This window comes from Pelobates fuscus, chromosome 10 (assembly GCF_036172605.1).
Source record: "Pelobates fuscus isolate aPelFus1 chromosome 10, aPelFus1.pri, whole genome shotgun sequence".
Classification (NCBI taxonomy): Eukaryota; Metazoa; Chordata; class Amphibia; order Anura; family Pelobatidae; genus Pelobates; species Pelobates fuscus.
Genome location: NC_086326.1, coordinates 139,997,246 through 140,069,334, shown reverse-complemented (window position 1 = coordinate 140,069,334; position 72,089 = coordinate 139,997,246). Strand labels below are relative to the sequence as shown.

Here is a 72,089-nt window from a genome sequence, read left to right as displayed (position 1 = left end):
TTATTTTGGTACTGTAGCTAAACCTTTGTCATTTTTGGCAGCTATCTACAGATGAGTCGAGATAGAATTGTCCTCCAGTAGGGGGTGCCAGACTGAAGGGAGGCTCTGAAACTTGTGTGTGTGTTGATACAGGTGAGAATTAGTAGCTGCAAAAATTGCTTTTGCCACTTGGTCGTCACCTAGATGTTGATGGTCATTGAGAACATCAGATTACTCTTCTCTTACTCAATCAAATGGCCGGTGATGCTCTTTTGGTCTGACAGCCTCAAAAGACCAGACTACTGTTTTTGGATATGTTTCTTCAAAATGATGTAGCGCAATATATACTTACATGAATAGTACGTAGAAATGGTGGCACCCAGATTTGCTTGTGGATAGATTTGAATATTAACATAATGTGGTTCTGAACATCACTACTCATCTCATTGTACAGAGGAATAAAATGTACAAATGATGAATTTATGTTTGGTCTGATGTATCTCTTTCACAATGCCAAACTTATGGTCTGATATCCTTAGGATAATGCTTCAAACGATCAAGATTATATCATATGATATAAAATTATTAGAAGCAAATTGTGGAGTTCTAATGTGGATGTGTGTATTATATACAGGGTCGTGCGTTCCTATAGGCCAAATAGGCGGCCGCCTAGGGCGTGTTTGGCCGCCTCTCGATATCGGAGAAGTTCTACAAATCGTGCCGCTGGCCATGTTACCAGGCGCTAGGGAGCACTTGCATGTCTGCTGACTAGCGCACGGTGTAAAACTGGTCTGGCAGCATCGACTTCAGCCTACTCATCCAGGTCCCCCACACAGACTGCCATGGCTGCAAGAGCGCGAGGGCGCTTTAATTCCTCGCTCCCACCCCTTGTCCTGTACGTGGGGACAAGTGGGTGGGAGCATAGCACGGGCGGGCTGAGACGGAGTGAAGGCGGCCAGGTGCAAGAAAGCTGCCAGGAACACACGAATAGCACAGTCATTATGCAAGAAAGGCCAGAGGGTGAATGGGACATCACAATGTTTGTTTGTGAAGAATTTGTGTTTGTGCATGTCGGTCTGTATGGGTCAGTATTTGTCTTTCTGTATGGGTCAGGGTGTGTCTGTATGAGTCGTCTGTCTGTAGTGTGGGTCAGTGTCTGCATGGGTCTGTGTGTGTGTGTGTGGGTCAGTCTGCATGGATCAGTGTCTGTGCGTCAATCTGTGTGTGTCCGTTCGTGTGTGTCAGTCTGCTTGGGTCAGTGTGTGTCAGTCTGCATGAGTGGGTGGAGCAAATGGGGCGGCAACAATTTTTTTTTGCCTAGGGCGGCAAAAATCTTTGCACCGGCCCTGATTATATACTGTATTATGCTGTACTTTTACAGTCTGCAAGATACTGGTTATTAAAAGCACACTCTAGACACCAAAACCACTTAAAATCAATTGAGTTCTTATGGTGCCCTGAGTCTCCCAGCGCCTTCTTACCTTTAACCGTTTTCTGGTATACATTAAAGTGAAGTCGCCAAGCCACTATTCAGCAAATGCGGAAGACAGGGCCATGATATTTCAATAATAAATGTATTTGCAGAGAGCACTATGTCTCTGTCTTGTGTATTTTAGATTCATCGGATCATCCATCATCACAAATTATTTAAGGGCATTTACTTATCTGTATATATACGTTATCCACTAAAGATACAGTATTATACTAAATTATTTTTAAGCTTTTTGGGATTCCCTGACTTTTTCCCTGTAGCAGGAATATCCCAATCCCTTTAAGGGTATTTCCTCTGTTTATAGAGGTTTATTACCTTTTTCTTGGCACCCACAAGATCTAGGCAGATATCTGTGTGTGGCGGAACCAGCCTCGCCACTGGGCATTGGAGAACTGATTGCCAGCCTCCTGCCATGTGACTATGGCCCCTGGGACGTATTGCCCTTTAAGAAACTTATTTGGGCTTATTGCATTTTGAAACACTTTTTCTGCCCCATTGAATACATGGGAAGGTGTGCCCCTCCCCCGTTTCATGTCTATTGTTCTCCAGCAGGGCGTTGTCCCAGGGACACTGCCAGACCAGTTGTAACATGCTGTTTTGCCCCTCCTCTGTCTCTCATCAGCCTATTTTTACGGTTGTTGTAAATGGAGATATTTTCTGTATGCTGGAGATAATTGGCTTACCACACCCAAGCCATGCTTGCAGGCGGTCACAAAGGGACTTCCAACTAACGTTTGACCCACTGGACCAATTTGTATGATTTTGACATGTTTGTATTTAGTGTATGCTGATTCTGAAAATTTAAGTTTTATGTGAATGTGAGGTATACTTTTAAAGTTATGAATATTGTGTAAAATTGTGTATTTTCCTGCCTGTGATAATTACGTTAGCCCATTGTGTTCGGTAATTATATCACAGGCAGAGGGGAGGATTTTATATGGGGAGTGTCTGAGTGTATTGTACGTATTGATTGGTTCTACTTCAAAATCCTGTGGGCTGTACTATGTTTGTAGAATGGGCATAAAGCAGAGTGTTTGAAAAAAAGTTCAGTTCTACTTCACCCTCAATTTGGAGTGCCTTCTCATATTGGGGGAATCTGCTACAAGGGATTGCTATGCACTGCATACTCTCTTGCTATATTGACTGCTAAGCTCTTGTAAGAGCTTGTTCCTGTTTTGCTCTCTAATGGAGTCTACGGTGGTTATGGTGTCTGCTGCAGTGCTGGTAACCCTCAGGAAGCGCTAGGAGCATCCTTCAACGGAGGTACCCAGTCGGGGTGCCCGTCGATCCGTTAGATTGGTGTCAAGCGGTGGGATGGCTTCCTAGTGCGAGGAGAAGCAGCTCAGAGACACTGGTATCGTATGAGAGGTTATTGAGGGCAACGCTAGCCCGTCGATCCGTTACACTGTGTCTCTGGAATATTGTGTTAACCTACGGACAATGAGAGGTATTTTTCTTACCTTTATCCACCTGAATCCATGCTGCTCTTTGTTTGGCCCATTTTATTTATGGGGTTTCTACACCATAGATTGAACTTTTTATGCAATCCGGTATGATGCTATTCATTAGACATATAGATTTCATTGGAGAGTTCATCAAATAAATAAAAAAAAATAAGAAGCTTTATTTTTTTTGCATGAAAAAATGACATATTAGCCTGCAATGCCCCAACAGTGCATACAGGTACAAAATATAACACAAAACAAAGGTCAGCATTTTGAGGATACTGCACTTTTTTTTTTTTTTTAAGAAAGAATATATTTAAGCTAAGCATGCATGCCCAGTTGATGTACTGAGAATAGGTTTAGGAACAAAGAGATATGTGATGCATGGAGTGGCTAAATAAACGCCCCAGAGGTCCCCAGGCTCTTCAGCCCCCTTAGGCTTTTTACCCTCAACATATGACTGAATTTATGAGGCTGTATAGACTGAATAGAAGGTGGCAGAAAAGAACAACAACAACATTATGCCTTTTAGATGTTCCAGAGGAGTGTATCAGGGTTATTAAGGGCTAAGGAGACATGTCTGTTATGTGTCCACTCAGCCTATGCCCACAGCAGGTAGATCAGAGTCCCCCCAGAAGATGTAGTCTTGCCAGCCTGGAAACTGGAGTGCCATTGAAGTGCTGACATGGAAGCTTGGTAACCTCTTAGATTTTTTTCTGCGTGTATGTCAGCATCTGGGTCCTCCACCTCCACTTTTCCTGCATAGTTAACTTCTTGATGGGCCCACGCTTTACCTTCTGCGTGGCCTCCGCCATGTCAGGCTCGTTGCTCAGGTATCCGTGGTTGCCAGTTGGTCGAAAGTCAGTCGATGAGTACTTTGGGGTTTGTGGGTGCACCTTGTAGAAGGTGCATGCAGCTTGGCTTCCAGCTTCTGCCAGAAGGCATTAAAAATAGCATCCAGACTGCTCAGGGAAGAGGATACCCATCTGTGGCTGCCGGGTGTGTACATGGCATCTGCCATTTTGTGGGTCTCGCTGGTAGAGGTATCGAAGCCTGTAGCTTTGCCACTGAACTCCTTCTTCAGGTTCGGGGAACCTCCAGGGTGTAGGCCGGGATCAACCCCCGCCAGTCTATAGGGGGGGTTGCGGGGCACAAGTTCCACCTAGCCCAGTCGGGAGATCGTCCGCCTCTCCCCACAACAGTCTCAGACAGGTCAGGGAAGTGACAGCTTGTGACTTGTAATGGCCGTGGGAAATGTTTTCAGACCGGTCAGCAGATGCAGGGGTTGTTGGCATCGATGCCAATCCAGGTTTAAGAGTAAAATGACACATAACACTCTGATTGTAAAAAGTAAAGAGTAAAATGACTCATAACACGTAACGCTGTGTAAAATGACTCCTAACACACTGATGGGTTGCTTTCAATTTGAAATCCAACCAATCAGAGTGCTCTGTCATTTTACACAACATGGGAAAGCTCCAAAGAACTTTCCCACACTGTGTAAAATGACACAGAGCACTCTGGTTGGAATTCAAGCCAACCAATCAGAGTGCTGTGACAGGTAAATGAAGAGACTTACCTGTCAGTCTCTTCATTTGCCTGTCAGAACACTCTGATTGCTTGGCTTAAACCAACTAATCAGAGCACTGTGAGCCTAATTGCAGGGGGTGGGAAGGCTTTATATGCCTTTCCCTGCCCTGCGGTGCTCAGTATGCGCCGTGCCCTTCATGGGTGAAGATGGATTATTATTTTTAACGTTGTTTTTTAAAAAAAAATTGTCCGAATTTTTTTTTTTTTGCTCAGTTTTTTGACAAGTTCGGGTATTATGGATTTTTATTTGGACTTTTTGGGGGCTGAAAAATGAAGATTTTAGAAAAAAAAAGACATAAAATGGTAAGTTTTATTATTTTTTTACAGGTACTTAGTTCCCCTCACTATTTGTAGGGTAGGTAGGAGTTTATAATTTTTTGGGGGTGACTAGGGGGCCCCTAGTCCCCTTGGGAAGGGGGTACCATTTTGATTTAGGGCCCCCACCCGCTGCTCAGTGGTCTGGGGCAGGGGGGGAGTACAATAGGTCCCCCCACCTTATTCTCATCTAGGGTCCCCATCCACCCTTCAGGGGTGGGGCCAGGGGGGTGGACAGTAGGTCCCCCCCACATTCTCATTTAGGGCCCCCACCTGCCTCTCAGGGGTGGGGGCCAGGGGGCAATGTTAGGTCTCCCCTTAGTAGCCCACACTTGTGCGGCACGGGTGGGGGCTTGGGAAGGGGGATGCTAAGGTTTTTTTTTTTGTTTGTTTTTAACAGTAAGCAGCCACAGGCTGCTCACTGTTTACTAGACATGCCCCTACTTGCAGTAGCGCAAGTAGGGGCAGAATTTACTAATACTAAGTAATCTTTACTTAGTATTAGTAAATGTGGCTGAAAGACCAATTTAGGTCTTTCAGCCTTTTGATAGATAACTCTCTAATTCCCACGGTATTAGGAAGCTATCTACTAAGCGGCTGCAAAATGCAGCCACGGCACTAATAGGATCGGAGTTTCATTCATTCATTCATTCATTCATTCATTCATTCAAATGAAATTCCGATACGAACAAAGTCCTGAATTGCGTCCTAACACGAATGGAGAACTGTTCTCATTCTGTTAGGATGCAATTCGGCAGTTTCACCGGCATTCTGTATAAATGACAGGACGTTCTGGAAAAGTTAAAGGAGGCTTCGCTGTGAACACGGAGGAAAGGTGAGAATTGTGGGAAAATTGCTCTGACCACCGGAAATTAAGCACATTTTGTTCCTCCGCTAGTCAGAGATGGTCAGGCGTAGGAAACCTCCATAAGACAAATAGTCCCTTTGTAGATAAAAAAACATGAACCTGTTTGCTTAATTATGTACACTCCCATATTACCTAATTATGCACACCTCTTTTATTCTGGTACCTTCCATTTAAAAGCATATAAAAACATTTGTTTTGTTATAATTAACTGGTACGCCGTTGAAATTGAACTGCTGTTTCTAAGTCTCTGTTTTATCCGGTACCGCAAGGCCTTAGACTCAGTACTACATCTGGACAGAACCCATAAAGTCCATGGCAGAGGAGGGCTGATCTCTCAAGGTATAGTGCTCACTAGGAATGTTCTAACACATGGTCAGCCTACATAGTTGATATGATGCCTGATTGTCAATGCCTTGATTGGAACGGCTGTGAATTTACTCCATTAATACAGTTAATTATATTAGATCAGTGCTTGATAAGACATTGCATCATCATGGTAAACCAGCTGTTTAGTAATTAGGCATTTCACAATTTCGTTTCCCTGGGAGTCAGTGAGGGTTGTGGGGTATTTTTCCAAATCACTGCAGTTATACGCAATTATGTGCAGGGAAACAGGGGCACAGGCTGTTATGGGATGTGGAGTGTCCATTTAAAGGGACTTTATAGTCACCAGAATCACTAAAGCTTAGTGTAGTGATTATGGTGTCTATAGTATGTCCCTGAAGCCTTGGCACTGCTAACACTACCTTTGCTGGCTAGTTACACCTCTAGTGGTAGTCACTCAAAAACAAATGATGTGCAGCAGTGGAGTTCAGTTTCTCCACGCTCAGCATGGAGACTCTGAACATTCCCCATAGAGATTTCAAAACAATATCAATCCTACTGTGTTTGTTAACCCCTTTAAGACCGCAGGACGTACTATGCCGTCCTTATTTGGGCGTCTCTAAACACCGCAGGACGGCATAGTACGTCCTGGGCGGTCTTACCCCCCACGTGGCCGGCGGCACATGGCCGCTGCAGATCGCGGTCGGGGGGCATGCCTGGCCCCCCAGGCAGCCCCCCTGTGCCTGGGGACCGCGGTCTGCAGCTTCCGATCGCAGTGACAGGCTGTCACTGCGATCGGTATTTACCATGTATCAGCCGATTTTAAAATCGGCTGACACATGGAGCCGCGTCATTTTCACTCTGCAGATCACGGTCGGGGGACATGCCTGGCCCCCCAGGCAGTCCCCCTGCGGTCAGTGACCGCGATCTGCAGAGTATGATCGCAGGGAGAGGCTGTCTCTGTGATCTGAATACAGAGACAGCCTCTCCCTGCGATCTGATCGCAGTGACAGCCTGTCACTGCGATCAGAGTTACTATGTGTCAGCCTATTGGCTGACCCATAGTAACTGCAGGCAGGATCCCCCTGCAGATCACGGTGGGGGGCATGCCTGGCCACCCAGGCACTCCCCCTGTGGCCAATTACCGTGATCTGCAGGAGGTGATCACAGTGACAGCCTGTCACTGTGATCACTGATCCTGTGTGTCAGCCAGTGATGTAAAATCACTGGCTGACACTGTCTCTGCACCTCTCCTCCCCTATTAACCCCTGTTAAAAATAAATGAAAGTTAAAAATAAAATATACACTCACATATACACACATATATATATATATATATATATATATATATATATATATATATATATATATATATATATATATATATATATATGACACACACATTTACACATACACTAAGTGTATTTTAATATATATATATATATATTAAATTATATATATATATATATTAATATCAAAATACACGTAGAAGGATGTTGATTAAATATATACATAATTATAATTATATATATATATATTTTATAATAAAAAAATGTAAATACGTTAAAAAAAATAAAAAAATATTAAAAATATATATGTGTGTAATTTCGTTCTAACTGTATTTTGATATTAATATATATATATAGATATCAAAATACACAGAACGAAATAATATATGTATATACCTAAGTATATACGTATACATCACTATATGTATACCTATATATAAATAAAAATTATTGTAAAAAAATTATATACATATATATATCCACACACGTGTGTATATAATAATTTTACATATATATTTATGTAATAATTTTACATAATTAGGTCCTTTTATTAATTACAATTTGCGGGACCTGCCTAACAACCCGGGCCGAAAGTATAGGGAATTTAATTTGCTAGCACTATATTTAACCCTATAACTTTACAAGACACTATAAAACCTGTACATGGGGGGTACTGTTTTACTCGGGAGACATCGCTGAACACAAATATTTGTGTTTCAAAACCGTAAAATGTATTACAACAATGATATCGTCAGGGAAAGTGAAATTATTTCCTTTTTTGCACACAAACGGCACTTACACTGACGATATTTTTGCTGTAATACTTTTTACTGTTTTGAAACACAAATATGTGTTCAGCAAAGTCTCCTGAGTATAACAGTACCCCTCATGTACAGGTTTTAGGGTGTTTTCAAAAGTTACAGAGTCAAATATAAGGCTTGCGTTTCAGTTTTTTCACAATGAAATTCGCCAGATTGGTTACGTTGGCTTTGAGACCGTATAGTAGCCCAGAAATAAGAATTACCTCCATAATGGCATACCATTTGCAAAAGAAGACAACCCAAGGTATTGCAGATGGGGTATGTTCAATCTTTTTTAGTAGCCACTTAGTCACAAACACTGGCCAAAATTGGCTTTCAAATTAGTTTTTTGCATTTTTCACACACAAACAAATATTAACGTTAACTTTGGCTAGTGTTTGTGACCAAGTGGCTACTAAAAAAGACTGAACATACCCCATTTGCAATACCTTGGGTTGTCTACTTTTGCAAATGGTATGCCATCATGGGGGTAATTCTCATTCCTGGGCTACCATACAGTCTCAAAGGCAACGTAACCAAACTGGCAAATTTCAATGTGAAAAAACTGAAAAGTGTAACATGTTTTATTTGACCCTGTAACTTCCCAAAACACCATAAAACCTGTACATAGGGGGTACTGTTTTACACGTGAGACATCGCTGAATACAAATATGTCTATTTTATTGCAGTAAAAGCAAACAGTATTATGACATTCACAGTTAGAATGTCACATAGAACTAAGAAAATTAAAAAAAAATCTTATTTTCTCTCATTTTTTTATATTGTATTCATATTAAGTTATGTTCCATACCTAAATATTTGATGTTAAATGAAAGCCATGTTTCCCCTGAATAAAATGATATATAATAAGTGTGGGTGCATTTAATATGAAAGAGGTAAATTATTGTCGGAACAGACATATAGTCAAAATCTGTGGTTTGTTTACATTTTTTTTGGTTCACAACTTGTACATTTGGCTGCGGTCTTAACCCCTTAACGACGAGTGACGGACGAGGTCCGTCACTCAGGGGAATGCGTTAATGACGAGTGACGGACCTCGTCCGTCACCCGTTAAAATTAACCCCAGATCGCCGCGATCGTGGGGTTAATGGTGCTCCGGTCTGCCTCTGCATTAGAGGCAGACCGGGAGCACCGGATCGGGCTGCCCCAGTACATGTGCCCGCTCTGACAGCATGTCTGAGCGGGCACATGTGCTCTCTATACTCACCTCCGCCTCCCTGCACTTCCTGGTTCTGTGTGAAGTGCAGGGAGACGGATCTTCAGTGATCCTGCCCCCTGGTGGAAAAAAAAAATTGTAAAATTAAAATCCCACCCCCCTTTACCCCCCCCCCCTTTACCCATTTTAATAAAAAATTAACCCCTTCCCTGCCAATTGATCACTGACTACAGTGATCAATTGGCAGGGATTACATTTTACTAAGATCTGATTTTTTTTTAACCCCTGAGGGTTAATTCTTTTTTTTTTTTAACCCTCAGGGGTTCAATTTATTTTATTAATTAATTTAAATATTTTAAAATTATAAATTTAGCTAGCTGGGGAGGGTGGAAGTTAGTGGGGAATTGGGGGATTTAGTATTACGCTAACTAGGGGTTAACGTTAAAAAAAGTTTAAAAATAAGCTTTAAAAAGTTAAAAAATTAAGTTAAAAAAAAAAGTTTTAATAACATTTAAGTAAAAAATTTAAAAAAATAAACCCTTTACCCAGACCAAATAAAAATTAACCCCTTCCCTGCCAGTCGATCACTGCCTACAGTGATCAAAATACAGATCACAGTACTATACTGTTCTAATTTTTTTTTTTAACCCCTGACGATTAACTTTTATTTATTTTTTAACCCTCAGGGGTTAAATTTATTTAATTAACTAATTTAAATATTGTATAATTAAATATTTTGCTAGCTGGGGTGGGTGGGAGTTATGGGAAAATGGGGAATTTACTGTTAGTGCTGCTTACTGCTAGTTAGGGGTTAACGTAAAAAAAAAAGCTTAGAAAAATGTTAAATCTGTAAAAAAAAGTTTTACGAAAGTTTAGGAAACTTTAAAAAAATGAATAATCAAAACAAAAGTTTAAAAAATAGTTTTAAAAAGTAAAAAAAGTTTTAAAAAGTAAAAAAAATACATTTAATAACGCTCATTACCACTACACCTGGTACAAGCTAGCGGAAAAATGATCCCACGCTAAGGTTCAAAATATGCCTTTTGAAATACCCTGGGATGTCTTCTTTAAGAAATGGTATGGCTTTATGGGGTATTTGGTTTATATAGCCTGGTAAAATACTCTAAAATGGGACATGGGCACAGCGTAAAAATTTAAAGTTTGAAAAAAAATGGAATGGCTATGTCCCAAATGTGCCCCTCCGATGTCCACATATACCTGGCAAAGGTACATACGGGGGTATTTTTGTACTCAGCAGACATAGCTGAGCAACATATGAAGTATTATACAGTGGTAGTACACATAAGGTTTGCAAAATATACTGTGCAAACTCACTTTGTGTGTCAAAAAGGCAGAAAAAACGCTTATTACCACTACACCTGGTACAAGCTAGCGGAAAAATGATCCCACGCTAAGGTTCAAAATATGCCTTTTGAAATACCCTGGGATGTCTTCTTTAAGAAATGGTATGGCTTTATGGGGTATTTGGATTATATAGCCTGGTAAAATACTCTAAAATGGGACATCGGCACAGCGTAAAAATTCAAAATTTGAAAAAAAAATGGAATGGCTGTGTCCCAAATGTGCCCCTCCGATGTCCACATATACCTGGCAAAGGTACATACGGGGGTATTTTTGTACTCAGCAGACATAGCTGAGCAAAATATGAAGTATTATACAGTGGTAGTACACATATGGTTTGCAAAATATACTGTGCAAACTCACTTTGTGTGTCAAAAAGGCAGAAAAAAACGCTTATAACCACTACACCTGGTACACGCTAGCGGAAAAATGATCCCACGCTAAGGTTCAAAATATGCCTTTTGAAATACCCTGGGGTGTCTACTTTCAGAAATGGTAGGCCTTTGTGGGGTAGTTTGAATTTAAAACCTGCAAAGATGCTTGGAAATTGCACATAGGCCCGGCGTCAAAATTCAAAGTTCGGTCAAAACTGATATGGCTTGGTCTCCTATATGGCACTGTAGCTTCACAAAATAGTGCCATAGACATACAATGGGGGTGTCCTTTTACTCAGAAGACTTAGCTGAGCATAATTTGGGGGGTTTGAACTTAGTGGCACACATGAAATATACAAAATGCCCAGCAAAAATGCAATCCGTATGTAAAAAATGCACAAAATTATTTTTTACCACATACTTTGGCATGTAATGGTAAAAAAATGGGGGCATGTTAAGGCACAATATGCACCTTATGAGATATCCTGGAGTGTCTACTTTTACAAATGGTAGGCCTTTGTGGGGTTTTTTTGAACAGTCAAACTACTATAATACCCCAAATGGAAGCATAGGCTCATTAAATCCGTCTCTCAAAATTCTACTGTGAATACTGAAAAGGACAGGTCTCTTATATGGCACTGTAGCTTTACGAAATAGTGCCAAAGACATACAATGGGGGTACCGTTGTACTCAGCAGAAGTAACTGAACACATAAAACTTTGTACAGGAATAGCACACACCAACTTTACAAAATACACATGAGAAGTTCTTTGTTATAAGTTTGTGTGCGAAAACCCCCAAAAAACACAATTTTACTCCAATATTTAGCAGAGGTTGGCGGTAAAATGGCTACGTAGAAAGTGTCAAAACAACCTTAGGTAAATAGCCTGTGGTGTCTACTTTATATAAATATATACTTTTGTGTGGCAATTTTGTTTTCTTTTATGGCTATTAGGCTTACAAGACAAACATACCAAATTTTAAAATCGCTCCACATAAAAAGTTTATTTTACTCCTTGTGCTTTGTGACCTGTAACTACCAAAAAAAACTTAAAATCCCAGACACATTATATATTCTGTAATTCAGAACAACTAAATGAATTTATTTGTAATTACTTTCCTTAACCTGCACTAATTATGTACACATTATTATTGCAAAAACTGTAAAAAAAACTCACAAAAATTCATTTTTTTGCATATTTCTGTATTTTTTTTATAATAAATAAGCATTTATATATATGTGTGTTACATCAAATTAAAGCCCTTTCTGTCCTTTAAAAAACGGTATATAATATGTGTCGGTGCAATAAATTAGTAAAATGCAAATTGCAATTGAACGCAAATAGCAAAAAAGGCAAAAAATGCCGTTGTCATTAAGTGAAAGACAAGCTTCTGAAGCTCTGTCCTTAAGGGGTTAAGGGGTTAAAACTAAACTCCTAAATAAAACAAAAAGAGTCGAATGTAAAATGACAATTAGAAATCGGTACTTGAATTATTCATATTTTTATATCAGAATGAAATATATTTCACTGTTCGAGTTTGGAATTGACAATTTAATAAATAATGAATGATAGCAGTATTTGATGTGCTAATTAACTAGGAGTTAATAGTAGCTTCATTCATGAAACCACATAAAACACAAAGGGTAAAGAGGCAGAGGTAACAACATTAAACTAGTACATGTTTATTATAAACTCTAACAACTCAAAATCAATGGACATTTTTGCCATAGTTTTATACGCCTACATACAGATCAGTGGTGGGTTAAATTAATTTGCATGCTGTGCCCTGGCCCCTGGAAAACCCACCATGTCTGGCATATTGTGTACAAAAATACTTTATTAGCAATTGTGACAAAAACCCACATGTGACAGTTCTGCTTTAGTTATCCCTTTATCAATATGTAAATCAGACAAGTGTCTAGTTAACCATGAGGAGGAGGGTGTTACTATGTATTTCCAAATATAAAGAGCTCATTCATTTTAAAAACGCCCACCGAGCGCTAAACGCTAGAGAAAACCATTACACTTGGTCTCCAATTGATCTCCGCGCAAAATGGCTCCTCTCATGGAGACATTATCTGAAGTGTGCATTTATGTCTCTTTGGAGTAGAGCATTTTTTATCAGCAGGGGGAAGGGCTGGGTCAGATTACTCTGAGCTTGGTTTCAATGAGGCTGGCTGTGTCTGGTATTCTGGAGAGAGGTTACCCAAGGTTCAGTCACTGCAGCAGGGGCTGGTATGTATGCTGAGGCTGCATGTTAGTAACTAGCTATAGAGAATTATTATATTTATTATAACTATATTCTAATACTGGGGGGGCAACCCTGCTAACTCCAGATGGGAGAGTCTGCTGCCCTGGGGAGAGGAATGGGTTAAACTTTAATGTAGGATTGTTTAGTAAACTGGGGAAATCATGAAAACTTTGAAGATTTTTGAAAATCTAATTCTAGAGAAAAAAAATTAAAATTTTCCCAAAATGCAGAATTGCCGGACTACTTCAATAAGATGAAAACAGCTGCAGCAGTGTTGGTACCTGAGATGTAATTATCTGGCTTGCTTTTATTGGCCTTTAAAGAGCACTGCAAGCACCATAAGCACTACGTTGTGCTGTTGTGGTTATGGTGCCAATAGTGCCCTGGCACGTTTCTGGGTCTCTGCTGGCTGTAGTGGAGATGGGGGAGGAGCATGGCAGACCACAGGTAAATATACCATCTGTTTTGACTAGTTTCAATGGATGGGAGGGGGTACCAGTGTTTACATTACTGCCTAGTCTAGTGGCAGTCACTCAGACAGCCACAACGATACACACATACTGACACACAGGTACACACTCAGATACAGTGACACATACGCAAACCTTGACACTGGCACATACATATTGACACACACGCCGCCAGATACATACACAAACCGATACACACATAGTGACACATACACGCACCTTGCCACACAGATATACATACTGGCACATACACAGTGACACAGATACTGTCAGATACACACACTCCAATATACACAGTGACTCAGATACAGATACCTACAGAGTCTAACCTACATGTTGTAATTATTATATTTGCAGCCACCCTCCTGTTAGCTTACCTTTTGTGTCCAGGAGGGTGGCTTGCTTGAGGTCCTGGCGATGCTTTCTGAGGCTAATGGTAGTGAGCTTGCAGAAGCTCACTCCAGCCTCTCCTCTACCTCCATGCTGCTGCCTCTCTGTGTGTCTTGAGGCAACTTAAATAAGATGTAAGTTTCCAATTGGGGCCAAAAATCTATGACATTTTCAAGCAGTTTCACAACCTGGCCACTAATGGAGGTAAGGCTAAGGCAGACATTAAACCCTCCTTCTAGCCATACCAATTCATACCTGCAGTGGGCGCTGTTATAGGCTGAAACTGTCACAGCCAATCACAGCTATAGTATTAGGAATACAGGTGTATGAATTCTGCTAGGATAGGGACAGCTTCTATAAAAAAAACAAAAAAAAAAACATAAATTAAAGTCTTGGACTCTTGGGTAGGATAGAAATCAGACAAGCCACCTCTTCACTAAAGGACTGTCAAAGCATTGTGTGACATTGCAGGGAAGGTATGTTTTATAGCTGTATATGAGAGAGCCACTGTAGATATTTATTTATCCTATACACCCCTGACAGACAGTGGTTTTATGGGGTTATTTTTTGCTCTTCCATTGATCTTAATAAGAGGGCCTTCTTAAAGGCTTCTTGATGGGATGTGATGTGTCAGGCAAATAAGTGTGTATACAGCTTCCTACAGGAGATGCAAAACCTGGGGCCTCATGAGTATCTTTAAAAAAAAAAAACACAACATAAATTAAAGCTCTGGACTCTGATTCTTGGGTAGGATAGAAATCAGAAAAGCCACCTCTTCACTAAAAGACTGTCAAATCATTGTGTGACATTGCAGGGAAGGTATGTTTTATAGCTGTATATGAGAGAGCCACTGAAGATATTTATTTATCCTATACACCCCTGACAGACAGTGGTTTTATGGGGTTATTTTTTGCTCTTCCATTGATCTTAATAAGAGGGCCTTCTTAAAGGCTTCTTGATGGGATGTGATGTGTCAGGCAAATAAGTGTGTATACAGCTTCCTACAGGAGATGCAAAACCTGGGGCTTCATGAGTATCTTTAAAAAAAAAAAAACAACATAAATTAAAGCTCTGGACTCTGATTCTTGGGTAGGATAGAAATCAGAAAAGCCACCTCTTCACGAAAAGACTGTCAAATCATTGTGTGACATTGCAGGGAAGGCATGTTTTATAGCTGTATATGAGAGAGCCACTGAAGATATTTATTTATCCTATACACCCCTGACAGACAGTGGTTTTATGGGGTTATTTTTTGCTCTTCCATTGATCTTAATAAGAGGGCCTTCTTAACCCCTTAAGGACACATGACATGTGTGACACGTCATGATTCCATTTTATTCCAGAAGTTTGGTCCTTAAGGGGTTAAAGGCTTCTTGATGGGATGTGATGTGTCAGGCAAATAAGTGTGTATACAGCTTCCTACAGGAGATGCAAAACCTGGGGCCTCATGAGTATCTTTAAAAGAAAAAAAAAAAGTTTACATGTTTTTAGTGAATTCAATAATGGGTGTCAGAGTGTACTTTAAAAAAAACGTTCTAATTACGTGTTACATTTTTCTTAGGTCTATACTTGTACAGATATTAAACAAGTGAATCTCAAGCCAAAGTTTTTAAAGCATATTGTTTAATTTGAGATAAACGGAAAATGAAGCAAAAGAGAAAATGTCTGCGGAAAAAAGATCTGCAAGAGCAGCAACACACATCTGTAATTAGTATGAAAGCAAAGTCAGACTCGTGTAAAGAAGGACATTTGAGAGATTCCAACTTTGCTGCAGGTGATAAAGTTATCCCACAAACATTATACAAACCATTCCGTTGCTCTGAATGTGGGAAATGCTTCAAACATAACTCCCTGCTTGTCAGACACATGAAGATTCACACGGGAGAGAAGCCATTTTCTTGTCCTGAGTGCGGTAAATTTTTTAGTCAGAAAGCACATCTTTCGGGTCACCAAAAGAGTCACACCACTGGAAATACTTTTTCTTGCACAGAATGTGGGAAATGTTTTGATAAAATCTCAAGTCTTGCTGTGCATCAGAGGATTCACACCGGCGAGAAGATGCATTCATGCCCCGAATGCGGAAAATGTTTCAATCGAAAGCCAGAACTTGTCAAACATCAGAGAATCCACACGGGAGAAAAACCCTATGTTTGTTCTGAATGTGGGAAATGTTTTCGGGACGGCTCACACCTTTGGAGACATAAGAGAATTCACACAGGACAAAACCCGTACCAATGTTCAGAATGTAGTAAATCATTTAATCAGAAATCTCATCTTTCTAGACATCAACTCATTCACACAGACGAGAAGCCATTTTCTTGCGCCGAATGTGGAAAAAGTTTTAACCACAAAACAAGTCTAAATACACATCCATGTATTCACACTAAAGTACTTTTTCATTGTTCCGAATGTGGAAAGGGTTTTACTCAGAAGTCAGCTCTTACTTCACATCTAAGAATCCACACAGGAGAGAAGCCATATTGTTGTTCTGAATGTGGGAAATGTTTTGCTCAGATGTCATCACTTTATGTACATCTAAAGGTCCATAAAAAAAACATTTAGTAATAATGACTAATATGAAGATTCACAATGTGATGGCACCTAACAGGGGAGAATTTCTATTCGCTAGGGCAACTTTTTCACTCATTAAAGGCTAGTGGTGTTGACATTTTGAGCCCTGCCCTGTAGGGTCTGCAAGCAAAAACAAACTGCCTCCCCAACGCATACAACAACATGTCCCAGGCATCCTGTAAGAGAATGTTTGGATGACGTCATCTGTGGTTATCCTCAGCAGCTTTCCTTGTTCCTGATCTCTTAGGCATTCTGAGTGGTTTAAGAAAGTTTGATTTAGAATTTGTGGGTGATGAGAATCTTAATTTTTTTATTTGCCAATGAAATATCTACACAATGACTATGTAACAATGTGCTTATATATACTGGGGGACAGAGTGCAAAATTTTATATTAAAATGTTATCCAGTTGATCATGTTTTTTTTTTTTTTTCTGTTTTAAGATCACTAAACAACTTTTCATAATTCAGAAAATTTATAATGAATTGATTACTCTAATCACTTAATTGCTGTGGCAGAAAATGACCAGAGTTGTGCCTGATGTCTAAAAGTAACAATATAGATACCCAAACCACTTCACTTCATCTTAGTGAAGTGGTCTGGGTGCCATGTGTCCCCAGTGTTAACCCCGGAGGTGGAAACATTGCCGCTCTACAGGAACGGTAATGTGCTCTTTCGCCATACTGACAGCCACTAGAGGCGCACATACAGCACCCTCACACACACACAGCACACGAACAGTACCCTCACAAACACAAACAGCACACTAACAGGACCCTCACACACAGTACATTAACAGCACCCTCACAAGTACACACACACAAATACCCTCACCCACATAGCACACTACCAGCACCCTCACACACACATCACACTAACACACAGCACACACAGCAGTGTATGTGTGTGTGTGTATGTGTATATATATATATTTACACATACATATATATACGCGGCGTGTGCTTGTGTTAGGGAGCACACCCTAATGCAATAGGCTGTGAGTTTCCATGTGTGTGTGTGTGTGTGCGCCTGTGAGGTATTTGTTTGTATCTGTGTGTGTGCCAGTGTATGTGTTTGTGAATGAATGTTTTTGTATCTGTGTGTCAGTGTGGGTACATGTGTGTTTCTGTGTCACTGTGTGTGGCCACATGTGTATATGCGCATACATCCCACATTCAAACATCAAAGTTACATACAAACACTACATACAAAAGCACTCATGCATTAATACACCAAAACTACACACAAATACACCCTGCATCCAAAAGCACTACACACAGACGTCACTGCTTTAACCCCTTAAGGACCAAATTTCTGGAATAAAAGAGAAACATGACATGTCACACGTGTCATGTGTCCTTAAGGGGTTAAAGCAGCAACAGTACATATTAACAAACATGCAAAGGAACAATCTATATCTGACCGGTTGGAAATGAATTCAGACCTAGTCGTATATATTAGTGGAGCGCTATCAGGGAAATGTGTGAAAGAAGAGCAATATACACTTAATCCACACGAACGAGATGTTCAAATATTGATGGAACATAAAACAGGAGAGAAAAGAAAGACAACATAGTATGAATCCGTTTTATACACGTGAAATAATAGCCTACGAGGTATAAACTCACATGGGTTAGAGCCTCTAGATGAATAGGCTCAAATCAAATCAGCTGCTGTGTCTTCTGGCGGCACTAAACCCTTTCTAGATCACAGTGAGTATCCTCAGAAAGCAAAACAAAAAACACTTATGGTATAGTATGTTTTAGCAGAAGTGTTTTAATTAAAAGTGCAAATGATTGCTCACCTTTTCCAGAGCCAATAAGACAATAAAATGAGTGTTGACGATTCCAATGGCAGGGGTGTACCAGTGATAGCCTTAATAGAGGTTGTGATTTGTTTCCAAAATTTATAGACCTCAGGGTATTGTCACCATATGGCCACCAATGTGGATACATTAAGAGAGGATCTATGTGCGAATAAAAATATTTTTTTCCCATCATCAGGAGTCAGGATAATTTGTAGGCCTTGGGCCCGTTTTGTAGTGAAGGAGGGCAGCTCCCTCTGGTTCATGCTTTGGAGCATATAATAGTAGTGAGAAAGCTGCAGATTGGGTAGGGAGTGCAAGTTGTATGTTTCAACTGTGATATTTATAATATTATTATTATATTTATAGAGCGCCGTCAAATTCCGCAAGGCGCTTTACAATGGGTGGACGAACAGACATGTAGTTGTAACCAGACAAGTTGGACACACAGGAACAGAGGGGTTGAGGGCCCTACCCAATGAGTTTACATGCTAGAGGGAGTGGTGTAAAATGACACAAAAAGGTAAGGATAGTATTAGACTAATGACAGTTGCAGAAGAGGAATCAGTCAGGAGCTATTAAGAGTTTAATTGATCGGTTTTTAACGATTTTTTTTGAAGGAGTGGAGACTGGGTGAGCATCTAACGGAGGAGGGAAGCGAGTTCCACAGGAACGGTGCAGCCCTCGAGAAATCTTGAAGGCGAGCATCAGAGGTGGGAGTACGGACAGAAGATAGACGCAAGTCTTCAGCAGATTGTAAGGGCATAGACAGAACAAACTTGTGTATAAGGGAGGATAGATAGGTGGGAGCAGCATTATGTAGAGATTTGAAATCAAGAACCAGAATTATAAATTGAGCTCTATATTTTATAGGAAGCCAATGTAGGGACTGACAAAAGGGTGAGGCATGGCAGGTGCGGGCGTACAGGAAGATGAACCTCGCTGCCGCATTCATTATGGTCTGTAACGGCACAAGTTGAAGGCACGTAAGACCACTGAGAAGCGGATTACAGTAGTCAAGGCGAGAAAGGACAGTGGAATGGACCAACACCTTTGTCGCATCTGGAGTTAAGTAGGGGCGGATGCGTGCAATGTTTTTGAGATGGAAATGACAGGATTTGGCGATCGATTGAACATGAGGCTTGAAGGAGAGGTTGGAGTCAAAGAGAACACCTAGGCAGCGAGCCTGCGTGGTGGAGCTGATGGTAGCACCGTTGACTTGGAGGGAGACAGACACAGGAGTAAGAACACTTGAGGGAGGAAAGACCAGAATTTCAGTTTTGGTCAAGTTTAGTTCAAGGAAGTGGGCAGCCATCCGTTTAGAAACAGCAGAGAGGCAGTCAGAGACACTAGTCAAGAGGGACGGGGAGAGATCAGGAGAGGACTGGTAGATTTGCGTGTCATCTGCATAGAAATGATATTGGAAGCCAAAGGAGCTAATGAGTTTACCAAGGGAGGCAGTACTCCACTGGCTTCATTACAGATGGAGTAATTTTGAACACTAACCTTTTCTTCATACAGTATCTCACAAAAGTGAGTACACCCCTCACATTTTTGCAAATATTTTATTATATCTTTTTATGTGACAACACTGAAGAAATGACACTCTGACCTATACACCAAAACTACTCCATTAAGCTAAAGTTGTTTTGGTGACTATATTGCCCTTTTTCAAGGGAAACAGGGAAACTAATGGGGAAAAGTACCCATATTTTTTTTAACAGTCAGTGCTGAGACACTTTAAGCAACCAAAAAGACTGCATGCTAATGTAGTGATTTTGGTGAATTGATAAATGACTGTTTTCACTTGCAATATTGACACACTCTAATAGCAATCAGACAGACAGCTGGTAGAGGTTGTTCCTCCTGAAGACCATTTCGAAGGTCTTCACATTCCATTTATCACATACAACATCATAAAACCGAACGCAACTAATACTTCTCCTACAGAAGAATTGGGTTGGTATAGTGATTGGCGCACATGTAAAATACGGTATCTCACAAAAGTAAGTACACCCCTCACATTTTTGTAAATATTTTATTATATCTTTTCATGTGACAACACTGAAGAAATGACACTCTGCTACAATGTAAAGTAGTAAGTGTACAGCCTGTATAGCTGTGTAAATTTGCTGTACACTCAAAATAACTCAACACGCAGCCATTAAAGGGACACTCCAGTGCCAGGAAAACAATCCGTTTTCCTGGCACTGCAGGTCCTCTCTCCCTCCCATCCCCCATCCCCGGTTGCTGAAGTAGACAGCCACTAGAGGAGGAGTTAACCCTGCAAGGTAAATATTGCGGTTTATAAAAAAAACTGCAATAATTACACTTGCAGGGTTAAGGGTAGAGGGAGTTGGCACCCAGACCACTCCAATGGGCAGAAGTGGTCTGGGTGCCTGGAGTGTCCCTTTAATGTCTAAACCGTTGGCAACAAAAGTAAGTACACCCCTAAGTGGAAATGACCAAATTGGGCACAATTGACCATTTTCCCTCCCCGATGTAATGTGACTCGTTAGTGTTACAAAGTCTCAGGTGTGTTAAATATGGTGTTATCGCTCTCATACACTCTCAAACTGGTCACTGGAAGTTCGAATGGCACCTCGTGGCAAAGAACTCTCTGAGGATCTGAAAAAAAGAATTGTTGCTCTACATAAAGATGGCCTAGGCTATAAGAAGATTGCCAAGACCCTGAAACTGAGCTGCAGCACGGTGGGCAAGATCATACAGTGGTTTCACTGGGCAGGTTCCACTCAGAACAGCCTTCGCCATGGTCGACCAAAGAAGTGGAGTGCACGTGCTCAGCATCATATCCAGAGGTTGTCTTTGGGAAATAGACGTATGAGTGCTGCCAGCATTGCTACAGAGGTTGTAGGGGTGGGGGGGGTCAGCCTGTCAGTGCTCAGATCTTACGCCGCACACTGCATCAAATTGGTCTGCATGGCTGTTGTCCCAGAAGGAAGCCTCTTCTAAAGATAATGCACAAGAAAGCATGCAAATAGTTTGCTGAAGACAAGCAGACTAACGACATGGATTACTAGACGTGTTGAGATCTTCTTTCTTGTGTGAAATGCATTCAGTCTATAGTCCCATTCTGTGTGAATATTCTTATCAGTTTACAACAAAGGAGACTCCACATTTTTCTCATATGACATGGGTAAATACTTGCTGCACAGTAAAGCACATACAATTGCTTTTTCATTGAACAGACATAGGAGCATATACAGCTCTATGTGGAGTCTTTGGAAAACCCATCATCCTTTCTACATGGTATATTTAAAGGGACACCTGTGACCAGGGCCGGATTAACATAGGGGCTGATGGAGCTGCAGCTCCAGGCCCAGGCCCATGGAATAGGCCCATTAAAAAAAAAATAAAAAATTATTATTTTTTTTTTTTTTTATACACACTACTCTTGGGTTTTGCCACCTGACTGGTATTTTAAGGCACAGCCTGTATTTGAGGCTGCCTGGCCGTGATGGTATTGCAGTAATACCGGCAATACAAATGCAAATATTTTTCTCAGTATAAACGGAGATTACTCTGCAATACCAGCACCGGCCAGTAGGGGTCACTGTGTATGGAGAGAGGCAGGTAAGTTACATATCCCTCCCTGCCTCTCTCTACTCACTGATATGCAGGGGAGCAGCTACACAGCACAGAGAGTCCAGACAGCAGCTCCCAGCCTGCAGAGACAGACTAAGTGAGGGATGAGGGGAAAGGCATCAGGGAGACATAAGGACACTGGACACTAGGGACCACATGGTGACACAGACACTAGGGGACACTGGGAGATGTGGGGACACTGAGACACATGGGAACACTGAGAAACTAGGGGACACTGAGACATGGGGACACTGAGACACATGGGGACGCTGTGAGACATAGACACATTGGAACACGGAGACACTAGGGACACTGTGTCTCCATGTCTCCCAGTGTCCCCATGCCTCCCAGCCAGTGTCCCTAGTGTCTCAGGGTCCCCATGGCTCCCAGTGTCCCGATGCCTCCCAGCCAGTGTCCCAGTGTCCCCATGGCTCCCAGTATCCCCAAATGTATGTGTCCCTATGTCTCCCATTGTCCCCATATGTCTGTATCCCCATGTCTCCCAGCCAGTGTCTGTGTCCCCATGTCTCCCAGTGTCCCTATGTCTCCCAGCTAGTGTCCCTAGTATCCTAGTGACACGTGTCCCCATGTCTCTCTGTGTCCCCTAGTATCCTAGTGACACGGGACACACTGAGACATGGGGACACTGGGAGACTAGGGGACTGGGCAACATGGGGACACTGACACTGTGATGCATAAATGCCAGGCTGGCCTTCCAATTCTTTGGACAGACATACCCCCTTTTTGGCCATGTTCGCCCCTTTTGACAGTTCTGGTCATGTGATTTGCATCAGTGGCCTACTCTTTTACCCCGCACATTGGCTTCCTGCTTCACTGGACACTGCTGTTGGTATGGATTTACTTGAAAGATGAAAGCATAAATAAGTTAAAGAGATTAGCATAGAGTATGTGTTTTCTTATAGCTGCATCCTTTGAGTTTCCCTCCAACACCAACTCCATCAGATACATGACGCTTGAGAGGTATGACTGTTTTAGTGTTTTTGGTCGATAAGATTCTGTAATTAGGCCCATCATAATTGTCAGCACCAGGCCCACTGGGCTCCTAATCCGGCTCTGCCTGTGACGGGTCCCCTGTGTCCCGACTAAGCACACCCGTCCGAACAGCTTCTTTCCACTACCAAACCACAGATGTCAGCAGTTCACGAAGATCCAGTCAGCTAACAGTTCTCTCCCAAGAACAGCAGACACACACACAGTTTGAGGGTAGAACAGGAACTGACGTTTTATTAGACACAGCCAGGTATTTGTATACAAGTAAACACACAAAGGTTTGGAACAGCAACCAATTAAACTGGGCCTAAACAAACAGCCAATCACACTTAGCCCATTAATAACCAATAGGACACACCATCACAGAACACCTGCTTTGCATACACAGGAAAACATTATGCATTAGGTAAAGGGATTAACACACAGTCAACAATAGGTGACTCAGCTCCCTGAGACACAAAGGGGAAAGTCCCTACCCCCACCCACATAGTCACACAGTCACTTCTTGTCTCTCCATGTTGTGGCTGGTGTAACGGACACCTTCCATTGACGGATGCTCCTAGCGCTTCCTGAGGACTCCCAGCACTGCAGACGACACCACAACCACCGCAGACTCCACAACCGCCGTAGCTTAACTGGAGCCGTGCCGTCTTCCGTTCACCCTGGAATCTGCCTCTGTCCTCCAGGACCGTGGGGGAAGACCTCTCCTCCAGGAGAGCGTATCAGGAACAAGAACTAAGTGATTAAAGCTCAAGGGAGTATGCAGAGCATAGCAATCCCCAGTGTGAAATAGCAGTTCCCTCCAATAACGAGACAAGGCTACGTATTGAGGGTCAAGAAGATCTCTGATGTTTAATGGCAGGTACTCTGCTTCTATGCAGTGCTCCCCTGCAAGGGAGACGCTCACAGGCATTTAGGCATTAACCAATCAGATATCGGTTACATCCCACATATTCCCTCCCCTCTGCTTGGGAGATAATTGAGTTTCTTACTGTATCTACTCAATTATCTCCAAGCTAAAACTTATACATTTGTATAACTCCAAAACTATACATTCAATCTTCATAAAAACCACATATTAATAATCAGCATACTTTACTTACAAACCTATCCAAAATTCAGCTAATTCCATCCAGGGGTTAAAGAGTTAGCTGGAAGTCCTTTATGACCGACCGCAAGCACATTTTCATGCCCAAAACAGTTCCACAGATCCAGGCTGTGCGGTCGGTCTATTTCTGCCCTGAAAAGTTACAAAGTCCCATCCGAACGCGGCGTTCGAATCGTCGAACTCACTTCGACTTTTGTCGAAATGTCGAAGTGGAACCGGGGGCGCGTTTTAGCAGTGTTTAATAGTCTAATGTAGGTCTATTTTACGCCAAAATGACAAAGTCCCGTTCGAACGGGACTTAGTCTCCAGCCACAGTGTCGAAGGGCAGGGTAAAGTACAGGTCAGCATTAAAGCATTAAAATGGCCGCCGCCACGTGTTCGACTGTCTAATGGCGGCCACTTCGACTACTTCGGCACTTTGACTGCATCCGAAGTGCCAGTTTAAAAGTACAAACCCTTTCTTTGTACAACACAGTTAAAGGGCCAGAAACAGCATACAAAAAATCCATTATGCCCAAATGCAGTTCTTAAAGGGCAATACATTCCAGGGCCATAGTCGCAGGGCAGGAGGCTAGCGATCAGTCCTCTCCAATGCCCAGTGGCAAATGGCAGTTTGTCACAGCTAGGTCTAAGTCCGTGCGGTCTAAATGGCTCTCCACCAGAGCCCACCCAAAGGAGCCCTTCATGCCCAAGTGACGGCGTACCAGCGTTCCATCACAACACCTAAACACCAAAATTAAGAAGTAGTGGTAGACAGCCACTAGACGTGGAGCTAACTCTGAGAGGTATTTATTATTGCCATTGTGGGGTTAAGGGACATGGGACAGTGCACCCATTTCAATGAGCTGAAGTAGTCTGGGTGCCTATAGTGTCCCTTTATTCACTCCAGTAAATGCTGTGATATTGTTTACTGGGGTCAAGGAATAGGGAACTGTCATCTCAATACACAAGGTCTTTTCATTGATATTTCTTTTAACCCCTTAAGGACCAAACTTCTGGAATAAAAGGGAATCATGACATGTCACACATGTCACGTGTCCTTAAGGGGTTAAATATATTCTTGTTGAAATGTAATTCTTTGAAAAGCAATGAGAAGATAACCAACTCTTCCAAAATGTGTTTTGTTTTTCCAATCTTTCTTTAACAGGAAAATATTTCATTAAAAAAAAAAAGTCACATCATCATGACTGGCGGACTCTTAATCCACCTATCCCCTCTCTATTCCCCACAACCATACGCTGGGCCCCAGACTGTACACCAGCGGTCTCCAAACTGGAGCATGCTGGAGTTAGCAGAGGTACAATTCTTTTCTGATGGCTGAGAGTGATAGGAGGCTGACTAATCCCAGATAGTCTCACAGTGTGTGCCATAACATGTTGTTTGTGGCTATGGGTGATGGGTGGCAATGTCTCAGACTACAGAATGTGTTACAGGAGTGATGAAAAACAGCAACCTAATCCATTGTCTTAATGATGGCTGAGTGCAGTGGGAGTTGCCCCTGCCCCCTGAGAGCAGCTCTTATTTGTAATATTGCCAAACTCACAGGGAATGTACCTGCCATGGAGGAGAAAACCCTTATTTTACAGAGTGAATATTAGGATGATCTGAGTATATGTCCAGGGACATGTTATAATAATTAGTTTTATTAGTTCTCCTGCCTCTGTATCAAGCTGCTGGTTGCTGCTATAAGGGAGCTCTATATAAAGAAAGCACAGGGAGGCAGGATAAGAATTATCCTAGATTATTAGTGACGTCACCAACGTCACTATGACGCACTTCACCCGCTCCAGCAAGGCAGCACGTGTTACCATAGAGAGGAGGGAACGGCTACACAGGTCGCCACCGGAAGTGCTCGGCGGCCATGATTGTTTTGGGAATATGTGTCTATTTATCATTTAACATCCGCGGATCATGTGAGTGCAGAATGTAATGGAGATAATTAGAGCGAGGATGTGGGATTGATACTCTGCTCAGGTATGTGGGTGTATTACAAACCTGGTATGGGGTAGTTTTAGAGATTGTGGGTGAGTAGCTTGGATGTAGATCGGGGGGGGGGGGGGACACAACATGTAAATCCCCAAATGGGTTATAACTTCACACCTGGTCAGAGGACAGAAATCCTGCTTTTATGAAGAGCTCAGTATACATAATAAGGGAGGCTGGAGACAATATGGAATTTCTAGACACCCCAATAGATTCCACCAGAAAATGCACAGCTGTCCTGATGTTTCTTTATTGGTTTGTTTTAAAGGAGGGGTCTAAGCACCATAACCACTATAGCATGCTCTAGTGGTTATGGTGCCAGAAGTCCCTTGGAATCGCCCCCAGGTTAAAGGGCAAACAGCCATTGAACGGTTTGCAGACATTCCAACATGCAAAAACTAATTTCAGGGAGGTGGCTACACCTCCCCCTCATTCGTGCCCTCACACGTGCCCCCCTCTACCACACACACACACACACACACACACACACACACACACACACAACATTAAAACTATTTACACACTATTAACACACAGACACTGGCACATACAAAGACACTCCGTTACACACACACACACACACACACACACACACACACACAAACAGATACACAAACACAAATATATCACATTGACACATACACACTCAGATACCCACACTGACCTATACATAGATGCCCACATTGACACATACACACACAATCTGACATACATTGAGTCTGGGCTAAGGCTGATGGTAGTGGGTATGCAGCAGCAGCTCACTCCAGCCTCGCCATGCTGCCTGTAGTGGTGCTGCCTCCAACCTCCTCCACGCGGCTGTCTTTTTTAGCTGGGAGGAATTGATAGGATATCCTTTCCTCTCAGCCGGCAGATACTGCTCTTAAAGGGCAGGGCACCTGACCAGGCCCCTTTTGAGGAACAATACCCATTAGGTGGTTCATGAGTAGGGGGCATTTATCATGTGTAATATCTTGGACATTAAACACACACACTTTGCTATGCATTGTATGTCAGATTGTGTGTGTTTGATTTCCATGATATTACACATTGTATGTGGGTGTCCAGGTACCACATTAAATATGCAGGAGTCTCCCGGACGTAACAGGAGACTTTCGATCTCTGGGTTTGATACTTACCTGGGTGCTTGGGGTCTACGCCTCTCCAGATGCTGACTGTGAAACCTGTTATGGTGGTTAGATTATGTGTGTGTGTGTGTGTGTGTGTGTATATATATCTTGATAAAGACCTTAGGGTCGAAACGTCGATTGATTTTCTCACCGAATAAATACCATTGAATAAGACCTCTGGAGTGCTCTTTCTATGTCCTGCATATATACCTACGCTTTGCAGCACCGAGGCTTTTTTTGCAAGTGAATCAACTTTAAGGTAGAGTGCCAGACTTTGAATATTTTTTATATATATATATATATATATATATATATATATATATATATATCAACACACAAGACTGTCAAGGCACAGCCTGGCACAGAAAGTAATTCACAACAATCCCATGCAATGGAGGAATATACAGGCACCAATTAATGTAAATGGTAGTCCATCTACTACAAGATAATTGCAGAAACCTTGGTTAATTTCCTTTCAGATTAAGGCGACCCTAAACACCAGAACCACTTTGGCTTTTTGTACTGGCTATGGCACATGGGTTGTTTGGGTGCAGTCATGTTGATTTTTCTGAAAACCATTTTTTATGTATTGTTAAAAAAAAATATTTATTTTTGCTTCTAAACCCACCCAATCATCCTGGGAACGGATATAATTAAAGGGACACTATAGTCGCCTGAACCACCTTAGCTTAATGAAGCAGTTTTGGTGTATAGAACATGCCCCTGCAGCCTCACTGCCAATCCTCTGCCATTTAGGAGTTAAATCCCTTTGTTTATGAACCCTAGTCACACCTCCCTGCATCTGACTTGCACAGCCTTCCATAAACACTTCCTGTAAAGAGAGCCCTTTTTAGGCTTTCTTTATTGCAAGTTCTGTTTAATTAAGATTTTCTTATCCCCTGATTTGTTAATAGCTTGCTAGACCCTGCAAGAGCCTCCTGTATGTGATTTTAAAGTTCAATTTAGAGATTGAGATCCAATTGTTTAAGGTAAATTACATCTGTTTGAAAGTGAAACCAGGTTTTTTTTTTTTCATGCAGGCTCTGTCAATCATAGCCAGGGGAGGTGTGGCTAGGGCTGCATAAACAGAAACAAAGTGATTTAACTCCTAAATGACAGTGAATTGAGCAGTGAAATTGCAGGGGAATGATCTATACACTAAAACTGCTTTATTTAGCTAAAGTAATTTAGGTGACTATAGTGTTCCTTTAAGTTTCGTGTTCATTATTTTGCATCCATAATAATTGTATAGGTAAGGGTTTTAACTGTTTCGGGGCAGCAAATTGACCCAGGATATTGTGTAACACAGTCTGTCATAAGAGTTAACCTCCACACGGAGAGGCTGTACCCAGGGGTGCCGAGTTACTTTATAAATAAATTTATTTTAAATATCTGGTTAGCTAGAGGTTAGATTTACATGAAATCAGACATTAAGGATAATGACTCCTAGTTTAGTGTTCCAAAAACAATGTCCTATTTAAAAAGTGCGTTAGGATCATTTTCCCATGGGGCACATCCTACAGCCTGTATATTCCGATGGTCAAATCCTAAAGTCCGAATGCTCTCAGTTTATCAAAAATAATCTGATGCCTCTGGGGCATTTGGCCAGTTTATCAATGTCTGGAAATTGGCCTTTGGAATCCAAATGGACCTGAAAATCCACCAGATTTCTCCCTATCTGAATACTACCAGACACCTGAAATCCAGATGTAAAAGTCCAAACGAATCTACTAAACATCTGAGGAGCTAAAATGAAAGCCTTAATAAATCTTAAAACTAAAAACAAGTTTTGTGGAGGACTTTTTTTTTGATGGTGTGTCTGAACGGCTCCATACCTGGTGTATTGATTTACTAGCTCAGACTGACTGTTCAGCAACATTACTGGGTTTGGTAATGGAAATCAGATTTTATATATATATATATAATTTATTTTTTATTTTTTTAATATCGTTTTTGGTCTAACTAATGAGAAATCTGGAGGCACCTCAAGACACATGGAAATGGGTTCAAAGAAACAAAATTCAGATTATTAAGGCACGCCAGCAAGTCAAATCAGATGAATTAAAGTGTTATAAATTTGTAATAGTGTATTTAATTTTACATTTTTCTAGTTTTAGATTGGTTTTGCTATGAATAAAACCAGCTGGTCTTTAAGATAATGAAAATATGAACAGGAATCAGATTACTGAGAAGATCCTGAATCTCACTCTGGAGATCATCTCTTTACTAACAGGAGAGGTGAGGGAAGGCAAAATGATGCTACGAACACATATATGATTTATATCAAAGGGACACTATATGCAAGAAAACCACTTTAGCTTAATGAAGCAGTTTTGGTATATAGATCATGCTCCTGCAGTCTCACTGCTCAACTCTCTGCTAGTTAGAAGTTAAATCACTTTGTTTGTACATCCCTAGTCACACGTTTCCTGGCTGTGACTCACACAGTCAGCATGAAAAATGGTTTCATGTTCAATCAGCACAGTGTGTTTACTTTCAAAGTTCTTATCGCCTTCTATGTTAATTTCAATTTCATCAAACACAGTAGGCTTTTTGAGGCTAAAACAAGTTCTCACCTTGGTGTTACAGAGTAACCCCCACAAAGTGGCGCTGGAATGTTAGAAAAGTCCGTAAATCTTTGTGCATATACAACACATAGTTTACATATCACACACAGCTTTAACGCCTATTGTACACACACATACAAACATTACATAACCTTATTGTGAGATTTATTTCAATGGAGCTATGTTATACAAAATGCACATTGCTCTGTGATACACATTACGGAGAATTTTATTGTTGTGGAGGTCTGTGATAAAGTTCTACATACCACATAGTACTGTGCAGGCTTTTTTTTTTTTTTTTTTTTTTTTTTTTTTTTTTTGCTGTGGAGCCCATTGATAAATGGATAAACAGCACATTACTGTGAGATTTTATTCCAAGGAGATCATTAATCATCCAGGCTGTGTGAGTCACAGTCAGGGGGGGCATGGCTAGGGCTGCGTAAACCGAAACTAAAAGGGATTTAACTCCCAAATGGCAGAGAACTGAGCAATGAGACTGCAGGGGCATGATCTATACACCAACATCACTTCATAAAGCTACAGTTGTTTTGGTGCTTAGAGTATCCCTTAAATAAATTAAAGAGAGTTAAGGTAATAGTTGTAGTTCTGCAATAGCAGTGGATCTGCATTTTAGCCACCTCCTGTCAACTCCTAGCATATGCTGCGTATAACAATCACATGCCTGCATTTGCTGCCATGAATTCCTTTAGTAAATAATTGTAATATAAGTGACTTAGCTGGAAATCACATTTTAGGATTTAATGGCTGGTTTAGGTAAAATAATATGTGGACTAATTATAACCTATAAGTGTTTTGGGGACGTGAGTATAATGTAATATAATTTTCTATGTGTTTCTCATTTTATAGAATAATTTAATTGTAAAAATATCTGATAAGAGTGTCAAGTACAGCAGCAATCTCCACGTGTCGGAAGAATCCTGCAGGACCCAGAGCCCCAGCACGGTGCTTCCACCTGACTCACTGATACAGGAAGGAAACAATGAGAAGAAGATCCTGGAACTGACCAATCAGATCATCCAGCTGCTGACTGGAGAGGTGAGGCTGCTGGGAATGGGACATTATACAGTAAAACCAAGGGATGTGTCTGGATGGTGACTGTATCATTGTGTGTGTCAGGTTCCTATAAGGTGTGAGGACATCGCTGTCTATTTCTCCACGGAGGAGTGGGAGTATTTAGAAGGACAGAAGAATCTCTTCAAGGACGTGATGATGGAGAACGACCAGACTCTCGGCTCACTGGGTAAGAAGAGTTTTAATGACTATTACAGCTGTTTACCTTGTGGCACTGGATAATGTCTGGAAGAATTGACCAATTCTGAACGAATGTAAACAACTTGCAATTTACCCAAGTCAGTCATCTATATTTGTAAATTATCATACCTAGCTTAAACATATGCCTCATATAGCAAAATATATTTGCCACAACAAAACAATCCTAACAAAATAAAAATATATTTTACGATATATGTCAAACAAAATAACTATAGTAGACACATATGATTTTCAATTTTTTTTTTTTACAAGCTTTAAGTTTGATAAGAAAATGTATATCAAAAAAAAAAAAAAAAAGAAAATGTATATCGCTGATTTAGAAAAGTGCGAACGTCAATGTCTTACAACTGAGAAACTCTGGTTCACGTAGACCATCCCACCAGTAAGTGTACCCAGGCAAGACACCTAATGATACATATCTACCTACCTCATATAGTAAGCTTGTTAGAGCAAATTCCTTCCCATGTACAGTGCTGCAGAATATGTAAGCGCTATATATATATGAATAATAAAAAATTGTATGGAAAATGTATTATAGGTTGACACAGAAGCAAAATCCCAGTTGACATATTATATGTGACAGCACAAACCATATTTCATAGTTAATGACTCTACACTAAGCAGCGAAACGTAGTCAAGTGAACTCATTTCATAACCTGATTATTTCTGTATAAAAATATTGCAGATTCTATTATTTCTTGTGTAATACCCACAATCAAACTCTAGGGGTTACAATGCCCAGGTTAAAAAGGAAAATTGAAGGGTATAAAACGCCAGTTAGATCTCAATGCAATAGCAACTGGAATCAATTTCCAAGAATGGGCTGTTCCTTGAGCTAGCCAACAGGCTGAGTACAGCACAATATCCCCACCTTTTCCCAGCTTTCAAGGACATTGGAAAAGTATATTACACACAAGGGAGGAAAAAAAGTAAAACCAAATCAGCCCACGAAAAGCGTTAACCTGCTAAGCCAGGATCATCAGCACTGCCAAACAATCCATGGGCATTAAATAGCCCAATCATGTGATCGTGTATAGTAAGGAAATTACTGAGGAGTAAATTTAATCAGTCAAAAGGAATTGAAATATGAGGCAAACCATAAATACTTTCACAGTGAGATGTTGCAGCAGGTCGATCTGCAGATTAAAGGGAAAACCAACAAAAGAAACATTTACTATGAGGATATCGCCAATGGGCGGTTGTTAAACAAATCCCCAGTAAAACACATACACCATATGCAGAATTGCAGCAAACTGAAAATCAAATGGCAAAAATAGCAAAGCATTTACCAGATCGGCTATTTTTACACAAAATGTTCCATTTAGATTTCAGTTAGCTGCACTACAAAGTGTGGTGAATAACCCTCTGTTTATAACTATACTCTTCTCTTTAAAGTAGACATAACATTTGCATATTTCTGGAGTGATAAAAACACATCTTAGTATCAGAGAATGAAAAAAACCGTGGTTACACCTTCCCTGCCTACATTGATGTTAATCTATTTTTTTAATTTTTAAAAACTGGGTAAAAAGTGAACTAATTGCAGTGTTCTCACTTTTAGTAGGTGGAAAAATGGGAAGATGTTCTTATCCAAGATCTTATATTCCTGTTTGTTCTCCAGATTGTGTGAGCGAGGATGAAGAGAACAGTACATCGAGTCCTGGAACTAAATGTACGAAAAAGAGTCAAACTGTGGGGTACATTGATGAGAAATCTGCCTCGTTGAAAGAAGAAAATATGACAAACACTGATATTTTTACCCACACAGAAGATGCAATGACTGAACATACATCCATTCATATTAAGGAGGAACTATCTATACATGATAACGGAAACCTCACAGTCAATGGTATTTATATACCCACGGATGATGGGCCAACAGAGTATGTATCTACTACTATTAAGGAGGAACTGTCTTTACATGATAACGGAAACCTCACAGTCAATGGTATTTATATACCCACGGATGATGGGCCAACAGAGTATGTATCTACTACTATTAAGGAGGAACTGTCTTTACGTGATAACGGAAACCTCACAGTCAATGGTATTTATATACCCACGGATGATGGGCCAACAGAGTATATATCTACTACTATTAAGGAGGAGTTCTCTCCGTATAGTGAAGAAAATATTGAAGACCTTTATGAACAGGGAGAGCATATTGACTGTGTTATTGAGAAATCGTCTCTTCTTGAAGATGAAAATGTGTTGTCCACTGGACTTAATACACTTACTGATCATTCATCACAACCAGAATATACATTCAACCACAGGAGAGATTTGTCAGCTATACATGGAGAAGATTGTCTCAAGAATACAAAACTATACTCGTGTTCTGAATGTAACAAGTGTTTTACTCGTAGTGCAAACCTTGCAGTTCATTGGAGGACTCACACAGGAGAAAGGCCCTATTCATGTTCTAGATGTGGGAAAGGGTTTAGGCATAGACCACATCTAATTATACATGAGAGAATTCACACAGGAGAGAAACCATTCTCATGTTCTGAATGTGGAAAATGTTTTATTGATAGATCACGCCTTTTTAGACATCGGATGATCCACACTGGAGAAAAGCCTTATTCTTGTTCTCTGTGTGGGAAAGGATTTATCCACAAACCACATCTTGCTATACATGAGAGAATTCACACAGGAGATAAACCATACTCCTGTGCAGAATGTGGAAAATGTTATAGCGATAAGTCAAATCTTTTTAGGCATCAAAAGACGCATGCTAAACAATGTAATGGACAGTTGTCTTGAACACTGCTATATGTCTGAATAAGAGTGTCCACAATATTTTTGTTTTATTTTTTTAAATTTTATTCAGGGAATGTTAATTAATACCTTGTTGCTATATTTTTATGCGTTTATATAGATAATGTATTAAAAATTTCAGCAAAAAAGTTACTCCGCTTTCAATGTTTCCCAAGGTGTACTGCTTAGTGAATATACCTGCATAAGCATAAGCAAACACAAACCCTTCTCACACCAGGATGAGAGATCAGGAGTGTCCCATTCTCTACGGGAAGGGGTAGGCAAACTTCAGCACTTTTAGATGTTATGGACTACATTTCCCCTGATGCTTTGCCAGCATTATGGCTGTAAGAGCATTATGGAAGATATAGTCCACAACATCTGTGCTGAAAGTTGCCTCCTCCTGCTCGAAGACTAATTTTATCCCATAAGTCCTGAGCTTCGTGGGTGTTAATCTTAATGTAACACCTACTTCCAGCCCACCAACAGTCTGCCTGCTGCCTCTTCTGTGATGTCGACACACTGGCTTCATTTGCCAGCATGCTTGAGTCTAAATTAAGACCCTGGGAGTCTCCATGACAGGGGAGGTGGGGGGAGGTATTGAAAGATACCTGGGGCCCTTTTCTTTAAAGTGGCCGTGCTAGGAATACTATGGCTGAGTGAGATCACTCAGACATGAAAAGCATTTCAATGGCTATGCACAGCGCTAACTTTCAGTGCTGCACCTAGCTCATCTGTTAGTCTGGAGTCAGTGTCACAGCTGACAGAGGGGACTCCCAGGTATCGAAAGACACCTTTACTGCATGACAGTCTTTTCTGTCAACGGGCATTGAAGCCCTTCCAAGCATGATGGCATAGGCATTCGTGTGCTGCTTAGGTGGTGAAACCACAAGCTCCTTTTACAAATATGGAAACCAAATGAAAGAAAGAAACTTCGAAAAGTATTTATTAACTGTTCATAAACTTGGTCAGATTGCATTGTTGGGCACACCTCTCATCTAGGGGAGTTTATTCACCCCCATATCTCAATTTCAGATCAGTCCTCTAATGCAGTGCTCCCCAACCTTTTTATCGCCGCGGACCGGTAAACGTTTGATAATTTTTCCGTGGCCCGCTTGTTTTGATTTAATAAGACAAAAAAAAACCAAACAGTCACATATATTAAAAAAAACACGCAGACACATACATAGTCAGAAAATCACAAACACAGTCACATAAAGACATAGACTCAAAATTGTGTGTATGTGTGTGTGAGCGGTGCAGTGTGTATGTGAGGGTGGCAGTGTGTGTGAGAGTTGCAGTGTGTGTGTGGGGGGCAGTGTTTGTGGGGCAGTGTGTGTAGTGTGTGTATGGGGGAAATGTTTGTGGGGCAGTGTGTGTAGTGTGTGTATGGGGGAAATGTTTGTGGGGCAGTGTGTGTAGTGTGTGTATGGGGCAGTGTGTGTAGTGTGTGTATGGGGTAGTGTGTGTATGGGGCAGTGTGTGTATGGGGCAGTGTGTGTATGGGGCAATGTGTGTAGTGTGTTTATGGGGCAGTGTTTGTGGGGCAGTGTGTGCAGTCTGTGTATGGGGCAGTGTTTGTAGTGTGTGTATGGGGCAATGTGTGTAGTGTGTGTGTGGGGCAGTGTGTGTATGGGGACAGTGTTTGTGGGGCAGTGTGTGTAGTGTGTGTATGGGGCAGTGTTTGTGGGGCAGTGTGTGCATGGGGGCAGTGTTTGTGGGGCAGTGTGTGCATGGGGGCAGTGTTTGTGGGGCAATGTGTGTAGTGTGTATGGGGCAGTGTTTGTGGGGCAATGTGTGTAGTGTTTGTGGGGCAATGTGTGTAGTGTTTGTGGGGCAGTGTGTGTAGTGTGTGCATAGGGGCAGTGTTTGTGGGGCAGTGTGTGTAGTGTGTGCATGGGGGCAGTGTTTGTGGGGCAGTGTGTGCATGGGGGCAGTGTTTGTGGGGCAATGTGTGGTGTGTTTATGGGGCAGTGTTTGTGGGGCAATGTGTGTAGTGTTTGTGGGGCAGTGGGTGTAGTGTGTGCATAGGGGCAGTGTTTGTGGGGCAGTGTGTGTAGTGTGTGCATGGGGGCAGTGTTTGTGGGGCAATGTGTGTAGTGTGTGTATGGGGCAGTGTTTGTGGGGCAGTGTGTGTAGTGTGTTTATGGGGCAATGTGTGTAGTGTGTGTGTGGGGGCAGTGTGTGTAGTGTGTTTATGGGGCAGTGTGTGTATGGGGGGTAAGGAGGCTTTTTTAAAATTTATTTAATTAAAATTAAGATATTCATGTCCCCCCTCCCTTCTTACCTTTACTGGGAGGAGGGGGACATTTCTTAGTCCCTGGTGGTCCGGTGGGGATTCCCTGGTGGTCCGGTGGTGGTGAGGTGAACTCTAGCCCAGTTACAGGGCTAGAGTTCACTCTCGCGAGATTTGGAGTGTTGCCGTGGTTACCGCGGCAACGCTCCAAATCTCGCGAGAGGAGGACCCGGAGGAGCTGCAGGTAAGAGCTTCCGGGTCCTCTCTCACTCCCCTGCCGGCTGTCAGCACAGTGCCTGCAGACTGGGGAGGGAGATCTCTGATCTCCCCTCCGGTCCGCAGGCACATTGCAGGGCTGGCACTTGGGCAATGCCAGCCCTGCATTAGCCGGCAGGCTCGCACACCCCACACCCCTGGGCGGCCCGGTACCGTTTGATCCACGGACCGGTACCGGTCCGCGGCCCGGGGGTTGGGGAACACTGCTCTAATGATAGAAACAGGGTATGATTGTGCAACAGCAAGAGAAAACTGACACCGGAGCCTACTCTGTATGATCACACTGATCAGACTCCCTCTCCAGGATTTTGCAAGTTCAAATAGCACATTTGTGACATATTAACCTGCTTTTTCAGCCTGATTGAGGAAACGGTCTCATTCAAGGCTAACCTTTTTTTTTTTTTTTTTTTTAAATTCTTTATTTTTGTAGTGCTTTGGGAAACGGACAGGTTTACAGAGACATTGCAATTGGTTTCAGAATATTATCCAGTAGCTTACATTACATGTCAGATGAGCAGCACTTTTTGGTTTTATAGTTTAACATTCTAATAACATCAGAGTGATCATGCTGGTATGGCATATGGTCAGGTTAGGTATGATTAATCGAGGAATGACAATATGGTGCAACATGGCAGATATTAACATTGTATGACCAGAGCGGTCTGATTAATTGCTGGGAGGCAAAGGTGGTAAAACAAATGAAACATTAGCATAGTAAGATTGCCCTGTAGCTCTTCCACCCCAAGTGGATTCCATGTCTGTGAGGTGATGTTCAGCGGTAGCATATTCGGAGACCCTTCTGAGGACGTGAATTTTAATTTTGGCAAGGAGTCTGGAGGCGGTTATGTTGTTTCTAATCCCCAAGTGTCAGTGTAGTATGATAGTACTTTTTTGGCTGATCTGTCGTCTAGTCGGGTGCCTGTTTTAGGCAGGAGTCCATTCCTAGCAGCCGTGCCTTTCGTTGGGTGCTGTATGCCGGCTGTATGTTGCGGAGCCTCGTGTGTCTGCCCCCTTGTGGTGATCTGAGTGGTATGGCAGGTAAGGCCAGAGCGCTGTGGCTGTATCCCCCTCCGTGGTTTGCGGCTTTGGGTTTGTTCGAGTTAGCTCCAGCGTTGCTTGGCTCGTGGGGTTATGGCTTGAGTGTGCCCATTTACTGTCAGCCCGCAACTGTAGAGCCATGTCAGGAGAGGTGGGTGCTCCGTTCAGCCCTCGATCGTGGGTGCGTGTCATACAGGCTCCGCCATTTTGGATGCGGCCTCTGTGCTCTGTGTCCGCTTATCTGGTGTTTTGAGTGCCGGTGTTGCGGCACTCCGATGGGCCTCGGGGTGGGGACTGGGATCACCCCCGCCAGTCCAGAGGGGGGGGGAGGGATACGGGGCCAGATCTGCCTAGCCTCGTGCTTCAGCCTTGCCGCTGGCGGTCCGGGTAGCTGGGCAGCGGCCGTCCGCCCCTCTCCCCGTCCGAGCAGTCCCCATGTGGATGGCAGGGATCGCCCCTCCGAGGGACTAGAACCGTTCGGCAAGCCTCACCTCGGGACCAGTGTGGCTTCATGCACCGGACTAAAGTTGCCAGACGTCGGGTGAGTAGGAAAGTAGCTTTTAATCGCCAAAAACGTTGAGTGTCTCGGGAGCTACTCCATTGTGCGTCCGTTTAGCATGGCGGTCCGGCCCCCCCCCCCCCCCCCAAAGCTAACCTTTTAAAGTGATGCCCCTTTCTTCCCCCTCTCTCTCCCCCCTCTCTCTCTCCCACCCTGCAATATTTCCTTTCTTGCCCTACACATCATGTTTTTAAAAGTTGCTGTTTAGAAGATCGCTTTCTTCAGCAGAAAGCTGATAACGAACTACTGAAAATAAATGATAAACCGTTGCTTACAGTTAAAGGGACACTCCACTGCCCTAATACAAAATAATATATTATTATACCCCAAATGAAAGCATGCATGTATTTAATTATGCATTTTTTCACTGTACGCATATTTAATAACAGCTTGCAAAAGCTGCAGATCTCATCTCAATCCTTTGCAAGCGTTCCCCTTCTAACCCCGCCCAGACTTTCTGTGGCTGTCCAATCACAGGCTTCCCAATGAAGCTCAATGAGAAGTCCTTCCAAGGCAGGTGCTTTGGGCAATTGCTGCCTCTCGAGTTTAGGCCCACTGAGTTAAACAAACCAGGAAGTAACTAGATCAGTTGTTTGATTGACAGCCAGGGGGGAGCAACCTGGTTAATTTATAAAAGTGCCAGTTTTAATTGAAATCTGCACTTTTTGCAAAATTGAATAATTATAAGAGGACACACTCTTCTAATATAAAGCAAGAGATCCACAATGTTAAAGTTTAGTAAGCTATCAGTCACTTCTTGGATTGATGAGAGCTCATCGCAATTACTGTACAGTCTGTAATTTTGCATGACATTCAGGCATTTAAAGGGTTACTCCAAGCACCATGTGTCACGGCTCTCGGCTCTTCTGTCGGCGTGGCTGCACGTAAACTAGGCAGCCACGCTGACAGAAAGGTTTCAAACTTACCTTGGTCGTGGTGGGCAGCTGCCCGGTCTCTCTTCGTTCCGGTCCCCAGTAGGTACGACGTTCTTAGGAACGCCGGCCGCTGCGGATCAGGATTGTATAATAAACTTACCTTTGCCCACATTAAAGATTGCGCCAACGCGCATGCAATGTCACGTATTAGACATGCACGCACGTTTTGGGGTGAGAGATCAGAGACAGCTTATTACAGCCTATAGAGGGTTATTTAAACCCAAATTACCTTTTTGCCAGTGCCCTGTCGTGGCAAAAAGGTAATTTTTTTCTGGTGTTTTTTCTGGTGTTTGACTTTCCTGACTTCTGTTATCCTTGACTTGACTCGCTTTCCTCATCGTTGCGTCACATTCTGTGTCCCTGACCTCGGCAAATATTTTGACTAATCTCGGGTACGTGGAGTCTGGCCATTCTAAGGTACGGTTAGACGTTTTCCTTAGTATTTAGGTGTGATACAATTCTGCGTGCTGGATCAACTATAATCCTGACACTATGACCATGTAAGTGATACGAAGTGGTCATGATGCCTGGAGTCTCTATGCACAGCATTTCACTTTGAAACGCTGCATACATGGAGCTTATCCCCTCCACCTCCGCCAGCGTCATTAGCAAGCCTGAAAGAAGACCATGACCTAGATAATGAATGGTGACTGGATCTGCAGCTCTGTAGAAGCCAGACGCATGGCAGCAGAAGAGCTAGAAGTCTCGGAGTCCAATGGAAAACCAGGTAAGTGTCCCTTTAAAGTAACGCTATAAAATGTATTTTTGTTATTTATTGTAATTGCATTTTTTACATTTGATCTTCATATAATCATAAAACAGAATGAAAGAAATCCATTTTGGAAATGCCAATACAGTCATTTCATGCTTTGTCTAGGTGGAACAAGATTAAACTAATGGCACCCATGTTTTGTTCTCTTAGTCTGCCTCATGTCTTGCAATCTCAGGCTGGGAACTTGTGAGCCATTTGACTGTGTGTCTATTCCCAGTGGTGGCAGATGGGTCTGCAGAGACGAGCAATGTTTTGACCTGACAAGACATAATGGGCTCTGAGTCGCCTGGTCATAGTTTTGCATTTGTTCCTCCGTGGAATATATATTTATGGAGAAACAAAAGATGGCACTATACATTATATTCTCATATAGTGGCAATTACCCATTGTGCAAGATATAGGATGTCAGGTTACTTTAGTGTAATACATCAAGCTAAAAATGGCTCACATTATATCTAAAGGTGTGGAAGTTTAAAAACAAAGCAGTAGCCCAGTCTAGTTGTCCTGACACAAAATTATTTCAGACTGAGGCACTTGACATCGACATGCTTATTCACTAAAACTCAAATTTTATTGAATTAAATCTATATGGAATACTGAGACGAAACACAAGTTGCTATGAAAAAATTCTCCCGTTCAGATCTCACAAAAGTTTAGTTCAGTTGTCCATTTGTATTTAAACTTGTGAAATTCGGAGTTTAGTGAACAACCCTGGACGTGTTTAAATATGCATACGGATTTGGGCTAGTGCGCAGGCAACTCTTTTTTCTTTGGTTTGATTGTATGTATTGGGGCTGATGTGTACTATGGTCATTGCTGCTGCCTAGGAGTAGTGGGAGTTTGAGCGCAGGACTTATTTTTGTGTATTTGTATTCAGTTTGTATCACACAGCTATGTTACAATGCTGCTGCCCATTCCATGTGTTCCCTATTAAGGTTTAATAAGTATATAGGGGTTTATAAAAAAATACCCCTCTGTCGCAGAGATTTTTTTTCCCTGAAGCTGAAGGAAGCAAGGTGAATGTTAGTGTAGGACCCACCTAAGAGGTTTGCCTTGACGTGGCAGGTGGGCTTACATCTAATGGCCATTGGAGTGAAACAAGAAACCTCCATTTGTTTAAGTATTCACAGGGATTTGGGATAGGTTACTATTTTCTTAGGTTTGTACCTAGTACCAGACACCTAATACCACCCTCCCGGAGCCCTGCAGGTTCTGCACACAGTGCAGCTACTACAGCCCAGTGCTAATGACATCACAGAGCCACAAACAAAAGTGGACGGAGGCGTCTTAGGTCACAAAGAGACACTTGTATCAAGGGGGTGAGGCCACTTACCTTGGGAGCACAGGAGAGCCGGACTATGGTGTCCATGTTATCCTTCCGCCGGGTGAAAACTAGTCCCGGAGTGTTGCATTTATATAGAGACTATCTGACTGTTCGCCAGTGTAACATGGAGCTACTGGCAGCTGCTCTAGTCACAGTTAGCATGTTACTCATTGTGATGGCAGATAGGTCCACAGGCTGTGTTTGGAAGCTGCTTATTATTTTTTTTTATATGATAATCCATTTTCCCCAGGTTTGCATTTACAGTGAAATACAACTGCACTAAAACAGGTGTGATTAATTGCTATTTAGGGACATAGATTTCTAAAAGTAACAAAACTACATCTCCCACGATGCTTTGCCAGCCTTACAGCTGGTAATGCATGAAGAGAGTTGTAGTTCTGATACAGCTGGAATGTATTCCCTGGTCACTCTCGTCCTAAATATCTCTAGCTCCAGTGTTGCTATGCAACGCAGACCCGCCTCTGAATTTCCAACTCAGTCAAAAAACACAATAGACAAAATCCAAGGACGACACTTTATCTCATGTAGAAATGGATGATTGGCACCTTGTGCAATGTGAAATCGTTGCCTATGGCATCTCACTGCACAAGCGCAGGCTCATGGGATATTCCATAACCCCTAATTTGTTTCCTTGCGCATGCACAAGAGCATAATAATGATGGTGGTTTGTGGCACCTAAGACTGAAGAGCTGACGATGGCAGAGGCCAGGAGTAATATGGGTAAACTATCAATATATACTTGGGCATACTTGCCTGAGATATAGGTGTGGAAAAGGCAAAAACAGACAGAATATTTAAATGAAACGTTGCTGTGGTTCCAATATGCCTATTTTTGAACCAAGGACTGCCTTTACTTCTTTCCTTTGATATACTATTTCTAGGGGTGTTTGGTTCTGGTACAGCTAAGCACCCTGGCTCAGACTGATGGGAGTAAGTGCAGTTCCCTACACACTCTGGAAAGATATTTAAATGGATATTCTTTGAGAATTGTAAACAGGACGGTTGTAAAGATTACACACATTATGTTGTTAGGTAGCTATTTGAAGGCACTCTGCTACTTGTAACGAAAAGTTCAGAATTGTTAAAAAATTAGGCAAGGCATTTGCGGGCACGCTGACTGAGCTTGCTTCTGCCCTGTACATATATGCCCGAAGGAGCCAATGATTTTCTTCCACCGCATGTTTACTAATCCAACCTGATTCGTACACAATGTTTAAAAAAAGAAATAGAACAATGAACAAAAGTGATATAAATGACTGATTTTAATAATGCTCAGTACGTAAACTAATAACATTAAGATCTACAAATTGTGTGTGAGCCATTTATTAAGAGTGGCATGGTAATTGAAATTCTTAGGTCCAACATCATATAGTATATACTAAACGTAGCTGTAAATACCACATGGCAAACACTCTGACAGCTTTCAAAACGAAGGATGTTTCATTACAATTTTCAAATCCTCAGTAGTTACTGATAGGATTTACAAAAAAATATAGAAACATGGGATGGCTGGAGCCAATTTGAATGTTCATCTCCCCAGCGATGCATAATGGATGCAAGCATTAGATGCTTTTTGTGAAATATTTCAAATAATGTTATTAATAATAATTTTTAATAATTAGAAATAAAACCTTCTCCCCCGTATTAATGATCTGATGTTTGCCAAGGCTTGACTTCATAACAAAGCATTTCCCACACTCCAAGCACAAGAATGGTTTCTCTCCTGTGTGACTCCTCTGGTGTATTATAAAATGGGACTTCCTAATAAACCTTTTCCCGCATTCAGAACAGGAAAGGGGTTTCTCTGTAGTGTGAATAGTTTGATGGTACACAAAGTTTGGTACTGCGGGTTCCTAAACATATAACTGCCTCCAAGAACAGGAGATTGGAGGACGTGTATTCATCAGATTCTTTTAATAACCAGGCTGTTTGCAATCACATGACCGACAAAAAGTGTTTTTTGAGGGGAGGGAGGGGTACTGAAGTTATATTTACATTTATTATGTCAGTAGGCATAAATGATTTCAGGGCAAAAATAAATATCATAGCTTATCCCTGTTACAAAATAAAGAGTTAATAAACATAATACTTTCTTCTAAATGGAAGTTATTAAAAGGTATACATGAGATTAGTGAATGGAGGGTACATGGATGCATCACCTGCCCATGGTGAATTACATTATACGTTATTTGAATGGTAGAAATTAGAAGATTTTTTTCCCCCCTATTTGAGGCATGATTGATGCTTGCTTCAAATTGTAGGTTTTTTTTGGGGGGGCACTAACTTTTATTTTTCTTAAGGGTGCAAAGACACTGTCTCCCCAGATAAGTATAAAAGAATGGAAAAAAAAAAATGATGTCCAGCAGTCCTTATTGACAAAACAGCAACATTTTGACTGTGTCTTTATCAACCATTGCTTGAAAAAGACACAGTCTAAACATTACTGTTTTGCCAATAAAGGGATATCGTCCTCTCACAATAAGGAGTTCGACACCTTTTTTTGTTTATTCATTAAATTGGATTAACAGCAGAAACCTATGAAAGTTTAACTTGAAAGACGTCCTATTTTCACTATAGATTACTATGCAACTATGTGAATAAAAAGGTTCAGTAAGGCGAAGACTGGTCTGTAATGCCAAAGTAACATTGATTTAGCTGTGCAAATAGTCCCATTACACCCAGTTGATTAGTCAGTTTGTTCTTGTTCATGAATCTTTAGATGTGTAGCAAGACTTGTCTTAGCAGCAAAGCTGTATCCACATTTAGTACAAAAGTAAGGCTTCTCCCCAGTGTGAGTCCTCAGATGTGAGACAAGATGGGATTTTTGGGTAAAACTTTTTTCACATTCAGAACACGAGAATGGTTTCTCTCCGGTGTGAATACTCTGGTGCTGAACAAGAACCGATTTAAAAGTAAAACTTTTTCCGCATTCAGGACACGAGAACGGCTTCTCACCAGTGTGAGTCTTTTGATGCTGGACAAGACTTGACTGAAATATATAACTTTTCCCGCACACGGAACAGGAGAATGGTTTTTCTCCTGTGTGAATCCGGTGATGTGCTAGTAATTGTGACTTTGCACTAAAACTGTGACTGCATTCAGAGCAGGGGTATGGTTTCTGTGATTTGTGGATTTGCTTATGTTGCACAAGCCCTGATTTACTAGTAAAACCTTTCCCGCATTCAGAACATGAAAAAGGTCTGTCATCTGTGTGAATCCTCTGATGAGCAATGAGATGTGATTTTTGATTAAAATTCCTCTCACAGTGTATGCATGAGAACGGTTTCTCCCCCGTATGAATGATCTGATGTTTGACAAGACTCGACTTCATAACAAAGCATTTCCCACACTCCAAGCACAAGAATGGCTTCTCTCCTGTGTGACTTCTCTGGTGTATTATAAAATGGGACTTCCTAATAAACCTTTTCCCGCATTCAGAACAGGAAAGGGGTTTCTCTGTAGTGTGAATGGTTTGATGGTACACAAAACCTGACTTATCGGTAAAACGTTTCCCACACACTGCACAGGAGTACGGTTTTTCTCCAGTGTGAATTCTATTATGTGACATAAGACTGGACTTTTGACTAAATTGTTTTCCACAAACAGAACAGGAAAATGGCTTCTCTCCCGTGTGAATATTGTGATGTTTGACAAGACTTGACTTACTGGTAAAGCATTTCCCACATGCAAGACAAGAGAATGGTTTTTCTCCAGTGTGACTTCTTTGGTGTGCATCGTATAGTGATTTAGCAGTAAAACGTTTGCCACAATCAGGACAAGTAAACCTTTTCTCCCTTATGTGAATGCGCTGATGTTTAACAAGTGCTGACTGAGTAGTAAAATGTTCCTGGCACTCCATGCAGTTAAATATTCCCTCTACCAGTTGCATCTGTTCCTGAATTTTATCAGTTGCTTGCTTTTTATTAGATACTTTCTTCTTTTTTGTACTCTGACCTTTATGTCTGTTAAACACATATTTTGAAGGTGAATGTTTTTTAGTAGTGTGAATGTTGGCATTTGGAAGATTTTCTTCACATGTTGCCGATTCCTCCTTAATCTGAATAACTGTAAAGTCTGTAACTCCACCCGTGGTAAGGTCCATGAGAGTTTCATCTTCATGTGAGGAAGATTCTTTCTTCAAGGGTGTAGATGTATGTTCTGTGGGTGTATAACTGTCACATGAGGGCAATTCTTCCTTAATATAAATAATTTTATAATCTGTGAGTCCATTAATGTCATATCGGATATTCCCCTCTTCAGACAAGGCTGGTTCCTCCTTAATGGCAGTAGATGGATACTCTGTCTGTTTATGTTCTGTGGGTGTATATGTGTCTGTTAGATTTCCTTCTTGCCAGGAGTCGGATTCCTTCTTTATATGAGATACAGATTCTGTCTGTGTGTGGTCCATGTGTGGGTAACTTTCTGTGTACATGAAATAACCTTCACATAAGGGCAACTCTTTTATCATACTTCCACCCTGTTTTTTCCTTGATATATTAATGCCAGTGCATTTTAATGCGTGATTAATTCCAGAAACATTTGTATTTTCATGTAGACAGTTTAATGCAGCAGCAGAGATAGGAAAGCCTTCTGTTTTAAAACTGTCCAACGATCCATCTGTAGGATAGAAGATCACAATCAGACTTTTTTTTTTCTCTAAACTTTCAAAAGAAGTTGTGATGATCTCTAAAAACAACAGAAATAAGACAAAAGATGTTGATCGATTTATCTTTACCTATACATGCTTACATTTAGTGTTATTAAAGAAAGAGGTAGTCAGCAGGTGCAGTATAGAGGGAACCCCTGGTATAAAGGATACAGCTGCTATATCCAGAAACTGAAAACACAAAATAGTAGGAATATAACACCAGCCTCGACCATAAACTACGGCACTTCATGGGAGATTGGCATTTAGAAAAGTTTTATTACCAGATAAAATTGCCTGAGCTTGCAACATATATGGAGCAATCACTTACCATCACCCTGCACATCCCCTTAGCTCTCACTCACCTAGTCACTATACCCGCCCCCCAGTTCTCACTCACTTAGTCACCCTACACTTCCCCCGAGCTCTAACTAACCTACAGTCACCCTGCCAATCCCCCCCTAGCTCTCACTCACCTAAAGTCACCCTGCCAATCCCCCCTAGCTTTAACTCACCTACAATCACCCTGTCCATCCCCCAGCTCTCACTCACCTGTCCATCCCCCAGCTTTCACTCACCTACAGCCACCTCCAAGACACCTATACCTCCTGCACACCACCTTTATACCTTCCAGTCACATACAGCCAACTTACATATCTCTCCAAGCTGTCAATCACCTACAGCCACCCAAGGCAGACGCTGAACTCGAGTGCTATGGAGCTCATATTGGGACACCCAGGCAGGTCCCACCGTGCAAGTGACAGAGACAGGGCTGCTGGCAAGCTCCTCAGTGTTTCTGTATATGTGCCATTGTGTTGGACAGACACATATAACCCTACATAACTGTATATACACACACACACACACACACTAGACCCATAAAGACAAACTTACCTCCACACGATGTCATGCCCACACCCAGCCCAACACTTGCCTTTAACGCTTATTGCGGCCAAACGCTGGACCAGGCTGCACCAAAGAAAGCAGAAGCCACACCTAGTTATTCAGGCCCGACCTAAACCATCAGACTAGAGGCACGCCCTTCGATAATGTGGGTTATTAAAGGGGAAGTACCCAGGAAGTAGGTGGGACATCTAAGGAGGTGTGTCCATTTTCTCAGATTTAAAGCTGCTCCTACCTTATACCTGTGCTCAGAATCGCTGCATGTACCTCTCCTGATTATCTGGTATCAGACGTTTGTCTTGTCTTCCGTTTATGATACGGTGCTGCCTGACCTGACCCATTGCCTGCCTGACTACGCTTCTGCCGTACCCTTATCTGTACCTTGCTGCGGACACTCTCAGCCAATTACTGCATTTGGGGATCTAACTGCTATAAACATACTATGCCACTTCTACGAACACTTATATTGTACCCCCTACACTCAAACACACACACACAAAATACAGCACCTATAAAGATACACATATAACGCAACTTCTATACCAGTATGCATACACTGCAGCTCCTAGATACAAACACACTCTACAGGGCCTATTGACACAAAAACACACATGTATATATATTCTACAGCCCCCAGACATGTGTGCACACGTGCACACAATTCTAGGTGACATCCTGACGCTATATAGATCTTTATTCTAATGTGGTATTATCACAGTTTGACAATAATGGTTTACCAGTAGATTGCACCCCTAATTCTGCAGCCTGATTTGGGGTTCCTATAACTAGGATATCAAAAGATGGCAGTATGGGGAGGGTTTGCAAAGACTGCAAACTATAGACCTGCAGCTTTTTTACATACACACCCAATGAAAAGAAAAAAATGCATAACTGAATGCACGCATGTATGTTTTCATTTGGGAATATCTACTGAACAGTGACTTTTTAGCCAATGTAGTGTCCCTTTAACCCCTTAAGGACCAAACTTCTGGAATAAAAGGGAATCATGACATGTCACACATGCCATGTGTCCTTAAGGGGTTAAAACGGGCCTGGGGGTTTCATCCATGTCTAAAAAAAAGTCTTCCTCAGGGACTCAAGTGTGACCGCTATAGTAACACAAGATAAAGACTTTCCAGGTAGAAGAGGCCCCCGAGTATATTAGGGGTGGACATCATGAAGGTCTTATTTTGCGAGTGCGGTCTTACAAACAGGCGATTTTCATTTTAAAGCAATATTAATATTTTGTGTTTCATTTTCTAAGAATTATAACTGTATCCGCTTTTGTATATTGGTAAATTTTGTTAAAAATACCACTTTGAAAGGAGCCATGGGGGAAGCTGCCACCTCATTCCCAAAATTATAAATAGGAAATTAAGTATCATTATTGGTGATTTTTGACTGGTGAGTTTTAGTATAGTTTGAATGCTAAGGGCAGTAAGATACGATTACGTATGAAAATACGTAATTTTGTCTTCTTTGCGTTTAATCAGATGTCAGTAATTTAAAGGACACTAAGCTCCAAAACACCCTTTACCTTAACGAACTAGTGTTGGTCTATAAATCATGCCCCTGCAGTCCCACTGTTCAATTCTCTGCAATTTAGGAGTTATAAAAACAACAACTACTTTGTTTATATAGCTCTAGTCACACCTCCCTGCATGTGACCTGCACATTTCCTTAAAAGACAAATCTAAGGTTTAAAACTTCCTTTGCACAGTCTGTTTAATTTAGAATGTCTTCTCTCCTGCTCTGTTAAAGGACCATTCAACACTAAGAGCACTGCAGCTTGCTGAATTGCTGTATGGATGTGGAGTATCCCTTTAAAATCCCCATTTATAAAAGTGCCAATTTCATTGTGAAATTAGCACTTTTATATCTGAAAATAGAAACGCCTCCCCAGCTGTCAAATAGCTTCGGTTATACTTCGGTTAGCTGCAAGAACTGCCAAGTGACAGGCAGGAGGGGAAGCTCTCCCCTCCTGCATGTCAGTTCTTGCAGGGTCTGTCCTTTCTCCAATCCTTGTGTCACAGCCTCCCTCTCCTCCCCTGTCTTCTAACCTTGTAGTGTTCTCACTTCCTATCAGTCCAGGTAGAGGAAACTAAGGATCCTCTACCCACATATCGGCAACTAAAGGATGGCAGGGGAGGTGAGGGAGGCTGTGACACAGGGAAGGCAAGCTTTGACACAGATAGGGGAGGGATGATTTGACAGAGGGAGGTATTAGGGAGAATTTGACACAGGTAGGGGAGGGGGATTTGACATGGGGAGGCAAGGAGGCTTTGACACAGGGAGGGGAGGAAGCAGAGAGGGAGGAGGGAGGCTTTGACACAGGGAGGGGAGGAAGCAGAGAGGGAGGAGGGAGGCTTTGACACAGGGAAGGGAGGAGAGACACCTGAAATAGAATGTAACATAGGCTGCTCTATAAGAAGCTTCTGATTGGACAATTCTATGTGAAGTGACTGAAATTCACATCCTGTGGAAAATACTATTGGTCCTGTTGCTGACATGTAGGATGGGATATAGAAAGTAGGCCCTGCAATAGTCATACCTCCCGAGTGTCCTGTATCTGGTGAGGTGGTGCGGATGGATTTATAAAAATACCCTGTGCTCATCTCTTTCTTTTACCTATCAACCCAGATCTGTCCATCTTACAGGCCCCTCAGCTATCCTCTCTCTCACGAATCACAAACTCTCAATCCTCTCTCCTAGCCCTCACTTGTCCTCTTATTTCCTTCCCTGGTGTACAACCTGAGACAGATAAAGACGTGGATGTAGTAAGTGCAGTAGAAATGGACATGCTACTCGATTATATAAAATCAACAAGAGAATCTGCACACTGTGCCAAGTCAGCTTTATGTTAACTATTTTATAGTCCGCTAGTTCCCCTTGCATTCCGCCTAGGTACCTTTTGCTTAATTTCCTCTACAAAGAATAGCGTTTAAAGAATTTATCAGGGAGCTTTGGGCGAACTACCTGAGAGCGCACAAACAAGAGCTGAGGTGGAGTGCTACAATCCAGGAATGGTAAAGCAACCATTTTCACTAGTTGGATGCATGGTGCGGTCTTTGGGAAGATAGGTTCTTACTTATCTGAAAAGCTCTACCTGCAGTGCCTTTGTATTCCAGTTTAGCTACATCTTCAGCTCCTGGCATATGAGGCTGGGTCACTAGTATTCTTCTTCACGTGAACAAACGTACAAAATGGAAGTTTGTGGAAGATCCTGCAAGACTACATACAGGATCCTCCATAGACGTTGCTGCAAAATGACATACCATGCCATAGGCACTTGCGACTAATCACGAGAAATGACAAGTATGTTATCGTACAAATATATGTTTTGATTGTGTTAATTTGATTTCTATAATAAACTGAAAAGGCAAGAATGCTGCTTTAACCCCTTAAGGACCAAACATCTGGAATAAAAGGGAATCATGACATGTCACACATGTCATGTGTCCTTAAGGGGTTAAGTCAGACATGTATTGTATTAGTAGATCTTTAGGCCTCAGGTTGCGCCTTGCTATTATTACATATTTAACCCGGACACCTACCGCCTTGAGAGTTCGCTTTCACAATATCCATGTAACACCCCTTCTCTTCTTCTAAGCATTTTGACTGCTCCTCAGATACACAATCTTCATCCAGATCAGAATTTCCCTAAAGTACAAACAACTTCAGTCCACATTTTCCTTTTAACAAATCAATCAACAAGCAGATTTTCTTTTTTTGTTTTGTTTCTCAAAACAAACTCTGTAACATTATTCAAAATGATAAATACAGATAGTGGGAGACTGGGACTCGTTTTGATTCCACTCTTGTCGTAATTTAAATATGCAGGTGTCTTGACTCACAGTATACTTAAGTTCACTCATTCTCCCCTCTTTCCTTAGAGAATCCCCTTATAATGGTCACTTTTGCATAGAAGTCAAGGAGATCATGAGACAACGCATCAGAAAGAGTGGACTCAACTGTTAGCAAAAAGTTGTCAAACAACCCCCTGTGCCATACCCAACCACCTTGACTTTGCAGAAGAGTATTACTTCATCACTAATGTTAACATAAGGTTATCACCTCATCGGTTTAACTTTGAGTTACTTTTTAAAGAAGCAAAAACAAAGCTCACACTTACAAATATGCCCTGTGAACACTTCCAACATGGGAGGTCTCATGAGTTTTAGCTCACCATTAAAGTGGAAAACTATGCCCGTAGTTCGGTCTCAGTCATGGGGGCAGTTCTAATCCAAACTACCAAGAATATCTTGGCACATAAAACAAAGCTACCTCCTAGAGAGTCATGGTCTGTACCTCACTGAGGAGGAGTACTTTGTATTTTCTTGTGATTACATCTCCAAGTCTTTTTCTACTACTCTCTCTCTCTGCTGTCTCTGCACCTGCATCTTAAATGATCACTATAGGGTCAGGAAAACAAACATGTATGGGTTTAAAAAAAAAAAAAAAAACACACCTTGTTTTCAGCTCTCCACGGGTCTGCCGGCGCTGGCCCCGTCCCCGTCCCCTTGGTGACATCATCAAAATTGCAGATTTTTAGCCAATCCAATGCTTTCCCATGGGGGAAGAAATCGGATTGGCTAAAATTGGCAAGGGGTGGGGCCAAACACCGTTTTGGGCAATCAGCACCTCCTCAGAGAGATGCATTGAATCAATGCATCTCTATGAGGAAAATTCAGCGACCCATGCAGAGCAGGCAGGGGTGTTTACTGTGCAGCCCTGAGACAGGAAGCCCCTCCAGTGGCCATCTGAGGAGTGTCCACTTGGAGGTGTACCTAGGGGCAATGTAAACACTGCCTTTACTCTGAAAAGGCAGTGTTTACATGAAAATACCTGAAGGCAGCTATTATACTCACTAGAACAGCTACATTAAGCTGTAGTTGTTCTGGTGACTATAGTGCCCCTTTAATCAATATCTTTGTAGCAGAGTGCTGGTCTCTCACAGACTATCTCCGCTAGTAATCCAAGTGAGGCTCAGGAACAAGTAGTAAAACCCAAGAGAATAATATCCACTGTTAGTAAAATAATCCAAAAGTATCCCATCACGTTTCCCAATGACTGGACGACACACAGCATCAGGAGCAGAACTCTACTTTTAATCCACACAACTTCCTTTTAAGCATTTCTCCCATGCAAGGGAGACACCCACAATAATTAGTACAGTAACCAATCGTGTATATGTTGCCTCCCATACCTCTCCTCCCCTTAGTATGACACATAATCCACTTATACAGTATAAGATTTTACCCGGTTTTCAGATGTACCCCAAATATGCAAGATAGAGTGATACATTATATATCCCATGATAGCCCTGGTCTGGGTGAGCAACATATTCAAAAATCACCCAGATCGGACCAGGGGTTCAGGAGTTATGTGGAAGTAAAGATTTGACCGGCCGCACACGAGGCACTAGCCGAAAGCAGTTCCATAAGTTTGGACCTTGTGGTCGGTCTTTGTTCGGTACATAAAAAGCACGAAAATCCCTGCCATCCAAGGGTGGTCTGATTGCATTGGGCTGTCTGCTAAAATTGTGTGTTAAAATGTGATTTAGTTAATTTCCTGCTATGTGTATTCCTATTGTATGCAGCATTTCACTGATTGTTCGGTAAAATCACTCCTTTCATCATACGAATGAAACCACCGAACAATCAGGTGAATGCTGCATACAACAGGAATACACATAGCAGGGAATTAACTAAAGCACATTTTAACACACAATTTTAGCAGACAGCCCAATGCAATCCGCTATAATCTTTATTTCCTTTTCTTCACCAGCTTTCACTTTTCTTGGCATATCTGTGATCAAGTCCCCTCTACTAGCTGTCACTACTTTTTTGCCCACAGTCCTCTCTGTTTTTTGTCACCCTCCTCCAATGAGTCTACTCATTAAAGAGACACTCTAAGCACCAAAACAACTTTAGCTTAATGAAACTGTTTTGGTGTATAGATCACGCCCCTGCAGTCTTCTCAATTCTCTGCCATTTAGGAGTTAAATCACTTTATTTCTGCAGCCCTGGCCACACCTCCCCTTGCTGAGACTCACGCAGCCTCCTTACACACTTCCTGAAAGAGACTTTACATTGTGCAATAAGGGAAGCTAAAACAATGTGTTTCATTTAAAATTAATGCTCTGTTAATACCCTGCAACAGCCACTTGTGTGTGATAAATCACATTTCCTGGTTTGTTAATTCAACTTTAACTCCTGAATGGAAGAGAACTGAGCAATGAGACTGCATGGAGCATGATCTATACACCAAAACTGATTCATTAAAGGGTTACTCCAAGCACCATAACCTCTTCAAAGTGGTCATGATGCAGGTAGTCTGTATATGCAGCATTTCACGATGAATCGCAGCACATATAAAGTTTGAAGGGACTCTCCAGTGCCAGGAAAACATTAGTTAGTTAGTTTTCCTGGCACTGCAGGTACCTTCTCCCTCCCGCCTCCCATCCCATGTTGCTGAAGGGGTTAAAACCCCCCTCAGTGACATACCTGAATCCAGCGCTGATGTCCCTCGGTGCTGGGTCAGGCTCCGCCCACGCTCCTCCCCGCTGACGTCATGCGTATGCACAGCAATGTCCGCGCGTGTGTATTAGACCTCCCCATAGGAAAGCATTATTCAATGCTTTCCTATGGGGATTCCGGCGATGCTGGAGGTCCTCATGCATAGCGTGAGGACGTCCAGCGTAGTTTAAAACACTTTTCGTGTTTTAAAAACCCAGAAGTCCCTCTAGTGGCTGTCTGATAGGCAGCCACTAGAGGAGGACCTAACCCTGCAAGGTAATTTATTGCAGTTTATAAAAACTGCAATGATTACACTTGCAGGGTTAAGGGTGGTGGGAGTTGGCACCCAGACCACTCCAATGGGCAGAAGTGGTCTGGGTGCCTGGAGTGTCCCTTTAATCTCTTTGATGCTGCAAATGTCACTAGGGCATCATTAGCCAATGAATGAGGGGTAGGATTGGCACCCGGGTTCTGCAACTTTTGATAGGAGACTAAGTGCTTGGTGGGCATCAGGTGATAGGGAAAACTGTTATAAAACAGTTACCCCATTACCGGTGAAAAGCGCCAGGGTATTCCTACCAGCATAAGCACTACAGCAGGTTCTATGAGGTTGGAGTAACCCTTTAAGCACTAACAAGGTATATTGCTGCTTAGCGTACCCCTTTAAACAGTAAGCTGTGGTAAACATACAAATTTGTGGCATGTTTTAAAGTAGATAACCTAAAAAAAACTCTACCACTCTACCTTTGCTTGAGTTGCAATATTTTCAAATCCTAAAAATTTGCAAGCCAGATGTCAATTCACAGTTCAGTGAATAGAATAAAAAGTTTCGGTCTTTTTTCTTTTTCTATAAGGGAAGATTTAGTGTGCGGGGAATGAACAGAGTGAGACAGCCATCAACAACCAGAGCGCTGCTTTATACAAATACCACCTGGTGATCTCGGAGTATGACTTTCAGTAGCAACCCAGAACACCACAATTAGGATACATGTTAACATGTACCGTATATACTCGAGTATAAGACGAGTTTTTCAGCACATTTTTTGTGCTGAAAAACCCCCACTCGTCTTATACTCGAGTCAGTTGTCTGTATTATGGCAATTTACATTGCCATAATACAGACATGGACCGGGGGCTGTCAGGAAGCTGTAACTTACCTTCACAGCAGCTCCTGTCAGCTCCCTTCTCTCTTCTCCGGTGCGTGCAGCTCCCAGGTCAGCTCCCTCTGCAACTCTCGCGGCCGCGCGGAGCGTTGCCACGGTAACCCGTGGCAACGCTCTGACCCCGCGGCTCTCGCGAGAGTTGCAGAGGGAGCTGACCTGGGAGCTGCACGCACCGGAGAAGAGAGAAGGGAGCTGACAGGAGCTGCTGTGAAGGGAAGTAACAGCTTCCTGACAGCCCCCTCCTACAGCCCATCCACTGGACCACCAGGGAGGGAGAGCCCCCCTCCCTGGCCAGCTAACAAGAAGGGAGGGGGTACGAAAAAATTAAAATATTAATAATAAAACAAATAATAATAATAAAAAAAATCTTCAAATAATAACATAAAAAAAATAATACAATTAATAATAAAAGAAAAAAAATAGTTACCTAAAAAAAATATTAAAATAATAATTAATAAAATGCCCACCCCCCACCAATGCTCTGCACTCACACACACACACTGCATTCATTCTAAACACACTGCATTCATACACACTGCACTCATATACACACACACACTGCATTCATTCTAAACACACTGCATTCATACACACTGCACTCATATACACACACTGCACTGCATTCATTATACACACACACTGCACTGCATTCATTATACACACACTGCACTCATTATATACACACTGCACTCATTATATACACACACACACACACTGCACACACACACACTGCACACACACACACTGCACACACACACACTGCACACACACACACACACACACACACTGCACACACACACTGCACACACACACTGCACACACACACACACACACACTGCACTCATACACACTGCACTCATACACACACACACTGCACTCATACACACACACACTGCACTCATACACACACACACTGCACACACTGCATTCATTATATACACAAACTGTAAATAAATATTCAGTTAATATAATTTTTTTAGGATCTAATTTTATTTAGAAATGTACCAGTAGCTGCTGCATTTCCCACCCTAGTCTTATACTCGAGTCAATAAGTTTTCCCAGTTTTTGGGGTAAAATTAGGGGCCTCGGCTTATATTCGGGTCGGCTTATACTCGAGTATATACGGTAATTCCAAGTAAAATAGGTGTTAATGGGAAAATCTCCCGTACCTGTCCAGCTATTTTGTCGTCCATCACTTGAGAACTTGTCGCTATACTGGAGAACTTGTCGGCTGCCACTACTTGCTCATCATTCAGTGTTACGAAGTTCTGGTCCATGTGGAAAAGCCTTTAGGACAGTTGTGACTGCTAGAGAGGGAAACAGAAATTTAATAATAATAAAAAAAAAAATCTGGGCTGTTCCCAAACCTGGTGTAAAATAAGTTCGGAGTTTTAGCAACCACATCAGCGATCCCAAACCTAACATTATACAATGGCATACATTATATCTGTGATTGACTTTCCAGTTACACCATATCTCTACCTTCCTCAGAATATCCTATAACCAGGACTCAAAATGTCTACCTACGGGAAATCCAGGACTGTCGGGTGGGCACCCGCTGCCTATGAGGACTCACATGTCTGACGAGAAAGTCCTTTATATTGTGAGCTCGTTTGGGCTGGGCCGTGTTCACCTACTGGTCCCGTATGTTATACACGTTGTGTTAGGATTAAATGTTTGTCTTGTTCCCTATTGTACAGCGCTGCGGAATATGTTGGCGTTATATCAATATTTAGCATTACACCGCTCCTACACACCTCTCAGTAAGACATACAGAGTAATAGGAGGGGGGCAGAGGGGAATTAGTGAGGTCCTCTCTCCTCCTGATACATGTATCTGTGTGAGAATCCCCATTAACAGCACGCTCCATCCAGCCCTGACATACAGAGTGTATGATGTCATATCCAGGGGCCCCATCGTGCCCAGCCCTGACATACAGAGTGTATGATGTCATATCCAGGGGCCCCATCCTGCCCAGCCCTGACATACAGAGTGTATGATGTCATATCCAGGGGCCCCATCCTGCCCAGCCCTGACATTCAGAGTGTATGATGTCCTATCCAGGGGCCCCATCCTGCCCAGCCCTGACATACAGAGTGTATGATGTCATATCCAGGGGCCCCATCCTGCCCAGCCCTGACATTCAGAGTGTATGATGTCCTATCCAGGGGCCCCATCCTGTCCCAGCCCCCCTCCTCCCCGCCCTGGGGGTCTCTCACACCCGGTAGACTCTCACTATTTACTAACTGCATACATACAGTCTGACTCTCCGCCGGGCAGGGCTAGAGCGACGCCCTCTGTGACGTTTTAAAACGCTTAATTGTGACGTAATTCCCTTAACACCGCGAGGGATCACGGGAGTTGTAGTAATAGAGATTACAAGGCGCACACTGCGCACGCGCAGGATCCACCGGAGGGCTGTTACCATAGAGACGCAGCGGAGATACGGAACCAGTGAGAGAGCTCCCCAGCGGCCATGATTGATTCTGGCAATCCTCTCGTTATTCCCACAAGCTGATCCCATGGAGCGTTATAAGCGGGTGGTGTGTGACTGCCGGATGGGGGGTGACCGAGAGACCCACATATTGTGGTAATTTCTGATTCCAGCGGTCACATCCGGTGCTGAGCTCTGTGTGTTAGTGTCTGCCTGCCCTGCCCGGGCTCTGACTGGCCCAGGGGGCAATGGGGGCAGGGCTGGTGGGCTCTGTGTGTTAGTGTCTGCCTGGTGGGCTCTGTGTTCACACTATGAAGGGGCTGGCACTTAGATACTCATGGGCTCCTTCACAGGGTCAGAGTGCACACAGGGACAGGCAGCAGGGGGTGAATACTAAGCCATTGGGGGCACAGGGGTTAATATCTAGAGCAGGGGTCCTCAAACTTTTTAAACAGGGGGCCAGTTCACTGTCACTCAGACACTGCTGGGGGCCGGACTATAGTTTGAAACAAATTCCTATACACACACCGAAACAAACATATAGACATATACAGACACATACAAACATACAGACACACACATGAGGACATACATACTGACACACATACATATAGATACATACACACATACTGAAATACATACACACAGACTGACATACATACAGATACATACATACACACACTGACATACAAACAGATACATACATACAATCAGATAGACATACATACATACACACACTGACGTACCTAAAAACACATACAGATACATACAGTCAGATAGACATACATACAGACACATACTGACATACATAAAGTTACATACATACACACACTAACGTACATACAAACACATACAGATACATACAATCAGATAGACATACATACAGACACATACTGACAGACATACATACAGACACATACTGACATACATACAGACACATACTGACATACATACAGATACATACATACACACAGATAGACATATATACATACATACTGACATACATACACACACTGACGTACATACAAACACATACAGATACAATCAGATAGACATACAAACAGACACATACTGACATACATACACACAGATAGACATACAGATAGACATACATACAGACACATACTGACATACAGATAGATAAATACATACACATACTGACATACATACATACACTTACAGACATACATACATACATACAGATAGATACTGTGACGAGACCAATCTCGCCACTGTCATTGGAGGAGCCTGGTTGCCTGCCTGCTGCCTTTTGACTATGGACCGGCATTTAAATACTTTATTTTCCTATGCAGAAAGGTCTATTCATGTATTTCTGCCCTGGCGTTCGGTAGATTCTCGGATTTACTGAATGAACTCATTTAACCCAGATAGCTATGCAATGGAGCCTATTCGTGTAATAAAAGACTTTGGCTCCATGGCAATTGAACTGTATGTGTGTGGTCTAAGCGCAATTCAGTAATAATGTGCGCTCAGACCTAAGTTATCTGGGGATATGTTGCATGTCTGTATTTTATGTAATAAATGTAACCTTGTGTATTTTATTGTATTTTACTGTATTTTTACTGCCATGTGCTTAATGGAGTTTTGCCTCTGTCCTTGGAGATAATTGGAGTACTTCCCAATTATCTCCAGGATAGAAGACTCTGGTTTTGGAACTGGTTTTGGGCAGAAAAGCCATGCTTCCTTTGGTCACAAAAGGACTTTGATCTATCTTTTGAACCAATGGACCAATGTGGATGATTTTGACATATGTTTATATTTGGAGTATGCTGATTCTGAAAATGTTTTATGTGAATGTGATGCATACTTTTAAAGTTATGAATAATGTGGAAAAACTGTATTTCTCTGCCTGTGATAATTACATTACCCATTATGTAAGGTAACTGTATCACAGGCAGAGGGGAGGATTTTGTGTGGGAGTGTCTGAGTGTATTGTACGTGTTTATTGGTTGTTTTCCAAAACCATGTGGGTGGTACTAATGTGTATATAAGAACAATAAACCCACAGCTCTGTCTGTTCCTGCTTCACCCTCAAAACAGAGCCTTGTCTCGTTCTTGGGGGGGGGGGGGGATTTATTGTATGCTGTTCCAGTTTGACTGCTAGGAGTGTAAACCTATTCTTTTGGTTTTTCCTATTCGGCTGTTTACAGCATTCGTATGGTTCCGGTTCGGCTGTTTACAGCATTCATATGCTTCTCCGGTTCGGTGGATTGGTGTCTACAGTAGCTGTGCCTGTGTCTCTGGAAGGGGAAGATCTACTAAACGGCGGTTTAACCCTTTTATGCCTGGAGTTGCCGTTACAGATACATACATATACATACAGATACATACACACAGATAGACATACATATACATATAGACATACATAGACACACATACTGACATACAGATAGATACATACATACATACAGACACAAACATACTGACATACATACAGACACACACACATACTGACATACATACAGATACAAACATACAGATACTTACAGACATACATACGGATACTTACAGACACACATACAAGCACATACATACACACAGATAGACATACATACAGACACATACTAACTGACATACATACATACATACATACACATAATGACAAACAGCCAAATGTTCTTACTTTTTTTGCAGGAGGGTGGCTGTGGCTGATGGGAGACGGCGTGACTCTCCCGTCCTCGTCTGTCTTTCTTCCCTCCCGTGCCGAGGGAGCTGGGAGGAAGTGACCGTCCGTCACTTCCTCCCAGCACTACTTGGCGGCTGAAATATTTTAAAGGGGCCCAGTCGCGCTATTGTACGGCCGCAGCGATGACCAGGCCCGTGAAGATATAGGTCCCATTGGGTGGCCCTATATGCTTGGGCCGGCTTCAAGACCCTGGCAGGCCGTAGTTTGAGGACCCATGATTTAGAGTAATGTGCATTGTTTAGGGGAATGGGGTTAGTTTACAGTAATGGGCACTGTTTAGGGGAATGGGGTTTAGAGTAATGTGCATTGTTTAGGGGAATGGGGTTAGTTTAGAGTAATGGGCACTGTTTAGGGGAATGGGGTTAGTTTACAGTAATGGGCACTGTTTAGGGGAATGGGGTTAGTTTAGAGTAATGGGCACTGTTTAGGGGAATGGGGTTAGCTTAGAGTAATGGGCACTGTTTAGGGGAATGGGGTTAGTTTAGAGTAATGGGCACTGTTTAGGGGAATGGGGTTAGTTTAGAGTAATGGGCACTGTTTAGGGGAATGGGGTTAATATTGAAAGTAATAGGCATTGTTTAGGGGAATGGGAATTGTTTAGAGTAACGGACATTGTTTAGGGGTATGTGGTTAGTTTATTCTGGGGTATGAGCCCCCTGGGTGAGGGGTAGGGTTGCTAGATCCACTTTATTTTGCTGAAAACATATTGCTTCTTATGCTAATGAAGAGCACAAGAAAAGTGTTGCCTTAAACATGAAATCATACATTAAGGTTACTACAAGCCCTGTGACCATTTCTGTGTTTTGAAGTGGTCATGGTGTTTGGTGTCTGTATGTGCAGCATTTTGTTGTTGCAGTGAAATGCTGCACATAGGAAGTTTAACCAAGTGTAACAACACCTCCGGCAGCGTCATATGGGTGTCATTAGCCAGCCCAGAATAAGCAGGATTGCCGTTTGGCTTATGCAGCTCTGCAGTAGCCTGATGTAGTTAACATTGCTGCAGAGGAAATCTGATGCTCCGCGGGCACCATGGTAAGAGGGCAACCCGTTAAAAAAAGTTTGCCTCGTTACTGGGGAAGGTGCTACGGTACTCCTAGTATCATACAGCGAGTTGTAGTTGTTATGATGCTGAGAGAAACTCTTTAATTGTTGAGGAGACATTATAAGCACCAAAAACGTCTACATGTTAATGTCATGGGTTTGGTGCATAGATCCTGTCCTCTCTGAGAAACCACAGTGATTATATTTGGCTAAAACATACCTCAAGTGCCTGCCTGCCAGACTGACTCAAAGGGTCAGGAACACTGTCACAGACTGCCTAATGTAAATTCTGTGCAAAATTACATCTGTCGTCAGTGTACCTATCGATTTGGCAAAAAAAATGTGTGACGAACACCCTTTGGCTTGGGCGTTCGCACAAGCTCCTGGAGGAGCCTACTAGCCAACCTCCTGCCCTAGGACTATGGGCCATGCAAAAGACATGAAAAAGTCTTGGTTCGTGAGATTTTCCTATTGGTTCGGAAACCAAACTAACTCTCGAACTAAGGACCACCCAGGAGCTTGTTAAACCCTATTAACACTGTGTAATGGTTCTCACCTCAGTGTTCTAATTGTTTGTCTGGGTGGCCGCAATTCATACGAACGACCACAAGGTGGAGGCCATCTTGTTTGCATGAACGCAGGCAGCGGTGTTTGGTTGTCGAGTTCATGGAACTAAAATCAGACACTGAAACTCTCGAACACCGCTGGACTTCCATCATCGCCTGCGTTCGGTTCTGTAGATCCTAGAAGAACACGGTTTGGTGAAATCGTTCGTCTGGATGAGGAGGACAAGCTCCACAGTTCAAATATGGATTATGTTCGGTATTGTATTCATTTTTATGTTACCAAAGTTGACTGACCGCTAGCACTGACTTCATGGAACTATTTTGGACTTAAGCCACATGTGCGGTCGGTTAAAAACGGGACTTCCATGGAAAACCCAAACCCTTGAACCGATCTGGGTGATTTCTGGATATGTTGGTCACCTAAATCAGGACTATCAGGGGATGTGACTTTTGTGGGGTTTTTGTGTATTTTATGTGCATGTTGGGTTGTTTTAAATTGTTCTATTTTCTGTCCCTGAGAGATAATTAAATTATAAGTGTTTGCTCAGGTAATTATCCCTCAGGCACAGAGGATCCTGGGAGGGATTTCCCTGTAATGTTGGATTGGAAACACCTTGTAGGGGCTATTGTATAAAAGCAGGCCATCTGGACAAATTAAAGCATTCCAGTTTGTACTCCCAGAACTGTGTGTGATCTAGTTACTGGGAGAGGAAAGGGCTGATCACTGTTCCAGCTTATGGAGGATTCAACGGGGAAAGTACTTTTAAAGGGACACTATAGTCACCCAGACCACTTCAGCTCAATGAAGTGGTCTGGGTGCCAGGTCCCTCAGGTTTTAACCTTTCACATGTAAACATAACAGTTTCAGAGAAATTGCTATGTTTACATTTGGGGTTAATCCAGCCTCTAGGGGCTGTCTTGCGGACAGCCACTAGAGGCGCATCTGCGACGCTGATGTTTGATGATTGAGAAATGCTTTCCTATGGACACTTTGAATGACGCGCATGCGCATTCAGCTCCAGTGACGTCAGACGGGGGAGCTGACGTTGGACGAGGAGGAGAGGTCACCAGTGCCGAGGCGCTGGATTAAGGTAAGTGGCTGAAGGGGTTTTAACCGCTTTGTTTTCCTGACACTATAGTGATCCTTTAAGGACTAGAGCTCCCAGGACTGTGTGTGTTGTCCAGTCCCTGGGAGTGGATAGAGCAAGCCCCCTATTCGGCTCCAGGATGGAGAGGTTCTAGGACCCCAGTCAAGCCATGGCGACTAGGGGCAAAAGCGTTGAGGTTTTTTCCCCTGTTACAGCTAGGAAGCGGTCATTTGGCAGAGGTACCCAGCCGGGGTACAGGGAACTCCGTTACAAAACGTAATGATCTTTTCTCCTGCAAAAGAAAAACCTTGCTTTCCCCTCCTTTTTAGGAAGTATAAGGGGAATATTGGCTAGATCTGCAAAGTAAAGTGATTTAACTCCAAAATGGCAGAGAATTGAGTAGTGACAATGGATGCACCAAACACTCTATTAAGCTGAACATACTGATCCTTTATCTGTAGAGCAGTCGCTGATCTTCAATTTGAGCAACTGACTTATGTCCAAGAAAACATGGTGGATCTCGTGACCCTAGTTTTAGCACAGGGGTATTGACAATGACCACGCATCCATTAAATATATTGAATTATATGAATGTATGTAAAAAGTAATGTTATTTCTTTCTTTCTTTCTATTTTTTACTTATTTCCATGGGATTGAAAAATGTGCCTTTCAACCTGCAGAAGTCAGTCCCAGGATAATTTCTTTCCAGATAACCAGAGTCCATTCTGAGACGGTCTACTTCTATGAATAATAATGTTCAAGAACATGCAGCCAATGACTGAGAGGATTCTGAATCTCACCCTGGAGATCATATACCTCCTCACTGGAGAGGTGAGGAATTTTGGGAATATCTCAATGATTTCTGTCAGTCAATATCTTAATATTCTATGACACCGTTTGTATACAGGTTGCCTAGCAACAACATATCTGAATGTTAGAACATGAAGAGAGGTGCGCATTTTACTAATGTGAATATTTAAAGGAAATAAAATACATTTTAAACCAATTACTCTGGGCAGTTATCACTAAATATATACTTCTGGGGAGAAAACAACAATTTGCTGTTTCTCTTTAGACCTTAAATTATTATGCATGCATGCTTATATTATTGAAGGACAACTGTCACCACCAAAAAACATTTTTTTAAAAAAATAATAATACTTTAAAACTCATTCCTACCTATGACTGAAGGATCCTGTCATACTAAAGTTAAGGATAAGTCTTTTTCATTTTTTACATATACTCTATTTCAAAAAAATCTATTTAATTTCAACACCTGATGGAAGTATTATTATATGAAAACATAGCTTAGAGGTCAGAGTTCTTTAGCACTTACTCATGTTCCTCTTTCTTAAAAAAGAAAACTTGAACAGGTTGTGAATTGCCTACTTATTGAATTACACTGTGTCAGGATCCCGCGGGCGGCTGCGAGGGGAGGCTGCAGTCCGCTCGCGGCACTCACCCTCCAGCCGTCCGCGGTCCCCTTCCTGCCATGTGTTCGGCGGGCGGCATCCTCCCAGCCACGGGTGCCGCCCGCGTCTTCTTACGGGTCCCCCGGCGGCAGCATGCATGACGCTGCACGCTGGGAGACCGCCCAATTTGTTACACGCCGGGGTCAGTCACCTGACCCGGCGTTAAAGGCACAGTGCCTCAATCACAGTGGGAGGTTTAGATATCTCCCACGTGTGATTGTTAATTCTGATTGGAAATTAGCCAATCAGAATTAACCTGATGGTTTAAATACTTACCTTTCCTGTTCCTCCCTGCCCTGTTGTGGTCTTTGCTTTATAGTATTGATTCTGAACGTGTGCTTTCTGGTTACGTACTCCCTGGCTTGTTATACTGACTTTGTGACTTTCTCCTACCCTTTGACCTCGGCTTGTTTCTCGTTATTCTGTTTTCTGGTTCCCCTTACTCGGCTTGTCTCCTGACTATTCTGTGTGTGCTCAACCCGGCCACTCTAAGGACCGGTAACTGCACACTTTCTGTGTGTGTGTTAGCGTGTTGGGTTCCCCGAATCGTGACACACTGTTCACCTTTATTCAAGAAAGCAATTCCAGAAACTAAGTGGCCAGTTCCCTGCTTACAAATATGGTAAGAACGACCACTGAGAGATACACAGCGGCCCTTTCTTGCCAATTTTGCTGAGCACACATTCCTTTTATTGCAAACCTTTTGTGGGTTGTAATTAAAGGGTTAAAGAAAATCAGTTTTCACAGCAAGCAGGTTCCTTTGCCATATATTAAAAATTCAATGAATCGGCTAGAACACGGGTCGTCAACCTGGTCCCTACCGCCCACTAGTGGGCGTTTTAGGATTTCAGGTGGGCGGTAGGGATTTCCAGGTTTTGACGACCGGGCGGACGGGCGGGTGCGAGCCGGCGGTACCCCTGCGACTGGGTACCGCCGTGACAAATTGCGGCTCCGGCCCGCGCGGCAAACCGCCGGGGCCGCATATGGAGGGGTCCATCGGGTGGCCCATGCTGTCAGGGCCACCCGATGGATGTGGATTGTAAGGGGGCCCGGTCAGCGCTGGGCGCTTTAACAGCGCGACCGGGCCCCCTGTGATGACATCGCAGAGCTGGGAGGAAGTGACTGCACATCACTCCTCCCAGCTAACCCTGAGAGCCGCACGGGAGGAAGACCAGGGAGTCAGAGTGGGAACTCTGACTCCCATCCACCTGAGCCACCACTGGACCCCAGGGAAAGTCACCCTCCTGAATCTAAAAGGTAGGAAACAGGAGGGTGACTTAAATATAATGTGTGTGTGTGTGTGTGTGTCTTTGTATGTATGTCTTGTGTGTGTGTGTGTGTCTGTATATATGTGTGTCTTGTGTGTGTGTATGTATGTGTGACTGTCTGTTGGTATGTGTGTCTTGTGTGTGTATGTGTGTCTGTGTGTTCCTGTATGTGTCATGTGTGTCTTGTGTATGTGTGTGTGTATGTGTATGTGTATGTGTGTGTGTGTGTGTATGTATGTATGTGTGTCTGTATGTGTCGTGTGTGTCTGTATGTGTCGTGTGTGTTTGTGTCTGTATGTGTGTTTGTGTCTGTATGTGTGTGTGTGTGTGTGTGTATGTATGTGTCGTGTGTATGTATGTGTCGTGTGTGTATGTACGTACGTGTGTGTGTGTCGTGTGTGTCTGTATGTGTTGTGTGTGTCTGTATGTGTCGTGTGTGTGTGTGTGTATGTATGTGTCGTGTGTGTCTGTATGTATGTGTGTGTGTGTATGTGTGTGTGTATGTATGTGTGTCGTGTGTGTCTGTATGTGTCGTGTGTGTCTGTATGTGTCGTGTATGTATGTGTCGTGTGTGTGTGTGTATGTATGTGTCGTGTGTGTGTATCTATGTGTCTGTATTTGTGTATCTATGTGTCTGTATTTGTGTATCTATATTTGTGTCTGTATGTGTGTCTGTATGTGTGTTGTGTGTGTGTGTATGTATGTCGTGTGTGTGTGTATATGTATGTGTCGTGTGTGTGTATGTATGTGTCGTGTGTGTGTGTATGTGTCGTGTGTGTATGTGTGTGTCGTGTGTGTGTCGTGTGTGTGTCTTGTACGTGTGTCTTGTACGTGTGTCTTGTACGTGTGTCTGTCTGTTATAGTGGACTATATAGTAAGTGGGCTACCTAGCTCAGCCTTCCTACTGGGCATTGCTACAAGGAAGGTTAAAAAATAGAAAAAAGGGGGGAAAAAAGGTGGGGAGGGGAATTGAGGAGGGAGAGGAGATGAGCTGACGCACAAGAAAAATCATAGAGAGATAATATGAGAAATCATATTATGCGCAAACAGAGAAGTCGTCTGAATATCACTGAAAGAGACCTTCGTTTGTTCCTTACGAAAATCGAACCGGATATCAAATATTTAGTCTCGCAGCATCAACCTCAAGGATCTCATTAATCACTAGTAAAGGTAATTTCAATTTACTTTATTGTTTTCTCATTAAACTTTATAAAGTTAAAAACCTTATAAACCTGCATTAAGTAGAAATAAAAAGATAAATGTACGTACATTTATTTTTTGTCAAACACCCTCCTTTCTAAAAAATATTCCGCATTTGCGCGAAAACTGGTGGGCGGTAAGGAAATTTTTTCAACCAAAAAGTTGCATTAGTGGGCGGTAGGTAAAAAAAGGTTGACTACCACTGGGCTAGAATATAAAGTTGTGTGAGTTTTCTTTAGATACCTCAATCTCCTGTTGTATATTTGTCAAGTTTTGGTCCAGCTTCTTATTTTCTGGGTATTGTGGATTTTATTCTCTCTAAGCACTGTCTCATTTTCTATCCACTGCTGTTTGGGAATATCAGTGTATATATTATTTAGTAGAAAAAGAAAAGAAAAGAAAAAAAACAAAAGGAAAAAAATGTGTTGTTCACCACAAAGTGATAATAATGAAAATAATACAAACTGGATATCTTAGATGTATTCAATCTTAAAAATATATCTATAGAAAGAAATATAAAAGTATATAGTGTAATATTGTTAACACATGTAGAGGGTGGGGGTGGTAGAGAACTCACAAGATTAAGATGAATTCAGGCGTATCTTCCTTAATATTAGGGAATTCATGAGATGTAAGGAACCTCCAGCGATGCAATTCTGGATAGAAAGTGACAAATCTTCGTGCCCACTCAAAGTAAAAGAAGAAAATTGATAGTGCAGATTGTATAAAAAAAAGTAACAATTTATTAAATATTTTGCACTTACAATGTTTCAAATAAAAGACAGCATGTCTCCACACCAAGGTGGTATCCACGTATATCAGCCAATGTAATCACGGCAGGAAGTTGTGAACAGCACCAACAACAATCAAATAAAATAAAATGAAAAATAAAAGTTCATATGAACCAATGAACAGCTCCAACGCGTTTCATCCTTCTCTGGACTTCCTCAGGGATGCATGACTGTAATCCGAATAGATTCTTCTTTTATATCCGCCGGGAGATGAAAAAAAAAAAAAAAAATCGCTTGCAGGCGATTCCTTTGGTTTTTTTCTTTTCTTTTCTACTATTGTATTTTGAGTGTCTATAAGGGAACACTTTAAAAAACCTTAGGTTCTCTGTGTATTATAGCACTACAGTTAACTCTCTGTTTTTTGTATATATTATTTAGATCTGGATCACTGGAAGTTAATATCATGTTGCAAAATACCCAATGCGTTATACAATGTGATTTGATACTAAATAAATCTATATATCATAAATATACGTTTCCCTCTTTAAAACCTAAAACTGTCATTTTGAAGAAGCCTGCAGTCACACATAGCAGCAGTCAACATGTGACAGAAGGATCCTGTAGGACCCAGATCTCCATCACGGTGTCTCCACCTCACTCACTGATACATGAAAGAAACAATGACCAGAAGATCCTGGAACTGACCAATCAGATCATCCAGCTGCTGACTGGAGAGGTGAGGCTGCTGGGAATGGGATATTATGCAGTAAAACCAAGGGATGTGTCTGGATGGTGACTGTATCATTGTGTGTGCCAGGTTCCTATTAGGTGTGAGGATGTCACTGTCCATCTCTCCATGGAGGAGTGGGAGTATTTAGAAGGACACAAGGATCTCTACAGAGACGTGATGATGGAAAATCACCAGCTCCTCAGCTCACTGGGTATGTAAAGCTATAGGTGATTTCTACCGTATGTATTGTTGACCATGATTGTCTTCTTTCACTTTTGCTAAACCCACACAAATATGGCTTTTTAGGGATAGATATTGATTTCTTTGTATGGTGTGTCTGTTTGTATAACCCATGATTCTGTACTGCACCATACATTGAACAAGAAATGTGGGAAATACATTGTATTTAATATTTTTTAAATTCATTTTCACATATCTAGTGATAGTCTCACTGTTCAATTCAATTTAAATCGCTTATGTTTCTGTCCATGCAGACCTAGCCACACCTCCCCTGCCTGTGACTGACACAGCCTGCAAGGACAAAAAGGTTTAATTTACAATCAAATGTTAACTTTTATCTCCTGCTCTCTAAATTGAACTTTAATTACACACAGGAACCTCCTGCAAGGTCTAGCAAACTATTAACAGTGCAGGAAATAAAAAATTCTAAATTAAGGGCACATTCTAAATCCCTAAAGCTAAAAAGCTTTTTGCATGAAAAATATGTCCTCTTTTTTCATTTTGTAAAAAAGTGCAGATTTCTATAGGAATTTAAACTTTTATGAATTAACCTGGTTACACCCCCTTGGCTTTCAGGCAGACAGCCAGTTCTGTCACCCAGTGAAGCTAAACTCGAGAGGCAGCAATTGCCCAGAGCACGTGCCTTGCAAAAACTTCTAATTGAATTGCATTGGGAATTCTGTGATTGGACAGCCACAGAAAGTCAGGGCGGGGCTAGAAGGGGAGGTCTGGTGAAGATAGCAGACAAGAGAACTACAGGTTTTGCAAATGGTTTTAAGATGTACCACCAATAAAACAATGCATAATTAAAAGCATGCATGGGGTATATCTACTAAATAATAATTGGAATTTTTTATTTGAGCAGTGAAGTGTCCCTTTAAAGAGACTGTGCAATAAAGAAAGTGTTAAACAATAGATCACACTTTACAGGAAGTAAAAGTGATTTAACTCTTAAAGTAAAGAATTGAGCTATGAGAGTGAAGGGGCATGATCTATACTCAGAAAACTGCTTAATTAAGCTAAAGTTGTTTTGGTGACTTTGGTGTCCTTTAAAATTTGTACATAATATGCCATAATGTGCCAGTGTGTGTTCACATGTAGTTGTATGACCCAGATATGTGTCATGCTGGGAATGCAAATTTGTAAACGTCTCTTAAAAAAAGTGAATTCATTAATGTACAGTATGCAGATTCCTCTGTGTCACTGTGTAACCCACAGTTGCTAAAGAAGACGTTAAATAGCACCAAAATAGTGCATGTATGAAAGGGTGGTGCACAGTGAAGGACAGAAATCCCATGAAGCCTGGTGTACTGGTAGGGTTCAGGAATTCAGGCTGTTGGAACAGGACATCATTTATTATATTTAATTGTGATTTTTTCCCCCCCCTCTAATAGATGGATCCAGTGACAGAAAAGCTCTTAAACAATACAATCTGTCTGTATCAGGACAAGATTTTTTAAAGGAAAATAAAAGTGACAAAAAAGTTAATCCAGCAACAAACTTTATAAGATTTAATGAACTGAGAAAACGATTGAGAAGAACTGGAAGAGACAAGGAATCTGCCTCACGTGAAAAGGAAGATCACAGGAATTCTGGCATTTCTATACCCTCCGAGAGCTCACAAACACAACATTCGTCAACCGGTTTTAAAGACAAAATGGCTTTAAGTGAAAATGAAAGTTTCTCAGACACCAACATTCATACACCCACTGAATGTACAGAGAGAGAGAGTACACTGAATCTTAGTAATGAGGCATGCACACCATGTGAAGAAGTACAACTTACTGACACTGAAAGTAAAACACTCCCAGAATGTACACAGGCAGAATATCCACCCACTCACATTAAGGAGGAATCAGTCTCATGTGACAATGGAAATTCCACAGACATAGACAATCATACACCCACAGCACATACACAGACAGAATATACATATGCCAACATCAAGAAAAAAGATGGAGAATTCACAGACAATGACTCCAATGGGCTTATAGATTATAATATTATTCATATTAAGGAGGAATCAGCCTCCTGTCAAGAAGGGAATCTTACAGACATTGACATTTACTCAGCCATAGAATTTACACAGACAGATCTTATATCCACTCATGTCAGAAACCACAATGAGGTGAGCAGTAATACACTGGAGAAGTATAATAATGTGTCAGTAGCTGGAAGCAGCAATTGTGATAGTATCTATAACGAAGCTCCTTCCTTCTCCCACCAAAACCCATACAACAGTGAAAGGGCAAATATAAGTAAATCAGAACTTGTTAAGCATCAAACCATTCATAAAAGAAAGAGACTGACATGTTCTATCTGTCAGAAGAACTTCTCTGGCAGATACCATCTAATTGTACATCAGAGGGTCCATACTGGAGAAAAACAGTTTTCTTGCGGAGAATGTCAGAAATGCTTTTCTGTTAAATCAAGTCTGATTTCACATCAAAGAACCCACAGAGGAGAGAAACCATATTCTTGTTCTGAATGTGGACAGCTTTTCACTGCTAAATCAAGTCTTGTTACCCATCAGAGGAGTCACACAGGAGAAAAGCCATTCCCCTGCTCTCTGTGTGGGAAACGTTTTACCCGAAGCTCTCATCTTGCAAGACATAAGACTACTCACACAAGAGAAAAAAACTTCTTATGTTCTGAATGTGGGAACTGTTTTACTGCTAAATCATGTCTTATGAGACATCTGAGAATTCACACCGGTGAGAAACCGTATTCCTGTCCTGAGTGTGGGAAATCTTTTACTCAAAATTCACATCTTGTTTCACATCGGAGGACTCACAGAGGAGAAAACCCATTCTTATGTCCCATACGTGGACGTTTTTTTAGAGGTAACTCAAATCATTATGGTTACCCGCAGATTCATCTAGAAAACAAACCATTTTCTTTTTGCTAATCTCTGAAAATAACTTTATGTACACAACCAGCCCACAAAGTTACATTATGAGTGCATGTGGCTTTCAGGAAATGTAAAGCCTCATCTCCATCTGCTCACAACCATGTGCATAGAATAGCTGAACACAATTTGTCATGACAGCACCACCAATATTCTCAAAATCTTACAAGTTCTGGTTGAAAATCTTACAAGTTCCTATCTCCTGGCATTTTTCTATTTCCTTGCACTTTTATCTATTTATCTATTCTTCAACCACTTGCCTACTTGTCAAACTGGAGACCCCTCCCTCTTTTTCACTTCTCCGTTTCAGTCTCTGACCTCTTTGTTCTTATTTTCCTTGGCATTTTTATCCATTGTCACCTCTTACTCACCTTTATCCAGCATCACTCCTTTTGTGAATAAGCTTTCTTTAAGCTATTTACAATTATTGTGTTTTCACCCATTCCCGGATAACTATACCAAACATTTGATTTAAAAAAAAAAACAACACGCTCCTTTAAATATTTTATGAGATATGTAAAATAATTAACAGTATTTAAACATTTTTCCTTATTTTAAAGATACCATTGGCACATATTTTCTGTTCAATTATCATTTTTAAATGTGTGTTGTGTACACGTTTTTAATTATCTATACTCACGACGGACACATATTAAATTCCATAGGGCCCTAGGTAAGTTACCAGTTTGCCCCCCCACCCATCATTTTTCACATAGGAATGGTAAATGGGGCTCAACAAACTCATGGTTCCTGGTCCCTTGTCTAACACCTGGACCATAGACGACTGCCTAGGGTCACCTTATGGTTAATCTTGCTCTAATACAGAGTATTTAAATGTATTATTAGTTTAATGATCACCCAGCAAGTTTCCATGTGCTTAGCATTTTGAGGAAGCTCAATGCACCTTTACAGTACCATGCATGCCTAATTTGTACTGGTTCTACTAGTTACAGCTTATATAAAATGGATACTTACAAGAAAGACTTTTTGCACGATGTTTGAGTAATTTACAAAACTCCTTTACCGATTTCGAAAGGCGATTGAATTGATTAAAACGTAAACATTTATTGCATACTGGTAGATTTGTTATGTTGGTATGTCTGTTTGGATTATTAAAATAATGTCACCTATTCATATGTATTCAAATTTAGTTTGTTTTACAGTCTGTTCAATTGGTGGACATATAAGAAGAATTATATAAAAAAACAACGAATGTGGAAACGATGCAGCTTTTAGTCTTCTGTGGGTACTCCAAAATCCCACTATAATATATAAAACCACCAAAAAACACAGCAGAGCGTTTGGTTGGTGTCCCCACATTTCAAACACTTCGTTAGACTGCAGCGCTCTATAAGTGTCT

General features: G+C 41.9%; 3 protein-coding genes across 4 annotated transcripts; 2 read left to right on the top strand and 1 right to left on the bottom strand.

Annotated features, from left to right (window-relative positions):
- Nucleotides 1–13,178: 13,178 nt before the first annotated feature.
- Nucleotides 13,179–34,110, top strand: LOC134574811 (oocyte zinc finger protein XlCOF7.1-like). Its single transcript, XM_063433876.1, has 8 exons — nucleotides 13,179–13,252; nucleotides 15,690–16,689; nucleotides 17,289–17,360; nucleotides 18,611–18,618; nucleotides 29,493–29,575; nucleotides 30,772–30,960; nucleotides 31,042–31,165; nucleotides 32,759–34,110. Exons 2-8 carry the CDS (start codon nucleotides 15,773–15,775, stop codon nucleotides 33,958–33,960), a joined length of 2,595 nt encoding a protein of 864 aa, XP_063289946.1. The 5' UTR covers nucleotides 13,179–13,252; nucleotides 15,690–15,772; the 3' UTR covers nucleotides 33,961–34,110.
- Nucleotides 34,111–43,288: 9,178 nt separating this feature from the next.
- LOC134574543 (oocyte zinc finger protein XlCOF6-like) lies at nucleotides 43,289–56,706 on the bottom strand. The gene is made up of 4 exons (XM_063433663.1): nucleotides 56,603–56,706; nucleotides 55,514–55,651; nucleotides 50,218–50,323; nucleotides 43,289–45,732 (listed from the first exon to the last, which is right to left on the bottom strand). Exons 2-4 carry the CDS (start codon nucleotides 55,619–55,621, stop codon nucleotides 43,802–43,804), a joined length of 2,145 nt encoding a protein of 714 aa, XP_063289733.1. The 5' UTR covers nucleotides 55,622–55,651; nucleotides 56,603–56,706; the 3' UTR covers nucleotides 43,289–43,801.
- A 6,097-nt stretch (nucleotides 56,707–62,803) lies between these two features.
- Nucleotides 62,804–71,217, top strand: LOC134574555 (oocyte zinc finger protein XlCOF22-like). 2 transcript variants are annotated; one of them, XM_063433678.1, is made up of 4 exons: nucleotides 62,804–63,011; nucleotides 67,426–67,587; nucleotides 67,669–67,792; nucleotides 69,216–71,217. In XM_063433678.1, the coding sequence occupies exons 1-4, from the start codon at nucleotides 62,934–62,936 to the stop codon at nucleotides 70,727–70,729; spliced, it is 1,878 nt and encodes a 625-aa protein (XP_063289748.1). In that variant the 5' UTR covers nucleotides 62,804–62,933; the 3' UTR covers nucleotides 70,730–71,217. The 2 variants fall into 2 exon arrangements, with proteins under 2 accessions (XP_063289748.1, XP_063289747.1); XM_063433677.1 differs by having other exon boundaries at nucleotides 67,423–67,587.
- Nucleotides 71,218–72,089: the final 872 nt, after the last annotated feature.

Excerpts from the sequence above, each read along its gene's own strand:
- LOC134574543 (XM_063433663.1), bottom strand. The coding sequence starts at position 55,621 with ATGGACCAGAACTTCGTAACACTGAATGATGAGCAAGTAGTGGCAGCC. Across the intron at positions 50,324-55,513 it reads ACGACAAAATAGCTGGACAG|GGAAATTCTGATCTGGATGA; the intron begins GTACGGGAGATT and ends TTTGTACTTTAG. Across the intron at positions 45,733-50,217 it reads GAAAGCGAACTCTCAAGGCG|ATGGATCGTTGGACAGTTTT; the intron begins GTAGGTGTCCGG and ends TCTATCCTACAG.
- LOC134574811 (XM_063433876.1), top strand. The coding sequence starts at position 15,773 with ATGAAGCAAAAGAGAAAATGTCTGCGGAAAAAAGATCTGCAAGAGCAG. Across the intron at positions 16,690-17,288 it reads GTCCATAAAAAAAACATTTA|TGAAGTGGTCTGGGTGCCAT; the intron begins GTAATAATGACT and ends ACTTCATCTTAG. Across the intron at positions 31,166-32,758 it reads CCAGACTCTCGGCTCACTGG|TAGGTGGAAAAATGGGAAGA; the intron begins GTAAGAAGAGTT and ends TCTCACTTTTAG.
- LOC134574555 (XM_063433677.1), top strand. The coding sequence starts at position 62,934 with ATGTTCAAGAACATGCAGCCAATGACTGAGAGGATTCTGAATCTCACC. Across the intron at positions 63,012-67,422 it reads TATACCTCCTCACTGGAGAG|AAGCCTGCAGTCACACATAG; the intron begins GTGAGGAATTTT and ends GTCATTTTGAAG. Across the intron at positions 67,793-69,215 it reads CCAGCTCCTCAGCTCACTGG|ATGGATCCAGTGACAGAAAA; the intron begins GTATGTAAAGCT and ends CCCCTCTAATAG.